General features: G+C 43.1%; 1 protein-coding gene across 1 annotated transcript; it reads left to right on the top strand.

Annotated features, from left to right (window-relative positions):
- The first annotated feature begins 28,677 nt into the window (after nucleotides 1–28,677).
- LOC116221775 (basic proline-rich protein-like) lies at nucleotides 28,678–45,256 on the top strand. Its single transcript, XM_031572946.1, has 6 exons — nucleotides 28,678–30,081; nucleotides 30,115–31,184; nucleotides 38,123–38,297; nucleotides 38,341–38,589; nucleotides 43,398–43,494; nucleotides 45,214–45,256. Exons 1-6 carry the CDS (start codon nucleotides 29,109–29,111, stop codon nucleotides 45,254–45,256), a joined length of 2,607 nt encoding a protein of 868 aa, XP_031428806.1. The 5' UTR covers nucleotides 28,678–29,108.
- Nucleotides 45,257–72,089: the final 26,833 nt, after the last annotated feature.

The raw sequence follows: 72,089 nt of genomic DNA on the forward strand, positions 1-72,089 counted from the left end.
TGCTGTAGCCGTGAGAAAAATGAGATGGATGGTAATTATGTCACCAAGCTCCTGTCAATCATGATGGTCATGATCTGTCACTGTGTGTCACTCGCCTACTTCCTTATATTGTCATGGTCATGGAACTGTGTGTGTGTGTGTGCGCATGTGTGTGTGTGTGTGCGTATGTGTGTGACTTGCTTACTATCACTGCTGCTTGAACTGAGGTAGGGAGACTCCTATCCTTACAGCCACACACTACAATCAATGTTTCAGTTCTTTCCCTTTAACACGCCTTCAAGCGAAATATTCACCAAATAAAATGCCACTTCCTGCCTGTGTTCTGTTCTCCCATTTTGTGTTTTATGTCAAATCTGCTTAGATTTTATTCCTACAGTTTTTCTATAACTCCATTTAAGGTTCCTGAAGTTCTCCTGTCAATCAGAAGCTCCGCTCACTCCTGTCACCCAGTAGTGGCCGTGTTCAGCTACAGTGGACACTTTAATTATGGTACTGCTGAGGCACATACACTTTAATTATGGCATATACACTTTAATTATGGTACTGCAATGGCATATACACTTTAATTATGGTACATACACTTTAATTATGGTACTGCTGAGGCACATACACTTTAATTATGGCATATACACTTTAATTATGGTACTGCTGAGGCACATACACTTTAATTATGGTACTGCAATGGCACATGCACTTTAATTATGGTACATACACTTTAATTATGGTACTGCAATGGCATATACACTTTAATTATGGTACATACACTTTAATTATGGTACGTCTTCAGCAACAGTGGAGATTAAATGAGGAAACAGTTGAACTTGTGTTATGACCCCTACTGATGACATCATCATCTAGTTTACACCTAAGACTTTACTTGTGTTATGACCACTACTGATGACATCATCATCATCTAGTTTACACCGTAGACTTCACTTGTGTTATGACCACTACTGATGACATCATCATCTAGTTTACACCTAAGACTTCACTTGTGTTATGACCACTACTGATGACATCATCATCATCATCTAGTTTACACCTTAGACTTCACTTGTGATATGACCACTACTGATGACATCATAATCTAGTTTACACCGTAGACTTCACTTGTGTTATGACCACTACTGATGACATCATCGTCTAGTTTACACCTTAGACTTCACATTGTGTTATGACCACTACTGATGACATCATCATCTAGTCTACACAAGAACAGAGTTAGAGGCCCTATCAGCTTGTAAGTATATTAGTTGTAAAAGTAGAAAACACTTTAATTATGGTACGTTATGGCATCTGCTATGACATGTCTACAACACATACACATAAAAACAACATAGTATGAATATATAAATGAAATACTATGAATATATTAATTAAATAGTATATATACTGTATGTAAATGAAATTGTATAAATATATAAATTAAATAGTATACATATATAAAAGAGATAGTATACATATATAAATTAAATAGTTTAGATATATAAATGAAATAGTAAAAATATATAAATGAAATAGTACATAATTTATGTATATTATTAATTATGTATATAATTATTATATAAATTAAATAGTATACATATATAAAGGAAACTGCACAGCATCATTCTCAATAATGTTACTCTCTGGTCTGCATCAGGACCACAAGATGGAACTCCTCTCTGGACTGACTCAGAGAAACAGCTTTTGTCAAGTACTGTGGGAAATATGCCCTTGCGTGCATAATCTGTGCAGAGAACATATCCTCATATCCTCATATCCTCTGCCCAGAGAACATATCCTATTGACTGACTGGCACAAACCACAGCAGTCTGATGGAAACTGTTGCAAATCAGAGTTAATGTGTTATGATTCTCACACTCACAGACCTTCCTTTTCTTATATTCAGAATTGGGGATAAGGAGAAGAATCTCTGAATGCATGTGTGTTCTCATGTGTAACTTTATGTTCTTATGATTTCTCTGTGTCTCAGGATATATCCCAGCCCTGTGTAGAACGTTTACGGGACTGTGTGTGTGTGTTTGAGTTCAACAGTAACAGTTTTACCTTAAAATAAGCGCTTCAAAATCATTTGGTGGTACACTGACTTGTAATATGGAGAATGGGGTCTGTGCCACTGTCACAGCATGCTTTGTACGCCTAGTATTGCACTGTGTGAGTTTGGGGTACAGTCATCGACCACACTCCTGTCTCAGGCTTACGCCTAGTATTGCACTGTGTGAGTTTGGGGTACAGTCAAATACCTCAATCTTGTCTCAGGCTTACGCCTAGTATTGCACTGTGTGAGTTTGGGGTACAGTCAAATACCTCACTCTTGTCTCAGGCTTACGCCTAGTATTGCACTGTGTGAGTTTGGGGTACAGTCATCGACCACACTCCCATCTCAGGCTAACATCCAGATAAATTCATCTCATCAGTCTTCGTCAATCTCACGCTGAATAAGCCTTAGAAGTTAGCAACCTTAAAAACCTGACTCTGCAAGCTTATAACACTGTCCAATGTATATTATGCACAACATTTGATTAGATTACACATACCTGCGCGGTCTTAAAGCACCCACAATCCTATGCACACGTACCAGAGGCTTTAAAAAAAGCGTTGAATTTGAAGGCGGGAACTTTTCAGTGACGAACAGCTGCACACTAGCGAGGCTGTTCTGTTATTTATTCTCTGAATGTCCTTGACAGCCTCTGGAAGTAGACCTCTGTGTGTGTCTGTCTTATGTGTATGTCATGGGTTGATGTGTGTGTGTGTGTGTGTGTGTGTGTGTGTGTGTGTGTGTGTGTGTGTGTGTGTGTGTCTCATGGGTTGTCTATGTGTCAATCTGTGTTATCCTGCACTTGTCTAGCACCGCCTCGACTGTTAATTAATCTATAGTGATGAAGCCCGTTCCTATCTGTGTTAGATTTAGTGTGTCTGTAGTGATGAAGCCCGTTCCTATCTGTGTTAGATTTAGTGTGTCTGTAGTGATGAAGCCCATTCCTATCTGTGTTTGATTTAGTGTGTCTGTAGTGATGAAGCCCGTTCCTATCTGTGTTTGATTTAGTGTGTCTGTAGTGATGAAGCCCGTTCCTATCTGTGTTTGATTTAGTGTGTCTGTAGTGATGAAGCCCGTTCCTATCTGTGTTTGATTTAGTGTGTCTGTAGTGATGAAGCCCATTCCTATCTGTGTTTGATTTAGTGTGTCTGTAGTGATGAAGCCCATTCCTATCTGTGTTAGATTTAGTGTGTCTGTAGTGATGAAGCCCATTCCTATCTGTGTTTGATTTAGTGTGTCTGTAGTGATGAAGCCCGTTCCTATCTGTGTTTGATTTAGTGTGTCTGTAGTGATGAAGCCCGTTCCTATCTGTGTTTGATTTAGTGTGTCTGTAGTGATGAAGCCCATTCCTATCTGTGTTTGATTTAGTGTGTCTGTAGTGATGAAGCCCATTCCTATCTGTGTTTGATTTAGTGTGTCTGTAGTGATGAAGCCCATTCCTATCTGTGTTTGATTTAGTGTGTCTGTAGTGATGAAGCCCATTCCTATCTGTGTTAGATTTAGTGTGTCTGTAGTGATGAAGCCCGCTCCTATCTGTGTTTGATTTAGTGAGTCTGTAGTGATGAAGCCCATTCCTATCTGTGTTTGATTTAGTGTGTCTGTAGTGATGAAGCCTGTATTTGGACAAAGCGTCTGCTAAAAAAAATGACTAAATGTGATGAAGCCCGTTCCTATCTGTGTTTGATTTAGTGTGTCTGTAGTGATGAAGCCCGTTCCTTTCTGTGTTTGATTTAGTGAGTCTGTAGTGATGAAGCCCGTTCCTATCTGTGTTTGATTTAGTGTGTCTGTAGTGATGAAGCCCGTTCCTATCTGTGTTTGATTTAGTGTGTCTGTAGTGATGAAGCCCGTTCCTATCTGTGTTTGATTTAGTGTGTCTGTAGTGATGAAGCCCATTCCTATCTGTGTTTGATTTAGTGTGTCTGTAGTGATGAAGCCCATTCCTATCTGTGTTTGATTTAGTGTGTCTGTAGTGATGAAGCCCATTCCTATCTGTGTTTGATTTAGTGTGTCTGTAGCAGTGTTAATTTCGTTGACGAAAACTATGACGAAAAATATTCGTTAACGACCTTTTTCCCGTGACTAAAACGAGACTAAGACGTGACGAAAACGGATCTTTATGAATAAAAACTATGACTAAATCTATTTTAACTTTCGTTGACGAGACGAGACGAAAATGTTGGTGGTTGACAAGTCACAATTGTTTTTTTTCTTCTAAACTTGTATGCACATCATTGGTTGAATGTTGCCCGGTCCTGTATCTATCCCTCCTCCACTCCCTGAGATGGCCAGACATGCAAGTGACGCCCTATGGCTGAACGTTATGATGGCTGAAGTTCAAGCACTCGGTACTGGAAGACAAATAAGAATAGATATCTGGACAGTCTTTAATTATAACTTGACAGAAAATAAAACACAATGCACCGCAATAACCGGAGAAAAACCGTGTGGCTTCAAAATAGATGGGAAGAACACAACAAGAGGCACCTGAAAGCGCACAAGACAACCCTGCCATTTATGCCAAGGTAAATTAGCTAGTAACTGTCAATGATAATTAGCTAATGTTAACTAGTTATTCGAATATATTAGCCAACGTTAAGTTAACTTCAAAGGGGCAGTCGAGTGTATAGGTTGTGTCAGCTTGGATAACTAGCTAGTCATTTTCGATTGAAACCTCCCGTTTGGCTTGGCAAATGAGTTCCAAAACTTTTAGCTAGCTAACGTTGGCTAACTATGAGGTAGCATAGCTAAGTTATACTAGCTATCGATAACTAGCTAGTAAACACATTGCAGAATGGACTATAGGACAGGCCACGCATGACATTAATCAAGAAAAAATAAATGAATATGTGATTGGTTTACATATCCTTGTCTATTTATGCAATTGTTATTATCATTGGCACTACTTTCAACTCTCAAACTATCCGTCTAGCTAAATACTGTATGTTGGTTATCAGATTGCACAGCAATTCATATGGAGGATATGTGGTTGATTTAACTAAGGCCAGGTAGGCATAGTAGTTGTATTGTGTTATCAGATCATTTGAATCTTCAAAATCTAGACTTGATATTCTCTTATATTTTAATGATGATACTGTTAATTAAGTATTGCCTTAAAATTATTATTTACATTGAATTCATTGGAATTCAGCTGTAGGCATAGGAGATCTGTATCTTAGAGACTAATTGCATCCTCAGTTTAAGTACTGCAAGCTTGACTATTATGCAGTTGTAGACACAACACAAGGGGTCCCCGGGCCTGAGAAGGGATGGAAAGGAGTTTAATGTGACTATAAGATGGACTTAATTTTTAGTTTAATGTGACTAAAACTAGACTAAAATGTAATGAGACTTCGTCGACTAAAACTAGACTAAAATGTTCTGAGTTTTCGTCGACGAAAACTAGACTAAAACTAAGCAGGATAAAAATGACTAAAAGTGACTAAAACTAATATGCATTTTCGTCTAAAGACTAAGACTAAGACTAAATCTAAAATAGCTGCCAAAATTAACACTGGTCTGTAGTGATGAAGCCCATTCCTATCTGTGTTTGATTTAGTGTGTCTGTAGTGATGAAGCCCATTCCTATCTGTGTTTGATTTAGTGTGTCTGTAGTGATGAAGCCCATTCCTATCTGTGTTAGATTTAGTGTGTCTGTAGTGATGAAGCCCATTCCTATCTGTGTTAGATTTAGTGTGTCTGTAGTGATGAAGCCCATTCCTATCTGTGTTAGATTTAGTGTGTCTGTAGTGATGAAGCCCATTCCTATCTGTGTTAGATTTAGTGTGCCTGTAGTGATGAAGCCCATTCCTATCTGTGTTTGATTTAGTGTGTCTGTAGTGATGAAGCCCATTCATATCTGTGTTTGATTTAGTGTGTCTGTAGTGATGAAGCCCATTCCTATCTGTGTTTGATTTAGTGTGTCTGTAGTGATGAAGCCCATTCCTATCTGTGTTAGATTTAGTGTGTCTGTAGTGATGAAGCCCGTTCCTATCTGTGTTAGATTTAGTGTGTCTGTAGTGATGAAGCCCATTCCTATCTGTGTTTGATTTAGTGTGTCTTTAGTGAAGAAGCCCATTCCTATCTGTGTTTGATTGAGTGTGTCTGTAGTGATGAAGCCCATTCCTATCTGTGTTTGATTTAGTGTGTCTGTAGTGATGAAGCCCATTCCTATCTGTGTTTGATTTAGTGTGTCTGTAGTGATGAAGCCCATTCCTGTCTGTGTTTGATTGAGTGTGTCTGTAGTGATGAAGCCCATTCCTATCTGTGTTTGATTTAGTGTGTCTGTAGTGATGAAGCCCATTCCTATCTGTGTTTGATTTAGTGTGTCTGTAGTGATGAAGCCCATTCCTATCTGTGTTTGATTTAGTGTGTCTGTAGTGATGAAGCCCATTCCTATATGTGTTTGATTTAGTGTGTCTGTAGTGATGAAGCCCATTCATATCTGTGTTTGATTTAGTGTGCCTGTAGTTATGAATCCCATTCATATCTGTGTTTGATTTAGTGTGTCTGTAGTGATGAAGCCTAACCTATTAAGCACGTAACATGTGACCCAGTACAGGACCTTAATTCTGAGTAGGCAGGCTGGTGTCAAAGTGCCATGCCGGTGTAAGCAGAGAAAAAGTGTGTGGAAGCTATTGAAGCTGTGTGGGGAGTACAGAGCAATCCGATGCACTCCAGGCCAAAAGGTGGCAGCAGAGAAGCACAGAGCAAGAGTACTGTTCCACTGACTACATTGTTTGGTGAATGAATGGTATAACACTTTATTCATTTATTCTTTTGTTAATTACAGCATAGTAAAATATAACAAGAGAAGTTATTGTGGCGTAAATAAGAGTAATACATCAATGTAAAAAGAGAATTTCTAGTACGAAAATATACATTCTTTAATATTACTGTTTTTCAACGTCAAATATATACGTGCAATGTGGGTTTTACTAAGAAGGTTGGACACATGTATGAAAAAGACACAAAATCATATATTTATATGAATGTTTCTTCTGAAAACTCAATCTAGGGATCAACCATCTAGCAGTAAATGTTCGATCAGACCTGATTCACGTACCATCAGAGAAGCTGGTGCAGTATTTGGCAGTGCGTCACCAGAGAATCTCCAGGATCTCTGGGAAAGAGGAGCAGTATTTGGCAGTGTGTCACCACAGAAACACCAGGATCTCTTGGAAAGAGGAGCAGTATTTGGCAGTGTGTCACCACAGAAACTACAGGGGGTGTTTCTCAAAGTCTAGGAAGGATCCTTGACTGGCTGTCTTTTAAGGACTGTCCTTTGTTCAGATAATTTTCTAGGATGTAGTTGGAGAATCCTCTGCGTTCTTAAAGCACCCACAATCCTATGCGCACGTACCAGAGACTTTTTACAATAAAGTGGTGCGGAATTTGAAGGTGGGAACTTTTCAATGATGCACAGCTGCACACTCGCTAGACTGTTTCATTGGTTGTTCTCTGAATGCTAGGAAGGAGTCCTGCATAGCTTTTGAAGCACCCGACTTGGAAGGACTCAAAAGGACCCATCCTACCAAGGAAGCATCCTTGACTTTGAGAAACACCCAGGATCTTGAGGAAAGAGGAGCAGTATTTGGCAGGATCTCTGAGATGAGAGTAGACCCTGGCAGGCTGGGTGTCCTGCTGTCGTCACGCTGTCCACAGATCCTCCACTAGGAGGTGCTGCTGTGCCTGAAGGATCCTGTAGAAGGCCAGTTTGCCCTTAGATGTGCGCAGGCCGTCACAAAGGACCCTCATTTTGGTCTGACTGGTGGGAGCAGCATCGATGTTAGAGTAGGTCTCCTGGCCGATGACTCCCTGGGAGAGGAGCTCGTCGGCTATGGGCATCACCTCTGTCACCCTGCTGATGAGCTCTGCCCTGTTCCTGTCCACAAAGCCAGCTGCCGCCTGCTTGCCGTCCTGTCCTGGGCTCCTGCTGGGCTGCAAGTAGTCCCCACTGCCAGAGATATATAACTCTATATGACTCAGACAGACATAGTATATGTATCTATATAACTCACAGCCACCCAATGCAGAGATATATAACTCTATATGACTCATCGTCTCCTGGACGATTTTGAACTATTTTGATCAGTCTGCATTGGCAATCGCGATGACATCATTGGTTTTTTCAATAGGGTGCTGCACTGCGTTCAATGCCTACAGCAAGACCCAGGAGAGGAGAGATTTTTTTAGAGAGCTTGATGACCACACCATTACCCTACATTCTATGTTGTCTATGGTTCATTCTAGGGAAGGACCTATGGAGAGACTGTTGTTTTTTTGGAGTCAATATATTTTTGTTTTAATAGGTTTGGTAACTTTAGAACTAGAAGAAGAGATCAAGAAAACTGCCTTCCTCCGGTTCCACCTACAGCCAGAAATGGCCTTCCATGTCGCCCACGATAGGATTTATCAATTGAGCAATTTAACCAGTGCATGGGACTCGGTTTTAACTGGCAGGGAATTGCTTTTTTCAATATATATTGATTGAAATAACCCTGAAATGTCACGCTCTTACTCGCTGCTATACCATTGACCGTTGGCGTTGGACCTAATAAACTTCAGATCTACACATTCAGCCTCTTGACTCTTGATTGTGGAATTGTAAGATTGTTGCTAGTTTCGCCGCAACAACCAGCCCTATATCTAACACGAAAGTGTTGTTTGAAATGTGTTTGAAGGAATACTTTCCTACTTCGAGGATCATCCAGGTGCTTCCTACAATGCTTTACAGATAGCCAACGTAGTGGGACTGAAAACTATATCTAGACCAGTGGCGGCTCCTGAAAAAATTCTCAGGGGGGGCAATTTTTTTGATAATGATTAAGGCGACCCATTCAGTAGGTACATTAAGTTAGCTGATTAACTCATACAGCAATACCTTTTTGTCCACTATTGGCAGCACACAACAGTAATATGTCCCCTCTTGCTACATAGCCAGAGTAGCAAGTTACAGGTGGAAAGCTATGGAAGAAAGTTGCATCCAGGAGCCTTCATAAGCAAACATGATGTGGCTCCACATTAAATTATCCCACTTTTTCATTATCCACGTGTCTCAAATGTTGTATGATGTAACATAGCTTAACAGGACACATGATATGTCCAGTAACATCATAAAGAAGGGGTAACATAAGTCAAAACCAACAATATTTATTGACTGATCTTGAAAGTATTGGCTTACAAAAGCAAAATAAGTCATCACATAAAAAAATATTCAGTGTTAGTGCAAGAAGCGAACTGTGAAACACACTGTGAAACCTATGAAAAGTGACAGTGGTATATGAAATACAGACCGTGTTTTTCTTTCGTTCCAATTCTTGGATGTAGGATTTCCCTCCCTTTGTAGAAACTTGTTGAATGGATACATTTGGTCTAGGAAGTCCTAATTGTTTTGTTGTCAATTTATCTTCATTAGTACGCCGACTAAAAAGGAGTTTCTGTCAAAGAGCGAATTGAGTTATTGCACTGGACAGGGCAGCCATCTTGACAGAATATGCCTCTGTCGAAGCTGTATGACTTTCGTATAGGCTTTTACGTCCACTACTTATGACACGACATGGAGGGGCGAGCCCTCCCGGAAGCCATAGAGAATGCATTGAGAGCTCTGTTTTGTGAAAAAAATTGATTTAATATGGGAGTCAATGGGAGAGGTCCGGGGCAATTTTCATTTCGCCCCAAATCGCCCCAGAAGGGCCATTTGAAGCACGACTTTAGGCTGACTGAATGACTGTTACCTGATTCGACAATGACATACAGAGGCAGATCAGACGGTCTAGTGGTAGAATCCGACAGAAAAAAAAATTATTACATTTAAATGTACATGTAATTTACGTGACTTACAAGGATATTGCGTTTATACATCAGTAGGTTTTATTTTATTTTTTTTTTTTTAACATTTTTTTCCCCCCTAGGCAGTGCGTCGCCCCAATCGCCCTAATGGACGAGCCGCCCCTGATCTAGACGTAAGGTGTAACGTAGCTGACGTAACTGACGACCTTGACCTTGAAATTTCATTCATACATACTACTGAAACGCTCTTATACTCACTATTGAAACGCTCTTACACTCACTATTGAAACGCTCTTACACTCACTATTGAAATTACTTGTATGAATACATGTGAAAGCTTGCACATCCTCATGTAAGAGCATACATACATATAACTGAAAAACGTATAAACATTTGAAACATTTATACAAATATATGTGAAACACTTGCACATGTATCTAAACTTTTTCTATCTTTGTAATCGTATGCAAGAGATTCAGTTATGTTCAAATATATATATTTATATATGCATTTTCATATGTGCATGCATGAGTGTTTCAGATAGATACGTATAAATGTTTCACTTGTATGCATGTAAGCATTTCATATGTATGTGTATATGACACAGAGGTATGTATGTATGCGTGTGTGTTTCTCATGTGTATGTGTAAGTGTTTCAGACGAGTATGTATAAGGTTTTATATATGAGCGTGCATAGGTTTACAGAGTATGTATGTATGTCTGAGTGTTTCAGTAGTGAGTGTGAGAGCGTTTCAGTAGTGAATGTAAGAGTGTTTCATTAGTATGTGTGAAAGTGTCTCAGTAGTGAGTGTGAGAGTGTCTCAATAGTTATGTCCTAGACGGCCCCTCATAGAATTTAGTATGCTCACGTATATATTGATGGCTCATATGCACATGATGTTTAAAATAAGGTTAACTATTGGCTTTTGCTGCATAGACAATACGATTTTTTTTATTGTTGCATAGTGTATTGATAGTGTGTACTTTCTATGATAACATAAAAATATTTTGTGTGTCAAATGGACACATAGGGGGGATTATGTGGGATATTTTTTATGTTAAGATGAACATGGATTAACTCATCAGTATGAAAGTCTCACTTTAGGAAGGGCAGACTAGGCCGGAAGCAGTAACTTAGACATGATTCACTGATGTTAGCAAGTCAGAAATAAAGTCACGACACACATTCCAAGTAACCCCCGGTGAGGAGGGGGTCTCGGAGTCTCAGGCAGTGGTGGAATGTAACGAAGTATTTTTTTTACTTCGTTACTGTACTTAAGTACATTTTTACATATCTGTACTTTACTTAAGTAAAAATAATAGTGCATACTTTTTACTTTTACTCCATTACATTTTTTAGCTATTATCTATACTTTTACTCCGCTACATTTCTACAATATGTGTTGTTACTCGTTACATTTTATGAACACAATTTCGCCAAAATGTTGCCTACACAAAACTATGGATTGCGTTGCTGTTTTGGAAGTTTAAACCAATCAGGTGGCTTTATCCAATGATATCAGAGTGCGCGTTTGGCAGCAGCACTAGCGGTAGCTTTGCATGTTATACCTAAACATTCAACAGACAGCCTGACTACTGCCTATTCAACATAGATCCAGAGTCGGCCTGAACTGAGCCCTCTGATATAAACCACCCTTGGCCCTATTTAAAAGATATGTTCGAGTTCAAAGGCCCCAAGAATGACTCCTGGAAATTTCAATGCGGTTCCTGTCTCCCTCAAAAAAGAGTTGCTAGCCTTCAATAATTCGCCCTCAAATTTAAAGTAGCATATCGAGGTAAGCAGAGCGATTGCTAAACTAATGTCCCTGACTTTTGAATAATGATATATGTATTTAATTAGTTTACTGACATGATATTATAATGTTATATAGCGAAATGCATATTGACATTTACATTTAGTCATTTAGCAGACGCTTTTATCCAAAGCGACTTACATATGTGCGACTTACAATGTATACACATTTCACATTTACACTGATGGCACACTGCACATCAGGAGCAATTAGGGGTTCAGTGTCTTGCTCAAGGACGCTTCGACAGGGAATCGAACTAGCAACCTTCTGATTACTAAACGACTTCTCTACCTCCTGTACCACTGTCGCCCCACATACAGCAATAGCATCAAAAAACATGATTGTATCTTCATTATATATTTAACGTAGTGGTAATAAAGCTGGTAGGTTAGCTATGTCAAGCTAGCGTGCCTTGTTCTGTCCAGTTTTACAATTACATTTGTTTTTCATGTTCCATGTTTCCCTTTTTTACACGTTTACAATTAAATAAAAGATTTAAAGATATCACGTGGTGTCTTTGGTTTGGCTTAATGGTATTAACTTTGCAAATAATCCCTGGTAAATAACTTGTCATCCGCAGAATTGTAAGATATAGTGTGAACAGTATTACAGATGGTAGGCACAATAAGTACACCAACCTTTCCAATTAACAAATGTTGTTGCTTATAATTATTACTAGTAGTGACATCTGTAGAGGCATTTATTACCAGTAGCTATTTCTTTATCAAAATGGCACAGCCTAGACATTGAGAGACAACCCATTGCGTGAGTACTTTTACTTTTAATACTTAAAGTAAATTTCAAAGTAAGTACTTTTACTTTTACTTAAGTAGGATTGTTGATGTAGTACTTTTACTTTTACTTTTATTTTCCTGGGTACTTGTACTTTTACTTAAGTACTAAACTTCAGTACTTCTTCCACCACTGGTCTCAGGAGATCCAGACACACACACACACACACACACACACACACACACACACACACAGGAGTACTCAGGGAAGTTAGAGGAGAGGGAATAGTTCATTCTGATTGGTTTTGGCAAACAGCCAGATAGAACACACCCCACGATGTACAGGCCTTAAAATGGCATGCAAAACGTTCATACAATGAGATCGAGCTAATCCATGGACCATCTCCTTATTGTAGCTTATTGATTACAATAATAAACCTCCAGATTTCTACATCCAGTCTCTGGTCTTCTGATTGAAAGAAAAGGTGTAGTGAGATCCCATTCTCGCCACCCCTGGAGGACCATCCAGTATTAACACCCCAGAGCTCTGCACCCCTGGAGGACCATCCAGCAATAACACCCCAGAGCTCTGCACCCCTAAGGGACCATCCAGCATTAACACCCCAGAGCTCTGCACCCCACGTGTGTGGGTGAGTCACTGGTGTGGATGGAGCTCCTGCTCTTCCTGGTGTCCGTAGTGCATCAATTCCACCTCAGCACCCCTGGAGGACCATCCAGCAATAACACCCCAGAGCTCAGCACCCCTGGAGGACCATCCAGCAATAACACCCCAGAGCTCTGCACCCCTAAGGGACCATCCAGCAATAACACCCCAGAGCTCTGCACCCCTGGAGGACCATCCAGCAATAACACCCCAGAGCTCAGCACCCCTGGAGGACCATCCAGCATTAACACCCCAGAGCTCTGCAGCTTTGCCAACGTCCCCCACCAGTACCAGCTCATTGTCATCCCCTGCTGACCAACCATGGTACTGCAGCCCAGAACCAAACAGCCTCATCCAACCTCTTCACCTCTGAAGAACCTCTTGCAACCTCTTTAAAGGTTTTAAAACTGTTTAATGAACAGTAATGACTACCAATACCATTGATTTAGGAGCCCAGGCCAGATCTGACATACTTGTTTATTAATGGTTTAGTAATTTGATTACTTAACAAAACCTTTTTAACCCATGTTCAATGTATTCATATATTTGTATTTCAATGAATTGTACATTACTACTGCATGTTGCTGTGTCTGTTGCATAAAGTACTTTGCTTTTGATCAGACTTGACATTAAGCATGACATTAGCCTTCCAGATCCTCCACCAGGCGTGGGTCAGCCTTTTTTAGAACTTCGTAGAACGCCTGCTGGGCTGTGGCTCCTTTGTTTTGTATCATGGTGAGCAGAACATAGTTCCGGTCCACACTGGTGTGTTTGCTCATCACCTCCTCCCGATCCTGGTCATTAAGAACCTTCCTCTCCCGGAGTTGGCTTAGAATGGGGTTGAGGACAAGGGGAAGACGACTTTCCAGGGCCATCTTGTGCCTACAGAAAAAATCCTGTCCTGGATTGTGATGATTTAAAGGTGCCGAAAGAAAAAAAAAAACATCAGTACTTAAAATTTCACAATACACCACATCCCCTTGTGTACTTACTAATCCTGAAACTGATATGATCAGATCTGTTGAAGTAAAACTGATTGTGTTTGTGACTGTAATAGACTGGTGATTGTGACTGTGACTGTAATAGACTGCTGATTGTGACTGTGACTGTAATAGACTGGTGATTGTGATTGTGACTGTAATAGACTGGTGATTGTGACTAATAGACTGCTGATTGTGACTGTGACTGTAATAGACTGCTGATTGTGACTGTGACTGTAATAGCCAGTCTATTACAGTCACAATCACAATCACCAGTCTATTGCAGTCAGAAACACAATCACCAGTATATTACAGTCACAATCACAATCACCAGTCTATTACAGTCAAAATCAAAATCACCAGTCTATTACAGTTACAAAAACAGCCACAATCATTAGTCTATTACTGTCACAGACACAATCACCAGTCTATTACAGGCACAGACACAATCACCAGTCTATTACAGTCACAATCACAATCACCAGTCTATTTCAGTCACAAACATAATCACCAGTGCGCTTTCGGCGAAATACAGTAATGTGTCTGACATTATAAATGATATTCATGCCACAAACAGGAGGGTGTCTGGTTTACTCAGTCCTCTCTTGTCAAATGTAACGCTGCGACTCAGACCATTAAATCAACCAATCCCATAAGCCATTGCGATGTTTCATGAGTGCACAGTGTAGTTTGACAATGAGACTGTGGACAAACTAGCAGCAACAACCCATTTCATACGCAGGTCATCAACTTAGTTTAGTGACCCTAGATGGGCTATGAAGTCGCTATGGAGAACTAGGCTATTAGATGGGCTATGCATTTGTAATGTACAGTCAAGTCACACTTATTTGAATAGCACATTTAAAAACGACAGGAGTTGTAGCGAAGTGCTATTGGCTATGGAGAACTAGGCTATTGTTTATTCTATATTCCATTTACTCCAACCAACCAGTACAGTGTGTGTGTGTGTGTGTGTGAGTACCTTCAGTGTGTGTGTGTGTGTGTGTGTGTAAGGTCTGTGTTCTGTCCTTGTTCGGTTTCTGAGTTTGTCTCCCTTGTGTTGTCACATGTTTGTTCCCTTGTCTAGTCCTTGTGCTTCCTTGTTCCCGCCATGTGCTTTCCTATGTTTGTTTGTTTATGCCATGTGCCCTCTTGTTGTTGTCCGTGTCTCCACCCCTCACCTGCTCCCAATCACCCGGTTTGTTTGTGTTATTGGTTTCTCCTGTGTCCTGTTAATTCCCCTTGTTTAGTCCACTTGTGTCTCATTGTCTGCCCCCCCTTGATTGTTCTCACCTGTCCCTCGTTATCTGTTGTGTGTATATAGTCCATGTATTCTTGTTTCTCTTTGCGTTCTCGTCATTGTAGGTTACGTGATATGTTCATTGTTTTTCCTCTGTGTTCCTAGTGTTTCCAGCGATTAGTGCTTTCTCTTTGTTAAATTGATTTACTTGTGCTTCTGACCTCTGCCTGTACAACGACTACTCTCCTGCCTATTCCCTGTTTGGATTTGTTTGCTTACTCTTGGACTGCCTACCTGTGTACCGAACCCTGCTAAGTAAACGATTATTCTTCATTCCACTGCTGAGTTCTGAGTCGTGCGTTTGAGTCCTGCACATCACCACCAAGTCGTAACAGTGTGTGTGTGTGTGTGTGTGTGTGTGTGTGAGTGAGAGTACCTTCAGTATGTGTGTGTGTGTGTGTGTGTGTGTGTGTGTGTGTGTGTGTGTGTGTGTGTGTGTGCGTGTGTGTACCATCATAATGTGTGTGTGTGTACCATCAGAATGTGTGTGTGTGTGTGTGTGTGAGTACCTTCAGTGGGAGCGCCTCTGGTCCTTCCCCGACACTCTGGTAGTGGTCTGGCCTCTCCGTCATCACCTGATTGGAACTCTGCTGTCCACACAGACTGCCCCCTGCTGTCTGCAGAGCTGAACAACACCATGTGAAAGGAGGCACCATGTGAAAGCTTCACCTTGAAGAAGTTGGGGGTGGTTTTGCTGTATCTCAGCATCAGCTCCTCTGGGTAGATCTTAGAGGGACAGTCGTCAGTCCTTAGGCTATAGAAGCCGTCCATCTGAAGAGGCCTGACAGGCTGGGGATTTGCCCTCCAAACCCCCCGTAACTTCTCCTCATCTCTCTCCACCAGCTCCTTCAGACGGGCATCTTCAGGCAGGAGGTAGGCGTGGAAAACCAGGGGTGACGTGCTGCTCTGATAGACCAGCATTTGTGAGTGGACCTTGTAGTATAGAGATTTAAGTTTCGAAAGCAGAGATTTTAGTTGAGTTAAAAACACTCCAAGACAAGAGAAGGAGGGGTGGAGAAGCCTGGCATGGTGTTTGGTCAGCTCACACACCTCCACACACACTCCATTGTCCCACCCATGCAGGACACTCACAGCATCACGCACAGATGCCTCACAACCCCCCAAACATAGGAAATGTGGCAGATGGATCTCCTCCAGCTCTCCTGACATGAGGCTGATGTCCATCAGAGGACCAGCTGGTCTGGACTGCCTGTGGGCCAGCTCTTCAGCATAGACATGCCAGTCTGTGAAGCAGTACTGCAGGGTGACTGGACCGGCACACGACCAGCGCAGACCAGACTCTGAGCACTCATAGCTCCCTGCAGGAGAGCTCAGGCTGTAGGTTGAGACGCTCTTCTCTGTAGAGACTTCAGGCTCCACCAGGACCCAGTGGCTGGTGTCTGGAACGTCAGCACAGGATTCACAGCTCTGTGAGTGATCGCTGCTATAAGACACACACACACACACACACACACACAAACACACACACAGGAAGGGCACAAGGGGGAAACCAGTGATCAGCTTTTTTTTCAAAAGATTTCCAGGTTATTGTCCTACACCAGTGTGAATCATCCCATATCTTCTTTTGACTTCAGAATGAGATGTTGAGGTCGATATCAATATTTGCAAACCATTGAAGAGCAGAAGAGACACGAAATTTCGTAAGAAAAATAAAAACAAGGGGAACACCAGTGATGTCATGTACATCTTTGCCACAGTTAGAACATTCATGCACTTAGATGCTTGAAAATTGCTTGATTTCAACAACAGATGAACTTCAAACGAGTGCAAAGCAAGACACAGTCTTACAGTCATATACACACACTCACACACACACTCACACAAAGTGAGACACAGTCTTTTGCATTCTACAGGTCATCACACTTTGTTTTCACTCCTGAAAAATGAACAAAACTGACATCACTGGAAATGTGTTCATCAGTTGTGTGTGTGTGAGTACCTTGAGTGTGTGTGAGTACCTTGAGTGTGTGTGACTACCTTGAGTGCGTGTGAGTACCATTTTGGTCTTTGTGTACTTTCTGTGTGTGTGTGTGTGTGTGTGTGTGTTTGAATGAGTACACCTTCCGAAGAGATTCGGAACAGAAACGTTTACCAAACTCTCTGTCTATTTCCACTTGCTCGCTCGCACGCATGCACACACACACACACACGCAGACAGACTTGCTCTCTCTGGGTTCTTCCTGAAGAATGTGTGGTGTGTCTTTAGTAATGGATTATTTAACATCAGTAGATAATTCATCACTCTGTGTGTTAGTGTGTGTGTGTGTGTGTGTGTGTGTTGACCACCAGACTCACTTGGGAGTGTCATCAGAGAGCAGCTGTGCTCCTGGATCCTGTTGGGTTTTGTCTGTGAGGTGCAGCTCTGCAGCATCTGAGGAGTGGGAGCTGCTAGCGGAGGCTGCTGCTGCTGCTGGACTCTCCCTTCTGAAGGTATGACCAGCCACACTAGAAGACAATTATTAATGTGTTCACACTCATATCAGTGTCTCCAGTTTGCAGTGGGGATTCTTCAGTACGTCTGAGAGATGCTGAGCTCCTGCACAAACACTCACACACAAAGTGGTTCACTCATTGCCATGTGCCTCCCTCACATACTCCATATTTTAGCCAACACAGACAGCCAGTCTCTCTCTCCTTCACATACACACACTGTACATCAATCATTACACTATATTACACAAACTAAAACAAACACACACACACACAGTGCGGGTGAACCAAACACACACACACACTTGACCAATCACAGGGTTTCCAGACATACACACCACACACACTTCACTCCACATGCCGCAGGGTGATCCAAACACACATCACTCATTACACTGTCTCACCCACAACAACACAGACACACACACTCAACACAGACACACACACTGTACCTCAGTAATTACACTGTACCACATACCCCAACACACACACACACACACTCACTCACTGCAGGGTGAGCAGAACACACACACACCGTACGTCACTCATTACACTGCATCACCCAAACCAATGCCAACAAACCCACACAAACTCATAGCAGGGTGACCCAAAACACACACACACACAGTACCTCAGTCATTAGACTTCATCACACACACTCACTTAGGGATGGGAATTGAGAACCGGTTCTTGTTGAGAACAGTGGATCGATTCCTTGGAATCGTTAGCCAAAGTCCTTAACGATTCCGCTATCGATTCCAGTGCATGCGTGATGACGTCACACGCACGCAGCCTTGTTTTGTTTAGACCACAGCCAACATTGCGTCTAGGCAGAGGCGTTCAAAAGTGTGGTTATATTTCACGTGAAAAGAGGACCACAGGGCATTTGTTTCATTGTGTAAACCAGCTTTCACTATTTGTTTATGTCAGTTTTAATTTTAGTTCAAGGTGAATACACAAAAAACAGCACCCTAATTAGCATGTTCAAATATTATTTAGCACAGCGGTTCTCGAACTCTTGTATATCATGGACCCCTAAACTACCACAAATTAGACCAGGGAAGGATCCCCATTTGATACGATTCTTTTCCAGGCTCCTCCGTCAAGATTTTTGAGTTTAGATGTTTTATTACAAAAAAATTATGTAATCCATTACCAAAACAAATAAATCAGCATAAATCAAAACAACCCCCCTGGCACCCCATCAAGGAAAAGGATCCCTAGGCTATGGGTCTCTGGACCCCACTTTGAGAGTTTGTTGACCTATTCTTAGGTTTGTCTTTGTTTATTTAAAACATGTAAATGTATACATACATACTGTATATGCTGTGCATCATCTATTCAGAGAATATTATATAAAAATAGTAATACCCGTTTGTACCATCCCCATGTACCCCCCCAGAGGTCTGTTGTTGTGTGTTAACACTCACAATAGTGTCTCCAGTTTGCAGTGGGGATTCTTGAGGAGGTCTAAGAGATGCTGAACTCCTGCATCATGAATCGTATTGCCTCCCAGGTTCAGCTGCTTCAAACTGCAGGAGGTTGATCTGGCAGCTGATGATAAAGCAGCACAGCTCTTTTCTGTGAGGGAACAACTACTCAGCCTGGGGGAAACATAATGACACATCTGATTATTACACACACACACCTCTACCTATACAACACACACATAAACACACACACACACACCATACCTCACTCATCACAGTGAATAAAACCAACACAGACAGATACTCAAACACACCAACAAGTGCAGGCAACACACGTACTAATACAAACACACACACACACACACATACTGCACCTCACTCATTATGTCACATGTTTTTGTTTTACTATCAAACAAAGTTTCAACTCAAAAATATCTTTTTAACCTTTTCTATTTTCGAAAACAAACAAAACATTTCCACATTGTTTTATACATATCACAGATTGCATCCACAACACAGATCACACTGCGGTGTGTGAGGGAATGATAACAAAGAATACCACACTAGTCAGTCCTTTCCATTGCAGTTCTCAGCATGTTCGTCACGGCTCCAAAAATGTCCATCGCGAAAAGAAAAAGCACAGATACTTCCGGTATTTTATCCCTTCTTAGCGCATCACCTCAATAACCTAGTTCCCTGTTTACCTGGGCATGAACTCTTTTTAAGTTTTAACACAAAGTTCTAAATAGTGTATTAAATCACACATACTGTAGATGACAAAATAACATATACATATACAATCCTGTGAAAACGAAAATACAAATTTTTGGACAGGTCTATCAATCGTCAGGTCATATAACAGTTCTTAACATCGGGATAGACAATCAGCAATGACATTATCTTTACCCTTAATATGCTGGAATTACAGGTAATTGAGTTATTCAATATTTCACCACTTAATGAAAATAATAATCCATTAATAAAATATGAAGGAGGACACTTACTGGTTCGTAAGGAGGAGTGGGGAATCAAACTAGCAACCTTCCGATTACTAAATGACTGCTCGCAACGACTCCTCTACCCCCTGTACCACTGACGCACATGTCGTAAGACATACATACATACAGTGCCCTCCACAATTATTTGGCACCCCAATATGTCTTTGCTGTTTATCCTCTTGGTCTTTCACTCAAAATATTCACAAAAATCGTACCTTTTCATTGAAGTAAAATTATTGAAAGAAAAAAAAACTATTGACATTAAATAAATATTTTTCCCCAAAACATGTGTGCCACAATGATTGGCACCCCTTAATTTAATGTTTTGTGCAGCCTCCCTTTGCCAATATAACAGCTCTGAGTCTTCTCCTATAATGCGTGATGAGGTTGGTGAACACATGGCACAGAACAGTAAAATTTGGTGGTTGGTCCATCATGCTGTGGGGCTGTGTGACTAGTGCAGGAACTGGGAATCTAGTTAAAGTTGAGGGTCGCATGGATTCAACTCAGTACCAGCAAATTCTTGACAATAACTATGTTTTTAGCTATGTTTTTAACTATGTTTTTAAAGGATGTTTGTAAACTATGTTTGTAAACTATGTTTTTAAACTATGTTTCTAACCATGTTTTTAACCATGTTTTTAACTATGTTTTTAACTATGTTTTGAACTATATTTGTAAACTATGTTTGTAAATTATGTTTTTAAAACTTAGTTTTTTAACTATGTTTTTAGCTATGTTTTTAGCTATGTTCTTAACTATGCTTTTAACTATGTTTATTATAGGTTGTTTTAACTATGTTTTTTTAACTATGTTTTTTTAACTATGTTAACTGTAGCACTCTGAGATTCAGATGAATATAGAGTGCGCTATAAATTAAATGAATTATTATTATTATTAATAATAATAATGTTCAAGAATCTGTAACAAAGCTGAAGTTATGGCATATTTTCTGTTTATCAAATAAACCTTATTTTACTGCTAAAATATCACTGTGTCCATAAAGTATTATATATGTGACAAAGAAGTTCCTGATCCAAACACCCAACAATTTATAAATGAAAGTAGTGGAGATTATCAGGGCTGCCCTAACTTTAGCATATGACTGTATCTATTAATTCATATCAATTAGATACTCTTTGGGCTTGTTTTTATCTACTTATTCTGAAAGAGTTGAGATAATTATTTTCGCTAGCAAGATCTCATTCGATGATTCATTCCATTAAGCCTACTGCCAGCAGGCACATTTAAAGAAATATGATCAGATTGATTGGGGTAATGAGGCACTTAAAATTAGCCTATACATTTTCCCAACACTAACGCATTTAACTTGTCGGCGATATTTTGCCATGCTTTTGTCTTGCTCTTGTAGCGGTGGCGATGTTGGATTTTGCCATGATTATGGTCTTGTATTCTTCATAATGGGTCATTGTCATCTCCTGCTCGCCAGCGGAAAAAAAGGAAGCCCTTTCTTTAAGTGTAGTAGACCGTTAGAAAATCATGGTTTTGATGATCCACGCGTCCCCCTTTTGAAGTAGGACGGGCACGCGCAATTACCCTGATAACTGAAGTCTGGTTCGAATTAACGACATTGTTTGAGTGCATATCAGCCTTGGAGGCACCGAGATAGCCTGTCCTCAATCATCGCGTTAATTTAAACTGGCTAATAGGACATTTGATCGACTTAGTTGAACCACATACGAGGATGGGAAAATGCAGAGGAAAAATTCACTGCGACTTTTTCAGCATGCGTGTGTGTGTGTGTGAGTGTGTGTGTGTGTCCTGTGCCGCCACCCTAAAATGCACGTGCGTGTTGCTGTGTCGTGTGTGCCAAATAAAACTGACTTTGACTGACTTTGAATAGGGCCCAGATTCCTTAGACTGTTATCACACACACACTCTCATCGCAGGGTGACCCAAACACAAACACACACACTATACCTCAGTCATTTCACTGTATCACACACACCCACCAACAAACACACAAACACTAATTGCATGATGAACCAAACACAAACACACACACCACACTCGACCAATCAAATCACAGGGTTCTTCACATACACACTTTAATCCAGAGAGGACACCACATACACACACAAAAAGTGTGCCCCAAACACACCCCGTAGCTAACCCATCCCCATGTACCCTCCCACAGGTCTGCTGTTGTGTGTTAACACTCACTCTAGTGTCTCCAGTTTGCAGTGGGGATTCTTGAGGAAGTCTGAGAGATGCTGAACTCCTGCATCATGAAGATCATTGCCTCCCAGGTACAGCTGCTTCAAACTGCATGAGGTTGGTCTGGCAGCTGATGCTAAAGCAGCACAGCTCTTTTCTGTGAGGGAGCAATCCTCCAGCCTGGAAGAAACATAATGACACATCTGATTATTACACTCACACACCTCTACCTATACCACACACACACACACACACACACACACCATACTCCCTCATCATAGTGAATCACATCAACAGACACACACTCACTGCAGGGTGCCCAAAATACACACACACACTGTACCTCAGAAATTACACTGCATCATACACACCAACGGACACACACTCAGTGCAGTAGGACCCAAACACACACACACACACACACCCACAGCAAGCAGTACAGGCAGCACACATGTGCAGTCCCTTTACTAATACAAACACACACATCCCATTCCTCACTCATTACACTGTATCTCACACACACCAACACACACAAACAAAAAGTGTGCCACACACACACACACTGACCAGTACAGGCAACACACATGTATAGTCCCCTTACAGTGTAATGAGTGAGGAATGGGGCTTTTGTATTAGTATCACACACACACACACACACACTAGCTCAGTCATTTCACTGTATCTCACACAATCACCATCAAATAAACACACACTCATTGCAGGGTGACCCAAACACACACAGCGTACCTCAGTCATTAGACTGTATAACACACACACACACCAACAAACACACACATACACACTCATTGCAGGGTGATCCAAACAAACACACACACCAAGCAGTACAGGGACCCACGTGTGCAGTCCCTTTACTAATACAAACACCCACATTGTACCTCACTCAATACACTGTATCACACACACACTCATTATAGTGGGACCCAAACACACACACACACGCACACACACACACACACACACACGGTACCTCAGTCATTTCACAGGTACCTCACACACACCAACCAACAAATACACACACACACTCATTGCAGAGTGATCAAAACAAACACACACACACACACACACACAATTGACCCTTTACAGGGTTCTCCACACATACCAGGTTTCACTCCACAGAGGACACTGCATATACAAACACACACAAAAAGTGTGTCACACACACGCAGGTCTGTTTAGTGTATTAACCCTCACTCTAGTGTCTCCAGTTTGCAGTGGGGACTCTTGAGGAGGTCTGAGAGATGCTGAACTCCTGCATCATAAAGAATATTGTGACTCAGGTTCAGATGCTTCAAACTGCAGGAAGTTGATCTGGCAGCTGATGCTAAAGCAGCACAGCTCTTCTCTGTGAGGGAACACCACTGCAGCCTGGGAGAAACACAATGACACATCTGATTATAATACTCACACACCTCGACCTACACAACACACAAACACTCACTGCAGGGTGACCACAATATACAGTGCCTTGCATAAGTATTCACCCCCTTGGATGTTTTTCCCTTTTATTGCTTTTATAAATCAATCTTGGTCAATATAAGTTGGCTTTTTTGACAAAACAATTCACAAAAAAGCCCTCTTTAATGTCAAAGTGAAAACCGATTTCTACACAGTTATGTCAATTAAATAAAAATATGTAATGAAAAATAAGTAATTCCATAAGTATTCACCCCCTTTAAAGTGACTGACCTAATTCAAAAGAGGTCCAGCCAATTGGTGTTAGAAGTCTCACAATTAGTGAAATGGGGATCAGTGTGCAGTGAATGTGTCTCAAGTGATCGTAGTATAACAACACCTGTGTCTGGAAGGTCCATTCACTGGTCAGTATTCAGTAATCAGTATTCCTGGCTACCGTTACACCATGAAGACCAAAGATCACTCCAAGCAACTCAGAGAAGAGGTTATTGAAAAGTATAAGTCAGGGGAAGGATACAAACAAATGTCCAAGGCACTAAACATCCCCTGGAATTCTGTTGTAGTGTGTTAACACTCACACTAGTGTCTCCAGTTTGCAGTGGGGACTCTTGAAGAGGTCTGAGAGATGTTGAACTCCTGCATCATGAAGATAATTGTAACTCAGGTCCAGCTGCTTCAAACTGCAGGAGGTTGATCTGGCAGCTGATGCTAAAGCAGCACAGCTCTTCTCTGTGAGGGAACACTGCCACAGCCTGGAAGAAACATAATTACACATCTGATTATTACACTCACACAACTCGACCTTCACCACACACACACACACCATACTTCCTCATCATAGTGAATCACACCAAAAGACACACACACTCACTTCAGGGTGATCCAAACACACACACACACACACACACACACACACCATACCTCAGTCATTTCACCGTATCTCACACACACCCACCAACAAATACACACACTCATTGCAGGGTCATCCAAACACACACACGACCCGTCACAGGGTTCTCCACACATAACACACTTCACTCCAGAGAGGACACTGCATACACAAATGCACACACACACACAAACACACACTCATTATAGTTGGACCAAAACTGACACACACACAGGACCCATCACAGGGTTGGATGGGTGGTACTACCCCAGAAGAGTGTCATAGGGAACTCTTCCCCACCCAGGTGTCTCTGGTTACCCCTCACAGGTGTGCTGAGTTAATCAGACAAGTTTAAACTCACCAGAAGGAACTGAAGACAGGCTGGCTTGAGCTACCGAGGAGTGGGAACCAGACGCCTGTCAGGCTAGTTTCAGGGTAAGCCCGCGGCCTATTTTTGTGAGGGGAATATTTTCTGTTAGAAAGCGATGCAACCAAAGTCTACTGTTGAAGTGGAGATAAATTGAAGGGGAGGACGTCCTTTGTTGAATTGTGTTTCTGCGGACTGCTGCGGCTGGAACAGGAGAGGAGGCCTGAAGACGGAAGGCGAGAGCCCGTGCACAGCCAGGAGTCAAAGCCCTTACGGGGCAAAGAGGTTAGTGGCAGTGATCAAACCCCTCACTAACTTTTGGTCTGTCTCTCTCCCCTTCTCGACTCAGGAAGAGCCAGATGGAGCCAGATGGAGCCCTCTGACGCCAACTGCCAACCCGGTGAAGATTTGAATTTCATTTTTGCGCCCCCTCCCTTCTTCCCCACTTACTATAAGTTGTTTTCACCGCAACTCCCGTTTCTGTCTGCTCTGTTTTGTGTATCCACTGTTTACCCACGTAAAGCCACAACATGCACACACTGTTCCTCAGAAATTACACTGCATCAAACACACCAACACACATTTACTGCAGGGTGACCAGAACACACACACACACACACACACACACTCTACCAGACTCAGTACACTGTATCACACACAGACACTCATTGCAGTGGGACTTAACACACACACACACACACACACACACACACACACACACACACACACACACACTTGACCAACCACAGGGTTCTACACACATTTCAGACTTCACTCCACAAAGACACACACACAGACCAGGGGGTGTTCCTCGTACATGGTTCAAATAAGTCGATCAAATGTCCTATTAGCCAGTTTAAATTAACGCGATGATTGAGGAGAGGCTATCTTGGTTCCTCCAAGGCTGATCCGCGCTCAAACAATGGGCCTCATTCTCGAACATTTTCTGAAGTTTCTTCTGAAATGTTTCTTACGGACTTCGGAAAACCAATGTAAGAAAAAGATCTCCGCCAAATTCATGAACGCCTGAAAATGTGTTCTTACGCAGCCGATGTGTTCTCAGCTGTGCTCCCCCTAATGAGGTTTCTTACATTGAACGTGCGTTCTCGTGCACCTGAATTTGCATACATACACGCCCCGACAGCTCCTTATAAGGGCACGCAACCATAGTGACGTGTGCAGTCAGAATCGACCGAATCCACGCGAAAGCAACTCGTAAGCGAGTCATGTCAAAGCGGAAAGCGAGCACCGGTCGAGTAAACGCAGATCTAACTTCACCGGTGCAGAGGTAGAGGTACTGTTGCAGGATGTAGATGTGTCCATTCTATTCCACAATGGCTATATCAACGCAATTTATTTATTCACTTACATTTGCAGTGTCTGTGTAGTCCTTTTATTTATTTTAGGACATCACAATGCCTCGTAGAATCATGACTATGAATGTGAAACGTAATTGTTAATGATACAAATATTCTCATATTTATTATTATTATTATAATTATTTAAATCTGAGGATGTCTGTAGAGTTGATGTGAACGCAATCACCAACGATTTCTCACAAATTCAGCCCTTAACACTTCTAACACGGAGCGGCCCCCCTGGGGCATCTTGTGGTTTTTTGAGGAATCACATTTAAGAAAACTCTGGCCGATTTACGACTGCTATTTCGCGTTCTGAAATTCTTCTGAAGTTCAGAAAAAATCCCAGATGAGAAAACTTTCATGAATGCCAAATTTGTTCCTAAATCCACCGGAAGTGGAGGTCAGAAGAAATTCCTTCTTAAATTCTTCTTAACTGCGTTCGAGAATGAGGCCCAATGTCGTTAATTCGAACCAGACTTCACTTATCAGGGTAATTGAGCTACTTCAAAAGGGGGAAGCGTCGATCACCAAAATCATGATTTTCTAATGGTACAATGGCTACAAAACTTAAAGAAAGAGCTTCCTTTTTCTCCGCTGGCGAGCAGGAGATGATCATGAACCATTATGAAGAATACAAGACCATAATCATGGCAAAATCCAACACCGCCACCGCTGAGAGAGCAAGACAAGAACGTGGCAAAATATCGCCGACAAGTTAAATGCATAAGTGTTGGGAAAATGTATAGGCTAATTTTAAGTGCCTCATTACCCCAATCAATCAGATCATATTTATTTTAATGTGCCTGCTGGCAGTAGGCTGAATGGAATGAATCATCGAATGAGATCTTGCTAGCGAAAATAACTCTTTCAGAATAAGTATATACAACCCGAATTCCGGAAAAGTTGGGACGTTTTTTTTATTTAAATAAAATGAAAACTAAATTACTTTCAAATCACATGAGCCAATATTTTATTCACAATAGAACATAGATAACATAACAAATGTTTAGACAGAAAAATTAGCTCATTTCAAATTTGATTCCTGCTACAGGTCTCAAAAAAGTTGGCACGGGGGCAACAAATGGCTGAAAAAGCAAGAAATCTGGAAAAGATTCAGCTGGGAGAACATCTAGCAACTCATTAAGTTAATTGATATCAGGTCTGTAACATGATTAGCTATAAAAGGGATGTCTTAGAGAGGCAGAGTCTCTCAGAAGTAAAGATGGGCAGAGGCTCTCCAAGCTGTGAAAGAGTGCGTAAAAAGATTGTGGAATACTTTAAAAACAATGTTCGTCAACGTCAAATTGCAAAGGCTTTGCAAATCTCATCATCTGTGCAAAACATTAACAATGATTTGTCTGCAGGCGAGGCCATGGAAGATGGGATGTCTGGTAACCTAGCGACCCTAGGTCTTGCTCCTAGCTGCTCCTACCTGAAGAATATTGGTGTTTCTCATATACTTTCTCAGTAGTTGCAAATCATGTGAATTCCTTCCCTTCCTAACACGCCCTACCTTACACCTAGAACTAGACCCCCAAACACACCCATTATGTTAAGTTGTGTATTCGACCTTCCTAAAACTGAAATGTAACTTCTATGCTGTACTAAGAGAAGAACATCATAGAGATCATGATGCAGAACCATTGCTGTGGGGTAGACAGGCACTACAAAGTCACAGCTGCCACAAACAGTGAGAAATGCAAAGCTCCCACATGCAATGGTCTTCACTGTCAGATAAGTAACTAAAGCCAGATTAACTTTAATATTTTGAGTGCAGTTTGTATAGCACAGTGTAACAGGAGGTGGAAGATAGCAAAGGAAAAGATAACTAAAATGAATGTTCTCAACATATGGCTACTTAACAACTTGCATGTGCTCCAACAAAGGCTGGATATAAAGTTACGAGAGTAAATAAAGGATTATGATGGTGTATCAGCATAGTGTAATATGATGTATCAGCTTAGTGTAGTGTAGTGTAGTGTAATATGATGTATCAGCATAGAGTAGTGTAGTGTAGTGCAATACATTGTATCAGCATAGTGTAGTGTAGTGTAGCAGACATCCCAACTGTCACGACTTCGGGGCAACCATTTGGCACATTGGCGGCCTCTGGTGGCCAAAGGACATCATGAACTAATTTGTGTCCACATGTGCCTTTGTTGTCTGTGTGTGCCCTCACCTGTTCCCCATTGTGATTTGTGTTCTCACCTGTTCCCCATTGTGTGCTCTCACCTGTCTTGCGTTTTTGTGATTGTCACTTCCCTCTATTAGCCAGGGTATAAGTACCTGGCTAATCTCTGTGGCCCTTATCGGGTCGTTAGTGTTTCCTCGCTATGCCTAGCACGAGTTCAAGTTTGGTGTACTGTGCAGTTCTCGTACTGCTTTTTGTTGCGTTGCTCTCAAGCATCGCCTCTCGGTGCTAGGGCGTAGTTCCGCTCATAGCTACACTTTTGGTAGCTGCTTTAGTTTATGGCCTTTTGCCCTCGTTTTGTATCTTCTGTGTTTTTGGATTTTCCACTGCTTTCCTGTGTTTTGGATTACCACTGTCTTGCAATAAACCATCCTTTTCAACATCCTGCAACTGGGTCCTCTCATTAGCACACTGGGCTAAGCGCTGGTTCCCCACATCCAGCATCTCGGGTTCAATCCCCGAGAAAAGCCTGACAGAACGACCCGAGCAACATGGACCCAGCAGGTAGTGCCCAACAGGGATGCAAGAAGTTGGCACAGACGTTGAAGAAGCTGCTTCAGCGCGAGCAGGTCTTGCTGCAGCTGCAGAAGGATCTCGACCGCCAGCAGGAGGATCTAGCTCGTCGCCAGCAACAACTGAACCGTCGGCAACAACTGGACCAACCTCCCCCGTGGTTCCCACTCTACGATGGCAATCCGGGTGGCTGCAGAGGTTTTCTCCTCAAATTTGATCTGGAGTGCAGCCGTCGGCCCATCACCCTCTCCTCCGACCGGTCGAGGATTGCCTACATGATAATCTTGCTCTCAGGCAAGGCCTTGACATTGGCAACCGCTTTGTGGGAGAAGCAAGGCCCCGAGTGCTCCAGCCTCAGGGCTTTTCAGGCGGTGCTGTTGTGGGTCTACGACCGGGTTAGCATGGACAGCTTCGAGGCCGCCATTGCCTCTGCTCTGAAGAGAGATGCGGCCCGTAACCCTGCTCTCCCAGTGACGGCAGCTGCCGTTCCTGAAGCCGCGCTTCCAGAGGCACCCAGCCTGGATGCAGCAGTCCTGGACGCTCCCAGTCCGAGTGAACCTGGCAGCCCAGAGGCTGCCAGCTCGGATGCCCCCAGTCTCAGTGCACCAGGCAGCCCGGAGGCCGCCAGTCCGGATGCCGCAGTCTTAGATGCTGCCAGCCCGGAGGCCGACAGCCCGAATGCTGCCAGCCCAAGTGAACCAGGCAGCCCGGATGCCGACGCCCCAGATACCGCCAGCCCGAGTGAGCCAGGTAGTCTGGAGGCCCACAGCCCGGATGAGCCAGGCAGCCTTGAGGCCGACAGCCCGAATGCTGCCAGCCCAAGTGAACCAGGCAGCCCGGATGCCGACGCCCCAGATACCGCCAGCCCGAGTGAGCCAAGCAGTCTGGAGGTCGACAGTCCGGATGAGCCAGATGCCGAAGCCCCAGATACCGCCAGCCCGAGTGAGCCAGGTAGTCTGGAGGCCGACAGCTCGGATGAGCCAGGCAGCCTTGAGGCCGACAGCCCGAATGCTGCCAGCCCAAGTGAACCAGGCAGCCCGGATGCCGACGCCCCAGATGCCGCCAGCCCGAGTGAGCCAGGTAGTCTGGAGGCCCACAGCCCGGATGACGAAGCCCCAGATACCTCCAGCCCCGGTGAACCAGGCAGCCCCGATGCCGCCAGTCCCGGTGAACCAGGCAGCCCCGATGCCTCCAGCCCCGGTGAACCAGGCAGCCCCGATGCCTCCAGCCCCGGTGAACCAGGCAGCCCCGATGCTGCTGTCGACCCGGACCCCACAGTCTACGCTGTCGACCCGGACCCCGCAGTCTCCGCTGCTGACCCGTACCCGGCAGTCTCTACTGCCGACCCGGACCCTGCAGCCTCCGCTGCTGACCCGGCCCCGGCAGTCTCTACTGCCGACCCGGACCCTGCAGCCTCTGCTGCCGACCCGGACCTCGCAGCCTCCGCTCCAGGTGCCCCTGTCCAGAGCGCCCCTGTCCTGAGCACCCCTGGCGCCCCTGTCCAGAGCGCTTCTGTCCCAGGTGCCCCTGTCCTCGTCCCAGGCGCCTGTGTCCCTGCCCCTGTTCCAGGCGTTCCTGCCCCATGCGCTCCTGGTCCTGTCTCAGGTGCCCCTGTCTCCAGTGTCCTAGGTGCCACAGCCCCGGTTCCTGGTGCTGCCAGCCCCAGTGAACCAGGCAGTCCAGGTGCTGTGACTGCCCCAGCCACTGGTCTTGCAACTCCAGCCGTCGCTGACCCGGCAACCCCAGCCACAGCTGGTGCTGCAACCCCAACCTCATCCTCTGACTGCGTCTTTGCGAGCCTGGCCAGGGGGGTGCTTCTTGGTCTCCTTGGTTCCAACAAGGCTTCCGGTCGCCTGCCAGACCATTCGCCTCATGCTGGTCGTCCACCCGACCAGCCGCCAAAGACTCTGCCCCTGCTTGGCCGCCCGCCCGGCCGCCCACCAGACACTCTGCCCCTGCTTGGCCGCCCGCACGGCCGTCCACCAGACACTCGGTCCTGGTTCGGCCGTCCACCCGGCTGGCCACCTGACCCTTGGTTCCTGCCCTCCGGCCTTGTCCTTAACCCCCTCCACCCACCCTTTATGGACTTTTGGAGTTTTCTTTGGGCCGTCTGGAAGCCGACCCTTAGAGGGGGGGTTCTGTCACGACTTCGGGGCAACCATTTGGCACATTGGCGGCCTCTGGTGGCCAAAGGACATCATGAACTAATTTGTGTCCACATGTGCCTTTGTTGTCTGTGTGTGCCCTCACCTGTTCCCCATTGTGATTTGTGTTCTCACCTGTTCCCCATTGTGTGCTCTCACCTGTCTTGCGTTTTTGTGATTGTCACTTCCCTCTATTAGCCAGGGTATAAGTACCTGGCTAATCTCTGTGGCCCTTATCGGGTCGTTAGTGTTTCCTCGCTATGCCTAGCACGAGTTCAAGTTTGGTGTACTGTGCAGTTCTCGTACTGCTTTTTGTTGCGTTGCTCTCAAGCATCGCCTCTCGGTGCTAGGGCGTAGTTCCGCTCATAGCTACACTTTTGGTAGCTGCTTTAGTTTATGGCCTTTTGCCCTCGTTTTGTATCTTCTGTGTTTTTGGATTTTCCACTGCTTTCCTGTGTTTTGGATTACCACTGTCTTGCAATAAACCATCCTTTTCAACATCCTGCAACTGGGTCCTCTCATTAGCACACTGGGCTAAGCGCTGGTTCCCCACATCCAGCATCTCGGGTTCAATCCCCGAGAAAAGCCTGACACCAACCTGCAAAAAGTAATTTCAGGGATGTATCACGAACCCCCCCAATTTCATTTGACCACAGAACATGACTTTACTTGTATATATATCGAAATACAATATAACAGTATATACATATAACAGAACAAAGAATACATTAAATAACTATTTACATACACGCCTACTTGTAGCCTTCATGTAGGCCTATTTCCTACATCCTATGCCTTTTACTTTTGTTGCAAGCTTTCATTGTACTTCGCAGATTTGAGCAACTTTCCAGAAACCTCAACCTCATCTGTGTCGATGAATAATAATAATAATTAAGAACTTTGTCAGGTTTTTAATGGCACACATGACACACTGGAACACACACGTGCATATATGGAGGCGACACAGGACACACACACACACACACGCACACGCACACAAAGTTAGGCCTGAGGTCGCGTGAATTTATTTTCTGCTTTTTCCCCATCCTGGACCGTCCTTCCTCAAGGACCCCCCAGGAGCAGTGGGCAGCTTGTAGCACCCGGGGACCAAGTGAAGTGAACTGTCCATCTTTGGTCAGGGATGTGTTCTGTTATTTTGCATGTTTTTTCTGTTGGGGTCCTTAGTGGAGGAAACCCCTTGTGAACACGGGGAGAACATGCAAACTCCACACAGAAAGGCCTGGGAGATAGCCCACCTGATCACTGTGCACTCTGGGGAGGACCTGCCCCCCAGAGCCAACAGTGCCCCATGCGGGAATCGAACCCATGACCTTCTTGCTGTGAGGCAGCAGTGCAAGCAACTGAGCCACCGTGCCGCATGAATTTGTTTATCTTGCAAGACATCAAATTCACAAGTGTTTGGTGAGACATCGGACTCCTAAATTCTGTCTTGATGTGACGCACGCACAATGCTGAATGCCCTTTCCAAATCACAGTTAGAATTTGGCAGCACCAATAGCACCTTAATCAGCTGACAGATCTCCCTGAATCTCAACTTCCCTGAGCTCACAGATCTTACTTTGGACAGCTTCCCCCAGAACTCATCGACTGATAAATCCTTGTAATTTGGCACCAGTGCTTCCAGGTTAGTTGAGACATAATCCAGGATTTCTAAATGGAGTTGTTCTCTGGCATCTGCCTTCATCACATTTGGAAATCTCTCTGCCAAAGTCAAAATTTGCTCTGATTTCACATCATCTTGGTTCTCTGGATTGACCACTGACAGATTTGTCAAGATTTGGTCTCTCATTGGGAACTTTTCCTTTACTTTTTGAAAAGCTTCTGACATAGAATGCTCTGGCCTCTTTGAAGAATTGCTTCGTTTTTTGTTTCACTTAACAAATGCCTCCTCGTCAAGAAACCAACAAAAGGACAGTGAATTTCAGGGTTGCTCACATCTATCTGCTGCAGTTTCATTTCTCTCAATACCTTTGGCACAATAAATCTGCTTGCTATGTCATGCAGGAGTTCTTCCACACTGTCATTTAACTTGAAAAGAACTGGTGCCTTGTTTTGAAAAATCGAATTAAATGTTTCAAAGCACTGTGTAACATTGTAGAGAAAACAAGTGTAAAGTTTCATAGTGGGGTCTGTCAACCTCTTCTGAATGTCATAGGACTTCTGATTCTCACTATGTGATTCAAAATAAGAACTAAAGGCCGGCCACTGGTTGAGCAGATGGTCCAAACCTTTTCCCAAAGAAAGCCAACGTGTTGGACAGTGCTTTTGCACTCTCTGCTGGGCTACATTGCAAAAGTCCTGAAACTGCTTAAGGTCTTCTCTTCTTTTTGAACTTTTCTCAAAGTAGTAGTAAATGTCAATTAGCAATTACTCGGGTGACAATGAGAGCTCTTTAGCAGCAGTTTTGGCACATATGTTAACCAAGTGACTCGGACAGCCAACACTGGTGCCTGTGCTTTCACTCTTGACAAGACAGAGTTGTTCTTACCTATCATGACATTGCAATTGTCACTGCTGAATCTTACGCAAGACCATTCAAGGCCTTTGTAATATCATTCTATAGGCTATAGCCCTATGCAATTCATTGTTAATTATGTTTAAATAGATTACTTTTACTATTTATATGCTGCTTATACTATTTATGTTAATTGCTTTTATTTTTATTCCATTGCAACCAGGGCTGAAGTGGTAAAATTAGAGGTGGGTAAACTATGAATTTTGTGATTAGACAGACCCCGACGCGAAGCAATGCGTCGCGACTCTGTAAGGCTGAACTGGCTAAATTCCATTATGTTATCAGTTAAAGTCATATTAAATCAATGACAGTGAATAAATGTGTTTGTAGTTTATTCAATTTCTAGAAAACAGTAAAGAAAAGCATGTGTAGGCCTCACAACAATGAAGGGGGTGGAGGGGGAGACAAAAGAAAGGACCTCTATAGGACCTAAAAAAAATTCAAGGCCTCTGGAAACAGGCCCTGGGTGTTACAGCTGAAAAGTATAATATAAAAAGAAACCATGCTGCAATTAAACACTTCCCCTGTTCTTTAACCATTGGAGAAACGACCAATGTCAACACAAGACAACAACACAATTGCTATATTAAGACGTACCGGCAGGGGAGGCTGTGCCTCATCTCAGATTGCGCAATCCCTCACAAACTGGGTTGAGCGCATGCGTAGAACCTTCTTAGTATTGCTGATCTGACATTAAAAAAAAAAACACTGAGGGGAGGCAAACAGTACCACTGCCTCACCGGTTGGGTTTATGCTTGTTCTGCTGTTTCTTCTGCTACACTTATATTTGACCTTGACCGCGAAAATGTTCAAGCAATTCACTTAGCTATGTCTAACTGGTTTGCAAAGAATCTGTCTACAATTTTCAATGAATTAGCCTAATCTACAGCGATATGCGTGAGGATAACTACTCATGCATCTTCAAATGCTGAAATAATTGATGTTTTATTAGGCCTATTTAGATGGCACCGGGAAGGCTGGCTTGTTACCTGCATCATCATATTTGCAAGCACATTATTAATAGAGTTTGTCCCTGTCTTAATGCGATGTTGTCCGAACCAAAACAACGTTTAAAAACGTGAATTGATCTTCTTCAGTCTTACTTTGTACTTGAGGCCTTTTGTGGGCACCTGTGGGAGTGGGAGCACTGATGGTCTCTTCAAAAATCGCGTTTATGTGCGTTTACCCTCCACTACAGCCCTGATTGCAACTTTAAACAGGTCTAAGGAGTTTGTTGTTTTCATGTAGCCCTGGCAACTAGCCGGCCTGAATAATATGCACATGAAATGAAACTTGTTGAACTCACCTCAACATGTCTTTTACAGTCATTTAACCCGCCATGGGCAATGCTGAAATCACTGTTACAGATTGTACAGCGTGCAAGACTGTCATTGTGATTTACTTTTATTAGACAGGGGGTACACCTTTGTATAGTCTGTTGTAAAATGTGTCTTATATTTTCTCCCTCTGCCATGGTGCTCCTGTTTCTAGATACACTGAACTGATTCATTCGGTTCAGGAGAAGATAAAAGCCTGCCCACACTGAAAATTGATTGGTTGACTTACCGAAACAGGCCAATCAGGATGCTTCATGAGGCACACACTCACACTGCCACACACACGCACAGTCTCTAGGTCCCTCTCCCTCTCTGTCGTGCGCGCGCTACACAGATGCTCACGTGGTTTGGAGCACGTCTGTCTCGTGTGCGCGGTCTTGCTCGCTCGCTCTAGATTTCGGGAGATTTTAAGTAATTTGCGGGCATCAGGGAGTCGCTATCAATATGCGGGAGACTCCCGGAACTTCCAGGAGACTTTGGATGTCTGGTGTAGTGCAATATGATGTATCAGCATAGTGTGGTGCGCCGTAGAGAAAGGTTGACAATGGCTCCGCATGCACTACGCAGTTTTAGGTTTATTACTGTTTTTATTGTTTTTATCGTTTATACAGTATGATCGACTAGCACTTTTGGAAAATTCATTCGTCGCTTAATACAGACTTTTTCACAACTTACCGGAGTGCTTGCTGTGGCTCCTTTGTCCTACCACCGATCTGTATACCAATACGCTGACGGAGGAGAAAGAAGAAAGGCAAGCGAGCCGGTATCCTGTACAGATCTCAGACGAGATACTGCAATCCCCGCTGCCAAGCATTCTACTCGCGAAGGTTCAATCCCTGGACAATAAAATGGACGAGCTACACACACAGACTAAGTTTCAGCGGGACATTGCAAACTGCTGTGTGCTAGCGTTCACTGAGACCTGGCTGGATCCTATGGTGCCTGACTCGGCCATCACTCCGGCCGGTTTTTCCATCTACCGGCAGGACAGAACCTCCGAGTCAGGTAAAAGCAGGGGTGGAGGGGTATGCTTGATGGTCAACTCTCGCTGGGGCTCAGATGTTGCTGCATTTTCAGCACACTGCTCACCAGACCTGAGCTGCTATCAATAAATGTTCGCCCCTTTTACCTTTCTCGGAAATTCAGCTCCGTTATTATCACAGCAGTCTACATTCCACCGCAGGCGGAAAAAACTTGCATGTTAGAGGAACTATGTTCTAAGTTCTACCGAAATACAACATATTAACTTTCCTACCCAGGGTGACCAGATTTTTGACCATTGCTACTCGCAAATACGGAACAGCTACAAACCCCTCTCTCGCCCTGCTTTTGGGAAGTCGGATCACACCTCCATTATGCTAATCCCTACCTACAGTATCATTGGTGTTTTCATAGCAACAGTCTTATGACAGTGAAGAGCATGCAGCATTTCACAGAGCAAGCACAAACAGAACTAGCCATCAACCTTTTAACAGAGAAAATACCGAAAGGTAAACGGTCCAAAGTGTGGCTATATTTCGCACAAAAATATTCAAACATCGCGACGTGCAGCAAATGCAACAAAACAATTGCGTGAAAAGAGGGGAGAGAAGGCAAGATTCAACGGCAGATCAGCAACCGAAGACTGAAAAGTATGATGACAGCTACACTTAGCCTACGGTAGTCTCTTAAAGGGGCAGTACACATTTTTTCATACGCAGTGTGTTCAAGTAACAAAATTAACTATAAACAAGATAGAAAAGATAGGTATAAACAAATCATAAAATGGTGAAATTTCATGAAATAAATGCAAACCAAATAATACATTTTTGACTCCAAAGGCAAATATGCTCGTATTTATTTATATTTATTTAAGTATACTATAAACTGTTGTTTACAGTTAATATAATGTTCATAGTTTGAAGTTAAAAAGTTTGAAGCTGTAGTTTGAAGCCAAGTGTTTTGTATGTATTTATATTTATAATATACTTTAAACAGTTAATATATTGTTCAATTTGAAGAAAAAAAATTGTCTTTGCAATAAAAAAAAAGCCTTTCTTTAATGTCGTTAATCATCGCTTTGTGCTTTAAAAAAAAAAGTATCGGTTCAGGCACCAATATCGTTTTAAAAGTATCGGTTTAGCACCGGTATCGGAAAAAACCCAAACGATACCCATCCCTACATATCTGTGTGTACAGGCCTCATCGACACCATCGAAGAGGTTTTCTGTGCAGGTCATGCGATTAGTCAGGAAAGGTGTCACATTTTGCCGGAGAAGGCAAATATGCTGATATTTCTACAAAAGAATTGCTGAAGTATTGAAGCTGTAGTGTGTGTACAGAGTGTGTGTTTTGTATTTATTTAAGTATAGTCTAAACTTTTGTTAACAGTTCATATATTATTTAAGTTTTAAGTTAAAAAGTGTTTTGTATTTATTTATATATATAATCTACTTTAAACAGTTCATATATTTGGCAATAAAAAAAGCCTTCCTTAAATGTCGTCAATCGTCATTTTTTTATAAAAGTATTGGTTCCGGCACCGTTTAGGCACCGGTATCGTTTTAAAAAGTATCGGTTATGTACCAGTATCGGATAAAAACCAAACGATACCCATCCCTAACCTACATACAACGCCTAAAACAGGAAAAAACGTTTTTTTTCGGGCAGTTCAACGCTGGAGTGCTGAATCCATTAGCACTCTCCAGGACTGCTTTGAAATAACAGACTGGCAGATGTTCTGTGTTGCAGCTGATTGGGACATTAATGAATACACAGACTATGTCTCTGCATACATCTCTAAATGCATCGATGATTCCATCCCTAGGGTCAGTGTTAGGACTTTCCAAAACCAAAAAACCTGACCCGAAAAAAAACCTGACGCATGTGGGGAGGCCTGCGACACATCACAGGCTATAAAAGGGAGAAATAGCAGTGATGATCAGCCTGCTGCCTTTCTAACTGATGACCTCAACACCTTTTACACACGGTTTGAGGCAACCAACACCCTTCCTTCCGCGAGACTGGCCGAGGACCGAGACGACTGCACTCTGTCCCTGACCGTGGCAGCCGTGATGCGAGAGCTTCAAAGGGTGAACTCTCGGAAAGTCATCCTGGCCCGATGGAGTTCCAGGCCGCGTCCTCAGGGGGTGCACCGACCGGCTAGCGGAGGTATTCACCTCCATATTCAACCTCTCCCTACATCTGTCCGAAGTCCCCACCTGCTTCAAGCAGGCCACCATCATCCCCATACCGAAGAAACCATCCATCACCTGTTTAAATTACCGCCCTGTAGCACTGACCTCCACCATCATGAAGTGCTTCGAGCGGCTGGTCAAAACCCACATCTGCTCTACCCTTCTGAACACCCTACACCCCTTTCAGTTTGCATACCACCCTAACAGATCTACAGATGATGCCATCGCCCTGACAACGCACACCACCCTCTTCCACCTGGAAAAGGGTAACACATATGTGAGGATGCTGTTCGTGGATTACAGCTCAGCATTCAACACTATTTTGCCTGCCAAGCTCGTCCCTAAGCTCAGAAGCCTGGGTCCTAAACGCCCCTGTGCAACTGGATCCTGGACTTCCTGACGAGTAGACCCCAGATGGTGAGAATGGGCAACCACACCTCCTCTTCACTGACCCCGAGTACTGGGGCCCCCCAGGGCTGCGTACTCAGTCCCCTCCTGTACTCCCTGTACACGTAGGACTGTGTGGCAACACACAGTTCCAACATCATCCTGAAGTTTGCGGACGACACTACCATCCTGGGTCTCATCTCTAACAACGATGAGACCGCTTGAGATGAGGTAAGGGGCTTGGTAGCATGGTGCCAAGACAACAACCTGTCTCTCAACGTCTGCAAAACCAAGGAGATGATCGTGGACTTCAGGAAGCTGCAGAGGGGGGGGGGGTCACGACCCCATACACATCGACGGAGCTGTAGTGGAGAGAGTCTCCAACTTCAAATTCCTCGGTGTGTACATCAAGGATGACCTTACCTGGTCCATGCAAGCGGACTCGGCGGTGAAAACTGCCCAAAAGCGCCTATACTTCCTGAGGAGACTCAAGAAGTTTGGCATGTCTGCAAAAACCCTTTTATAGATGCACCATTGAGAGCATCCTCTCAGGCTGCATTACTGCCTGGTATGGTAGCTGCTCCGCTGCTGATCGCAAGGCCCTGCAGAGGGTGGTGAAGACAGTGGAGCGTATCATCGGTGGCCATCTCCCTTCCGTGCAAGGCATCTACAACACAAGATGCCTGAGAAAAGCATGGAACATCATAAAGGACCACAGCCACCCAGGCTATGGAATACTCACACTGCTGCCATCTGGTAGACGTTACCGGAGCATCCCAGCACGAACTACCAGACTCACAAACAGCTTTTACCGTAAGGCCTCTGAACCAGCAACCCACTGAACAGTCGTCATCACCACGTACATTCTGCTCCCTCACTCATACAACTACACTTACTACATATATATGCACATATTTTTATTTGATATTCCTCACTCACCCTGTTAACTGATGCTAGCCCTTCTTTGAAATTTAAATTGTTGTTACTTGTTATTTTTGTTAGATGTTATTTTTTTATCTTGTATGCCGTCTACTGCGTAGATGTTGCCTGACAGGTCACAGAGAAATTCACTGCGCTGAAGCTATTTGGTGCATGTGACAATAAACACTTTGACTTGACTATATGATGTATCAGCATAGTTTGGTGTAGTGTAGTGTAATATGATGTATCAGCATAGTGTAGTGTAGTGTAATATGATGCATCAGTATAGTGTAGTGTAATATGATGTATCAGCATAGTGTAGTGTAATATGATGTATCAGCATAGTTTGGTGTAGTGTAATATGATGTATCAGCATAGTGGATGGATGGATGAATTTATTGTCATTGCACAGAGTACAACGAAATACAGCATAACATGAGGGGAGGGAGGAGAGAAAAACATCCCCCAGACTATGCTCCTAGAGGAGTACAGTGTGGGAGCATAAAAAAAAACACCTCAGCACATAAGCAAATACATTTTAAACATGACTTGCAATGCGGAGGGGGGGGGGGGATGGAGGTAAGCCAAAGACTGGGTGATCTAAGCCCAGCCAGTGGGGGGAAGAAGGTAAGCCAGCACAGACAAGCAGCCAGCAGGCCCAGCAGCCCGTTAAGGCGCCAGTCACAGACCCTGTCCTGTCATACTGGGGGGTACGAAGCAGACGAGGCTAAGGCGTGGGATGGGGGAGTGGATGCATATCTGTGTGTAGTATGTACGTGTATATGTATGCAAAGTTCATGTATGTATGTAAAGTTCATGCAAAGTTCATGTATGAGTAGGCCTGGGTTGTTCCTTCCCCCAGGCCACAATCAGACAGATTCTCAGTTCGCAAGATTGTCGTTGCCATGGAGACAGCCTTGAAAGGGTCCTGGACAGAGACAACAATCCACAGGTGTCTGTGGAAAGGGGGAAGGGAATGAGAGAGAGTCTCACTGCAGCAATCTTCAGGGGAGTTGTTTTTCCAGCAACGGCCTTGGCCAAGGCCCGTTCCTAGTGTAGTGTAATATGATGTATCAGCATAGTGTAGTGTAGTGTAATATGATGTATTGATATGGTGCAGTATAGTGTAGTGTGGTATATATGATGTATCAGCATAGTGTGGCATAGTGTGGTGTATAATATAGAATAGCGAACACATGCTAATGCCCAAGGTGAGAGACGGAGCATTTCTCCAGTTTACAATAATTACACCTCCATACCACAACATGTTCAACACGCACACACACACACACACACACGCACACACACACACACACACACACACACACACACACACACACACACACCTTACTCCAGCACACATGAAATAGTGAGAAACTTGTATTTCATCTGTCATCATGTTCAAAAGACCCACACTGATGGAGATAATTTCAAAACACTGTAAATGACTTCAGAATATATTAATCAAGTGGCTTGTATTGATATATACCTTGTATGAATCATGTGCTTAAGTAAGCAGGAACATGGCTTTTCTGTGTTTCTGTGTGTGTGTAACTTAAATGATTTGGTACCACTTAGTCTGCAAATGTGCAAGAGCATGTTTGGACCAAAGGTAATAAGAAGGGTCAGACTGTGCTTCTTCCGACCTTGTGCAAAACTGCCATCCTTGCAAAACAGGGAGCCTCGGACGTCAGAGACCCACCACGTGGTTATCCCTGCTGACAAATAGTTTTGGCGCCAGAGAACGCTAAACTTCTATCTATATAAACCTTGTGCAATGTGTTTATTATTGCTTCTCTCTCGTCTGCTGCAGGCTGGGAGAGGGCCCGTGCTTCTCTCTGACCTGCCAGGACGTGGGTGAGCCTAATAAATATACTTGTATGCAACTCCGGAGTCCTGAGATAACTTGAGTGAATTTTCACCTAACACACACACTTCATATTTCACACATCATAGGATGCCACACACACATTCACTCACACACATACTCTACTTCATGCATCACAGCAAACCCCTCCCCTCACCCAAACACACACATACAGTCATATATTACAGGTCCACTTACGAAGCTGATGTGACTGATGTCACTGGCAGCAGCCTCTGAAGAACATCATCTGGACTGAGGAGTTCAGTCAGATCTTCCTCTGGTGTCTTTATGTACTTCTGCAGGTCAAACTCATCCAGCTGCTCTTCTGAAATCTTAAACTTCAATGTCCCAGTCTTCCACTCTCCTGGTAAGAGCATGTCTACAGACAGAGTTCCTGAGCTCCTGTCAATTTCCTCCACTACAGCATGGTGATTCAGCTCATTCAGACAATAGAACAGGTTGATCTTTCTGTCTGAATAATCTTGGTCTCTGATCTTCTGTTTGACACACTGGACTGTTTGCTCTGAGCTCTGTGATTGGCTTCTTGTCTGGGGCAGTAGGTGTCTTAAGAGATTCTGATTGGACTCCAGTGAGAGGCCCAGGAGGAAGCGGAGGAAAAGGTCCAGGTGTCCGTTCTTACTCTGTAAGGCCAGATCCACTGCAGTTGTGTGTAGGTCATGAAGTGTTGCAGCTCTGAACAGAGCAGAGAGGTGAGAGGTTTGCTGTTGGTCAGGCATGTTTCTCTCTCTGTTGCTGAAACAGATGAACACATATAAAGCTGCAAGAAACTCCTGAATGCTCAGATGCACAAAGCTGAACACCTTCCCCTGGTACAGCCCAGACTCCTCTCTGAAGATCTGAGTACACACTCCTGAGTACACTGATGCTTCTGTGACATCAATGCCACACTCTCTCAGGTCTTCCTCATAGAAGATCAGATTGACCTTCTCCAGCTGTTGGAAAGCCAGTTTCCCCAGTTTGAAAATCATCACTTCATCCGTCTCTTTTCCGTCTGTGTACTCTTCTTTTTTGGTGCTTGTCTGAACGATCAGGAAGTGTGTGTACATTTGAGTCAAAGTCCTTGGCATTTCTGCGTTCCCTGATTCATCTGAAGTTCTCTCTACAACAGTGGCTGAAATCCAGCAGAAGACTGGAATTTGGCACATGATGTAGAGGCTCCTGGATGACTTCAGGTGGGTGATGGTTCTGCTGGCCAGATTCTCATCACTGATTCTCTCCCTGAAGTACTCCTCTTTTTGTGGGTCGCTGAATCCCCTTATTTCTGTCACCTGGTCCACACACTCAGGTGGGATCTGATTGGCTGCTGCAGGTCGGGTGGTGATCCAGAGGAGAGCAGAGGGAAACAGATTCCCCTTGATGAGGTTTGTCAGCAGCACGTCCACTGAGGCTGGCTCTGTCACATCACAACACCTTGGGTTGGAGTGGAAATGTAGAGGAAGTCGACACTCATCCAGACCATCAAAGATGAACATGACTCTGTGCTCTGAACCGGTGAAGATCCTTGTATCTTTAGTTTCAGGGAAAAAATGCTGAATAAGATCCACCAGACTGAGTTTTTCTTCCTTCATCAAGTACAGCTCTCGGAGGGGGAGAGGCAATATGAAGTGGACATCTTGATTGGCTTTTTCTTCAGACCAGTCCAGAATGAACTTCTGCACATAGACTGTTTTTCCAATGCCAGCCACTCCCTTTGTCAGCACTGTTCTGTTGCATTTAAAGATGGCACCCAACCTCCTGCTGTCACCTTCCACCTTCTGTTTAGAGAGGTCACTGCATTTGATTGGTCTGCCTTGTGCTGCTTCTCTCCAGGACGCTCTCTCTATCTGTCTGACCTCATGTTCATCATTGACCTTTCCTTCTCCCCCCTCTGTGATGTAGATCTTATGGAGGATTCTGGCATCTCCCTGCTTTGGGACGCCCTCAATCAGATGCTGAAACTTCCTCTTCAGAGTGGATCTGAGTTCTGCCTCTTCTGGTGTCCATCTAGAACAACAACAGACAAACAACAACAGTTACAGATAAACATAATCATAGAACATCTTTAAGGACAACAAAAACATTACCACACTAACCACTAGCAATGCTAACCACTAGCACCACCATGCCCTTATCATCATTATTCTTACCACCACCACCATCTTCATCATCATAACTACATCCCACGGAGGGAAATCAGTCTCTGTTATCTGCTAGCAGACCGTGGCAAAGACATCTTTATCTGAGCTCCTATCCCCACTCTTAGTCGTGGGGGCGGATCTTTTCAGCAGACTGCTTGGCCTGCATTCGGGGCTGCAGACCAAATCAATGGACCTCCGAAAATGACATTTTATGTTTTCTAGTGGAAACCTGGCTGAAGGATGATGACACTGCAACTCTTGTTGAAGCTTGTTCTCCCAAATACAAGTTTGTTCAAACAGTAAAACTGGACAAAAGAGGAGGTGGCATAGCTGCTATTATCTCCAATCAGTTTTGTTGCGCTGAGACTGACTTAGGAGAATTTTCATCCTTTGAATATCTAGCCATTGTTCTCAAGTCTGAATCAGACGTGGTACTTTAACACTACACAGACCGCCTAAGCAATCTTCAGGTTTTCTTCATTAATAATAATAATAATAATAAATATAGCTGCAAGCAGCGATGCGGATTCCTCCAAAGATTGCGAAACCAGGGAAAAATGTATATTCTTCACAATTTTGGAAAGAAGAGTAAAAGAAGGAAAGAAGAGTGAAGAAGGGAAAGAAGAAAAGAAAGAAGTGTCTTGCTAAAGGACGCTTTAACAGGGAATTGAACTTACAACCTTCTGATTACTGAACAACTTCTCTACCCCTGTACCACTGATGCTCAGTTTAATATCTCAAAGATTTGCTTAGATATTACTTCACTTCCTGTGAATTTGAATTTGAGTGGCTGTACCGGACAAACGGTTGTGAGGATCAAAATTTTGTTGATTAAGTTTTGTGAGGCTTGGTCTGAAGATCATCTCTAGTGATTTTGAAGAAGATTTGACCAAAATTGTAGGAGGAGTAAGCTTTCAAAGGTTTTTTGATAAAACCGGGAATAACAGAAAATCTATACAACCGAAAATTGGCGCCATTGAACGTCGAATTCGTCTTGATCCAAGGAATCCAATGGTACCTCATTTTTGAAAATCGGTCAAACGGTTCAAAAGTTGTGTGTGTTAACAAAAGTCCAACTTTGACCCGTTGGTGGCGCTAGTGTGGTCTAGTGGGAGACATGAAACTTGGTGTGAGTAAAGAAGGGACTGTCCTTAATGAGTGTGCCAAATTTCCAAAAAAGTTACCATACGGTTCTAGGGGCTGCCATTGACTCCCATGGTACAAACATAATAATAATAATACCTACAATAACAATAGGTTTCCTCCTGACGGAGGAATCCTAATAATAATAATAATAAGTCAGACTTTAATCGCACAAGCGACACACTGCACACTGCAACACAGGTGAATACATGGAGGTGACACAGGACACACACACACACACACACACACGCAGGCCTGAGGTCGTTTTTGAATTTATCTTCTGCATTTATCCCATCCCGGACTGTCTTTCCTCCAGGACCTCCAGGAGCAGTGGGCAGCTTTTTAAGCGCACGGGGACCAGGTGAGGTGAACCGTCTGTCTTGGTCAGGGACAGACGAAGAGTGTTCTGTTCTTTTGCAATAATTCTCTGTCAGGCTCCTGTCGGGGACTGAACCCGAGTCGCTGGATTCGTTTTAGCCAAGTGAGCTACTAGGACGCAATTGCAGGATGTTGTTCACACTTTTTTTCTTTATTATTTTCAAACAGCGGTAATCCAAAACACAGAAGATAAGGAACAGGGCAAAAGGCACAAAACTAAGAAAGCTACAAAAAGTGCTCAAAAAGTTGAGGAACTGATAACTAGATTGAACTTTGATAAGCACAAAGGCGGCTGAGAACCGCATGACACAAACCTGAAACAGGAGACTAGAGACTAGCTAAAGCTAGAGGCCACCAAGTGCTTGAGAGCACTACTTGCATTCTCCTGAGAAACAACGAACCGATAAGGAGCACAGAAGCTAGCCAGGTATTTATACCTCAGCTAAAAGAGACAAGTGATGCGAAACAGCACAATGCGAAACAGGTGAGGGCACACAAAGAAAACAAAGGCACATGTGAACACAAATAACGACAAGTCCGAAATACTATCCTTTGACTACCAGAGGTAGTCCCAGATGTCCCAAAGCACTTGCTGCCCCAAATCGTGACATTCTCTGATCTTATGTCCATTATTCTCACTAGGCGTAACCAGATAATTCTCATCAGAGATATGCATATTCACTGAAACCACAGTACTGATTCAAAGGCTTTTAGAAAACAAACTAGCAAATAGATTATTTAGTTGGAGGCGCGCTATCCCCAGTAGCACTATCTTTGCCATAGTGAGGTAAATCTGGTGGCATGGGTGAGCCCAGGACGACCAGTTCCCCATCCTGGCTGCAGGAGGCTGCCGGGTCCTGGCTCTGTTTAGGCCCGCCTATTGCGCACCGCCAGTGCATTGCTTTTCTGTCGGGGTCTGCTCCATTAGCCCTGCCTCAAGAGGCTAACCCACAAGGCAGCGGGGCTATTTGCCCATAGCTGGGGAGGGCCTGCACACCACATCTCTGGGGCCCACTGCTGCTCCGAGATCCCCTGCAGTTTAGCCTGGGACCGCGGGGTACCCAGTTACCATGTGTGGCCACGAGGAGGCACTGCAGGAGTCTTGGTGGTGGAGAGGCTATGTACTGGCAGAGGAGACTTACGCTCTCGGCTCCTCTTTTCACATGAAGGAGCTAGCCAGCGGCGGTAGCTGAAAGCAGAGAGTTGCAAGCAGAGGGCAGCATGCAGCATGCACTAACTACAAGCACTTCTACACTACTGCACTAGACGCTTCACACACACCCTGTGCGATGATCGTCTCACACACACACACTGTACCTGAGAAATGTGTGTGTGTCTCATGTCCTTAGTATAAGTGTGTGTGGGGTGTGTGTATGCGTTTGTGTGTGTGTGTGTGTGTGTGTGCATGTGCGTGTATGCGTGTGTGTGTGTGTGTGTGTGTATGCATGTGTATGCGTGTGTTTGTGTATGCGTGTGTATGCGTATGTGTGTGTGTGTGTGTGTCTATGTGTGTGTGTCTATGCGTGTGTGTGTGTGTGTCTATGCGTGTCTATGTGTGTGTGTTGTGACACCAGCCACATAAAAAACGGCTCTGTTAGTTGATGAATATAGTGATGGTTGTTTTCATTGTGAGCTAATTGATCATTTGAAGGTCACCTGAGGAGGTGTTATCGATTCCAGAGCCTAGGAAGATGATTTTTTCACCGTCACTCACCTTCTCACTCACACATCTTTTGGCTGCGCTCAGAGTGGAATCACCTGCTTTGTTTTTTAAAACAACCATCACTATATTCATCAACTAACAGAGCCGTTTTTTATGTGGCTGGTGTCACAACACACACGCATACACACGCATAGACACACACACACACACACGCATACACACGCATAGACACACACACACACACACAAAGCAGAAAACGAAGAGGGAGAACGAATGGAGGTAGATGTTGTCGGTTGTGCAAGCTATCTGATACCCTCGAGATCTCCAGATAAAGTTGGTTAATTGACTGTATCGCTGATCGAAAACTTACCAGGATTAAGCCTTTGCACAGTACGCCCCTTGTGTGAATCCGTCATGGATATTCAGAGGTGAGATTGATCCCCTCTTTTTGGACTAATACCCGTGGATATACTTTTGTTTGGATGTCTTCTTCACGTCGGATTTTTGTTTTTGGTTGTTGGACTGAAGCACAAAACTTAGTTTTTTTTGCACACGTTACTTCTGTGTTTGGACTGTGATACAAACTCTATGGTATGCTATTTTCCTAACTATCCTTTCTTCTCTGACGACAAATAAGCACTTTCATAAATATACAACATATATAACACGCACGTTATTTTCTGTCCTGCGTGGTTTTAATGAACCTTGATTTTTTTTGTCAACAAACTCTAAGTGTCTAGCCGAGATTTGTTTCAGTGTGTGTGTGTGTGTGTGTATGCGTGTGTGCGCGTGTATGGTTGTGTATGCGTGCGTGTGTATGCACGCTTGTGTGTGTGCATGTGTGTATGTGTGTGTGTGTGTGTGTGGTTCTCCACCAGACTCACTTGGGAGTGTCATCAGAGAGTAGATGTGCTCCTGGATCCTGCTGGGTTTTGTCTGTGAGGTGCAGCTCTGCAGCATCTGAGGAGTGGGAGCAGCTAGTGGAGGCTGCTGCTGGACTCTCCTTCATTAATATACCATCATCCACTCTAGAAGACAATTATTAATGTGTTCACACTCATATTAGTTTCTCCAGTTTTCAGTGGGGATTCTTTAGTACGCCTGAGAGATGCTGAACTCCTGCATCACTTTCACTTACTCACACTCACACACACACACAGTAGTTTACTCTGTGCCTCCCTCACAAAATCCATATTTTACCCAACACAGACAGTCCATCTCTCTAACACACAAACACACACACTTTGCAGGATGATTAAAACACACATACTTGACCCATCACAGGGTGCCTCAGAAATTTGCACACAAACACACACAAATTATGCCACAAACACACCGTAGTTCACCCATTGTACCCCCCCACCCCACACACACACACAAACACACTCAGCTCTGTTGTTGTGTGTTAACACTCACTCTAGTGTCTCCAGTTTGCAGTGGGGATTCTTGAGGAGGTCTGAGAGATCCTGAACGTCATGAATCTCATTGCCTCTCAGGTACAGCTGCTTCAAACTGCAGGAGGTTGATCTGGCAACTGATGCTAAAGCAGTACAGCTCTTCTCTGTGAGGGAACAATCCTCCAGCCTGGGAGAAACATAATGAGACATATGATTAATACACTCACATACCTCTACCTATACCACACACGAACACCATACTTCCTCATCATAATGAATCACACGCACACACACACACACACACACACTGGACCTAAGAAATTAAATCACACCAACACACATTCACTGCAGGGTGAACAAAACACACACACACACTCACACTGTACCTCACTCAGTACACTGTATCACACACACCAACACACACACTAACAGACACACAGTCATTGCAGTAGGACCCAAAACACACACACATAGCAATACAGGCACCACACGTCTGCAGTCCCTTTACTAATACAAACACCCACACTGTACCTCACTCAGTACACTGTATCTCACACACCAATACACACACACTCATTATAGGGGGACCCAAACACGCACACACACACACACAAACACCAAGCAGTACAGGCAGCACATGTGTGCAGTCCCTTTACTAATACAAACACCAACACTGTACCTCACTCAGTTCACTGTATCACACACACACTCATTATAGTAGGACCCAAACACACGCAAACTACACACATACACACTCCGTACCTCAGTCATTTCACTCTCTCTCACACACACCCACCAAACATATACAGACACACTCATTGCAGGGCGATCCAAACAAACACACACACACAATTGACCCATCACAGGGTTCTCCACATATACCAGACTTCACTCCACAGAGGACACCACATATACAAACACACAAAAAGTGTGCCACACACACACACGCATGTTGTAGTGTGTTAATACTCACTCTAGTGTTTCCAGTTTGCAGTGGGGATTCTTGAGGAGGTGTGAGAGATGCTGAACTCCTGCATCATAAAGAACATTGTGACTTAGGTTCAGCTGCTTCAAACTGAAGGAGGTTGATCTGGCAGCTGATGCTAAAGCAGCACAGCTCTTATCTGTGAGGAAACACCACAGCAGCCTGGGAGAAACATAATGACACATCTGATTATTACACTCACCCACCTCGACCAATACAACACATACACACACACACACACAAACACCACACTTCCTCATCATAGTGAATCACACCAACAGACACACACACACATTCACTGCAGGGTGACCAAAATACACACACCCCCACACTGTACCTCACTCAGTACGCTGTATCACACACACCAACACACACACACTCATTGCATTGGGACCCAAACAAAAACACACACACCACCTCACTCATTTCACTGTATTTCACACACCCACCAACAAATAAACACACACTCAATGCAGGGTGACCCAAACACACACAAAGTACCTCATTCATTAGACTGTTGATAGATTTAGGTGTTTTTCATATACTTCAACTCGTATGAATTCCTCCCCCACAAGAATGTATCACATTCTCACCACCTTCATTAACAAACAAATGGTCAGCAAGACCCTCGCTGACACTCACACCTTTTCACATATAGGTATATAACCCCATGCCCAGCATGCACACAACTTAAACCATGAACCAGACCACAGACACACCCATTATGCTAAGTTGTGTATTCTATTGACTATAACTAAAATGTAAGTGGAATGGGAATCGAGAACCGGTTCTTGGCCGATTCCTTTGAATCGTTATTAGGTATGTCAAGCGCAGGCAGATTTTGTTTTAGACTGCAGCCAACATGGCGTCTAGGCAGAGGTGTTCAAAAGTGTGGTTATATTTCACGCAAAAAGATGACCACAGGGCCACTTGCAATGCTTGCAAAACGTCTCTTTCGTCAAAGGGGGGAAAAACTACCATTACTCCAAAACATTTGTCCATACTGCATGCAATAACTTTGCAGGAATGTCGTGTTTTTGAGCGCTACGGAGTGAAGATAGTTAATGAATCTCAACCAAGCAACAGCAGCGCAGCTAACGTTAGCGATTCATCTGTTAATATCGAAGGTAAACTCTGACAGTCTATTGTGTTAGTGCCATTTGTTTCATTGTGTAAACCAGCTTTTACTATTTGTTTATTTTATTTTTATTTTTAGTTCAAGGTGAATTCACGTAAAAAAAAACAATCACTGTAATTAGCATGTTCGAATATTATTTAGCACAGCGGTTCTCAAACTCTGGTATATCAAGGACCACTAAACTGCCACAAATTAGACCAGGGAGGGATCCCTATTTGATAAGATTATTTTCCAGGCTCCCCCATCTGATGAGATCTTTGAGTTTAGATGTTTTATTACAACAATTGTATGAAACCCAATACCAAAGCAGTCAAAAATTCTGTTACTTATGGTTGGAATTATAGTCAAAACAAATACTTTTTTTCTTTGTTGGGACCCCCTGGCACCTCATCAAAGGAAAAGGATCCCTAGGCTATGGGTCTCTGGACCCTACTTTAAGAGTTTGTTGACCTATTCTTAGGTTTGTTTTTGGTTATTTAAAACATGTAAATGTATACATACTGTATATGCTGTGCATCATCTATTCAGAGAATATTATATAAAAGAAAATGTATGTAAATAAACTCGTTTGTACTCTTTTTTTTCCTTGCCCAAAAAGAATTGATAAGAGAATCGATAAGGAATCGAATTGATAAGCAAGAATCGTTATGGAATCGGAATCGTTAAAATCTTATCAATTCTCATCCCTAATGTTGAGTGTGTTGTGTTGAAGAAAGGTCATCGTAGAGACACCAACCGCTGCGTGTGGTGAGAGAACGGAGCAAGGAGCATTGAGGAGACATTGCAACCTTTGAAGACAAGGCCAACAAAGGAAAGAAACTACACTCTGGACCATATCTCCTAATATCTCCTTCTCCCTCTCCATCGTAGCATGTTGTGTGTGCTCGGGGTCTGTTACGGAGAATATACCTACACCATACCCATCAGACCGGCATTCCATCGATTTCTTTGCTAGAGGTCTGTTATATTATAATATAACAGTGGTGTTTTCACAGGAAATCTGTTAGCATTTCCACCCAGCCCAACGGTTTCTTTCACTGTATAACATACACACACACCAAAAAAAACACACACATTGCAGGGTGATCCAAACACACACACACACACACACACACACCAAGCAGTACAGGCAGCAAATGTCTGCAGTCCCTTTACTAATACAAACACCCACACTGTACCTCACTCAGTGCACTGTATCGCACACACCAACACACACACACGCACACTCATTATAGTGGGACCCACACACATACACCAGCACACACACAGTAACTCAGTCATTTCACTGTATCAAATACACACACACACACTGCAGGGTGATCCAAACACACACAACCCATCACAGGGTTCTCCACAAATACCAGACTTCACTCCACAGAGGACACTGCATACACAAATGCACACAAACAAAAAGTGTGCCACACACACACACACACACACACACTCTACCCCAGAAATTACACTGCATCAAACACACCAACAGACATTCACTGCAGGGTGACCAAAACAGACAGACTCAGTACACTGCATGACACACACACACACACACTCATTGTAGTGGGACCCAAACAGACACACACCAACACACACACACTCATTATAGTAGGACGCAAACACAATCAAAGGATTCTCCAAAGCCACTTCACTCCACAGAGAACACCACAAACACACAAAAAATATGCCACATACACACCCTAGTTCATCCATCCGCATGTATCCCTCCACACACATACATAACAGTGTGTTAAAACTCTTAGGAGGCCCTTTCCCACCAGTGGGGAATTTCTTGTTGTTAAAGCTCCACAAGTTTTTGTCCTAGAGACATAAAAAGAACACCCACAGCAACCTTGAACCCTTTACTTTTAAAATATATACAGTTTGAAACTAAAATATAAATAATCACTTTGTAAGGAGAATAGAACTAATCCTTTGCACATTTCAGTCCCTGAGTGAGGTTTCAGCTCCTACGACCCGCTCATTAGCAAATGACAGCTATTCATATGATAAGGGGATGGTAATTCAGTGATCACTACTGGGTCATGATGTGTCAAGAAAACCTGTAGGGGGTAGAGGGCCATAAAGACATTCCAGGGCCATTATGTAATGGCCATTGCCTTTGACCGATGTGTCCCAGGTTGTTTACACCCAACTAATCAATATGCATTGAGTAGGGACACTAGTTTTGGAGAGAGAAAGGTCACTCTGAAATTATAAATATGTAGTAGTGAAACAACACACACCTTCTGAAAGCTAAACTTGCATATGTATGGCTAACACCTATGTTTACAGGGTTCAGAGTTCAAAAGTCTCGGTCCGAAAACTTTAAAATGTTTTTTTGTACAAATTCTGAGCACCTCTGAATGAAGGTTTTTGTTTGGGTGTGTTTACACTTGATTTAAATACAATGTTATTTTACTACATTCCTTTTACTGTCATGTTATTATTGCTGAGGTCTTATAGAATATAATCATATATGCCACTTGTGCATCAATACTTTTAGTTAGGGAAAATATACAAAAACATCAAGGCATGTGAGACTTCCTAAAAAAGTAAAACAGGCCTGGGCCTCTCAAGGGTTAACACTCACACTAGTGTCTCCAATTTGCAGTCAGGACTCTTGAGGAGGTCTGAGAGTTGCTGAACTCCTGCATCATGAATCATATTGCCAGATAGGTCCAGCTCCTTCAAACTGCAGGAGGTTGATGTGGCAGCTGATGCTAAAGCAGCACAGCTCTTCGCTGTGAGGGAACACTGTACCAGCCTGGGAGAAACATAATGACACGTGTGATTATTACACTCACACACCATACTTCATCAACACAGACACACACACACACACACACAGCAGTACAGGCACACACACCCCGTTCCTCACTCATTACACTGTATCACACACACACACGGGTGACACAATATATATATATATATATATATATATATATATATATATTATTTGTTGAAAAATAACTCATTAATAAACAAAACGTTCATTCATCAAGAACAAAACCATTGAGAAATGGTCCTCTAGTCTAAATAACCTCACCAATATGCCAAACAAAAGATTATCAGGACTACAAAAATGTAGCAAAATAGGCTTTAAGCTTGATTTTATACTTATGCACAACGAAGTGCACCTGTTGGCATTACAAAAGGACCATCAGTAAGACTGAATAAAATGTTATGAATGTCTCAGCCTTCACATATGATGGAAAAAAAACAGCCTGTGTCACTGTGATCTGTTTCGTCTTCTGACGTCCTGCCTGCGTTTCTGCCGTTCTCATACTACGCTTATCAATTTGTTTTGCTATCCTTGTTTATTTATTTTATCCGTTTAGCCGTGCGCGTTACAGAGAGCAGAGGAGAATTGTAAACACGCAACAATGTAGAGACAAAAATGACATGCCGTCGTGTAAATAAGATAAATAACATTAGTTCTATAGGAAAGGTAACCTTCCGTTGTGATCTGGCGCTTTATAGAAAGGGGGGGGGGGGCGCCCCCCTAATGTAATGGTAGGGGAAACACTGTCAGGGCATTTAGATTTGGATGTGTGGGTGAATTAAATCAACTGGGTCAGATTGACAGAATCACAAAAAGATTTAGATAAAGATTGTCAGATACTGGTTAAGATCACCAGCTAAAACAATTTCGCTATAATTTAGTATGGACAAAAGGTGCATCAAAGACTGCAATGCATCGTTTAAGGCAGATGGAGGCCTATAACACCCAACAACAGTTATACAACTGGCCCTTAGCAATTTCCACATTCACTGCCAGAATTTCCAATTGCTTGCAGATTGATTCAGACAGAACTACCCTGACGTGAAATTTTGATTTGACATAAATAGCAAACCCCTCCCCCACCCAAACACAAACACAAACACAAACACAAACACACACACACACACACACACGCAGGGACGTGCACAGACATTTTGAAGGGCAGTTGCTCTGTCCTGGAAAAAAGGGGCAACACATTCATTTTTGTCACCGCCGCCGCCACGCCCCCGTCCTCTGGACGCATATTTTGCCTATATCACCCTCACATATAAACACAGACAAACAGTCATAGATTGCAGGTTTACTTACAAAGCTGATGTGACCACTGGCACCAGCTTCTGAAGAACATCATCAGGACTGAGGAAATCAGTCAGATCTTCCTCTGGTGTTTTTATGTACTTCTGCAGGTCAAATTCATCCAGCTGCTCTTCTGAAATCTTAAACTTCAATCTCCTAGTCTCCCACATTCCTGGTAAGAGCATGTTCACATACAGAGTTCCTGAGCTCCTGTCAATTACCTCCACTACAGCATGGTGATTCAGCTCATTCAGACAGTAGAACAGGTTGATCCTTCTGTCTGACGTATTCTGGTCTATGATCTTCTGTTTAACACACTGGACTGTTTGCTCTGAGCTCTGTGATTGGCTTCTTGTCTGGGGCAGTAGGCGTCTTAAGAGCTTCTGATTGGACTCCAGCGAGAGGCCCAGGAGGAAGCGGAGGAAAAGGTCCAGATGTCCATTCTTACTCTGTAAGGCCAGATCCACTGCAGTCGTGTGTAGGTCGTGAATGGTTGAAGCTCCGAACAGAGCAGAGAGCTGAGAGGTTTGCTGTTGGTCAGGCATGTTTCTCTCTCTGTTGCTGAAGAGCAGGAACACATATAAAGCTGCAAGAAACTCCTGAATGCTCAGATGTACAAAGCTGAACACCTTCCCTTGGTACAGCCCAGCCTCCTCTCTGAAGATCTGAGTACACACTCCTGAGTACACTGATGCTTCTGTGACATTAATGCCACACTCCCTCAGGTCTTCCTCATAGAAGATCAGATTGACCTTCTCCAGCTGTTGGAAAGCCAGTTTCCCCAGTTTGAAAATCATCACTTCATCCGTCTCTTTTCCGCCTGTGTACTCTTCTTTTTTGGTGCTTGTCTGAACGATCAGGAAGTGTGTGTACATTTGAGTCAAAGTCCTTGGCATTTCTGCGTTCCCTGATTCATCTGAAGTTCTCTCTACAACAGTGGCTGAAATCCAGCAGAAGACTGGAATTTGGCACATGATGTAGAGGCTCCTGGATGACTTCAGGTGGGTGATAGTTCTGCTGGCCAGGTTCTCATCACTGATTCTCTCCCTGAAGTACTCCTCTTTCTCTGAGTTATTGAATCCCCTTATTTCGGTCACCTTGTCCACACACTCAGGTGGGATCTGATTGGCTGCTGCAGGTCGGGTGGTGATCCAGAGGAGAGCAGATGGAAGCAGATTCCCCTTGATGAGATTTGTCAGCAGCACGTCCACTGAGGCTGGCTCTGTCACATCACAACACCTTGGGTTAGAGTCGAAATGTAGAGGAAGTCGACACTCATCCAGACCATCAAAGATGAACATGACTCTGTGCTCTGAACCGATGAAGATCCTTGTATCTTTAGTTTCAGGGAAAAAATGCTGAATAAGATCCACCAGACTGAGTTTTTTCTCCTTCATCAAGTACAGCTCTCGGAAGGGGAGAGGGAATATGAAGTGGACATCTTGATTGGCGTTTTCTTCAGCCCAGTCCAGAATGAACTTTGCCACAGAGACTGTTTTTCCAATGCCAGCCACTCCCTTAGTCAGCACTGTTCTGTTGTATGTAAAGATGGCACCCAACCTCCTGCTGTCACCTTCCACCTTCTGTTCTGCTTCTTGTGCTGCTTCTCTCCTGGATGCTCTCTCTATCTGTTTGACCTCATGTTCATCATTGACCCCCCCTTTCCCGCTCTCTGTAATGTAGAGCTCGGTGTAGATCTCATAGAGGAGTCTGGTGTCTCCCTGATTTGGGACGCCCTCAATCAGATGCTGAAACTTCCTCTTCAGAGTGGATCTGAGTTTTGCCTTCTCTGATCTCCATCTGGATCAACAACAGACAGACAACAACAGTTACAGAACAGGAACAGAACAACATTACCAAGCGGCAACACTAACCACTAGCACTGCTAACCACTAGCACCACTATGCCCTTATCATAATTACCTTATTACCTCATCATTATCCTTACCACCACCACCACCACCACCACCAACATCCCACGGAGGGAAATCAGTCTCTGTTATCTGCTAGCAGACCGTGGCAAGGACATCTATCTGAGCTCCTATCCCCACTCTTAGTTGTGGGGATGGATCTTTCAGCAGACTGCTTGGCCCGCATTCATGGCTGCAGACCAAGTCAATGCATCTCCGAAAAGGAATTACATTTCATGGTTCTAGTGGAAACCTGTCTGAAGAATGATGACACTGCAACTCTTGTTGAAGCTTGTCCTCCCAACTACAAGTTTGTTCAAACAGTAAAACTGGACAAAAGAGGGGGTGGCATAGCTGCTATTTTCTCCAATCAGTTTTGTTGCGCTGAGACTGACTTAGGAGAATTTTCATCCTTTTAATATCCAACCATTGTTCTCAATCCTGAATCAGAAGTGGTTATTTTAACACTACAAACCACCTAAGCAATCTTCAGGGTTCCTTCATGAACTCTCTGATCTTATGTCCATTATTCTCACTAGGTGGAACCAAATAATTCTCATCAGAAATATGCATATTCACTGTAACCACAGTACTGATTCAAAGGCTATGGAATGTATGAGTCTTTTATAAAACATTGTGTTCAAACTAGTAATTGAATAAAGGTGAGGTTCTGGTATGGTGGTGTTGGCCTGGTGTGTCTGTAAAGGTTCTGGTATGGTGGTGTCTGCCTGGTGTGTCGGTAAGGACACCTCTGGAGTCAGAATGGCGTTTACGGGTTTACTTTAAAGATTCAGACAACACAGTAATGCACAGGGTCATCAGGCATAACCAGCAAAATACAGGCCATTTCTATACTTGTGGTTGAGGAAAGTAAATTAATTACAAATTATACACGGGTTTGCATAAATTACATGAACGCTGAATATGTACAGATAAAACACAATAAAGATTCTAACAAACAGTCCTACTGTGGTGGTTCCTGTGTGACTATACTACCATCTACAGGTCAATCATGACCTTTTTAGTATGCAAGAATAATTTAACAATGCTGTTCAACATCACGTTTTGAAATGGAATCCTCTTACTCACGTTGTAAATAATAAAAAAAGTTATACACCAGGCATTAAGCGGATCCCTTGGAGTCGTATGGAGCTTGATGACAGCACTTCCCTGCAATGACTGCCTCTGCCAATGTGGCCCACGGGTTTACTCTCCTATTGCCATTATTCTGTTCTTACTTGCTTTCCATCAAACTCAAATACATCTTGTTTGGTCTTACTAAATTAGACGGCTATTGCGTTTTTGATTAAGATGATGCAGTAAGCTTGTTCCAATGTTTACAGTGCTGTTCACCCACTGAACGTTCACGGTATGTCTGTTTGTGATTTGCCTAATATATAGGCCTATGGCTTATTGTCATTATGTTCTGGTCTTAATACCTTTGTTAACTGATCCACTGTGAATCGAAACTAGTTACTGTGTTTGCTAATGCTATTTTGGGCTGGTGCATTTAGCTGCCCCATATCCAACCTTTATCACAGACCTACTGTATGCTTAGATTAATGTTATTTCCCCTCCCGCCCCTCCTAATTTTAATTTTTATGTGTTCTCTGTCTACGTCTTATATGTTTTGTGTAACTAGGGACTTAACTTTGGATGCGATATTGTTGTTTTTTAAGGAAATAGAAGGCAATCGTGATATGTTTTCAGTAACGTGCCAACATTCTGAACTAACCATTTTTGATAATGGGTGAACTTACGCTTTTGGTCTGGAACTGTGGCGGATTTAATGTTCAAGCACTTTGAGCTTACTAAAGATTAAGAAAGTGGACAGAGCCTTGCTACAGGAAACACATCTAGTACGCGCAGATGCCAGACGTCTAGAAAATAGATTTTATCATACCATAGCATTTTCTTCTGCCACCTCTGGCTACTATGGCCACACCCTTCATTTTAAACGGAATCTCCCTCTTAAGGTGTCATCATCTTGGGCAGATGATGCAGGCAGGATTGTGATCACTGAAGTAGAATTTCATGCTAGGAAAATTGCACTTATCTCAGCATATGCTCCAAATACTTTTGATAGTGCTTTCTACAATACCCTCACAACTGAAATGTTAGAATGAACTGATTATCCTTCCATTGTTGGCGCAGATTTCAATGCCGTGTGAAACCCAGTTGTTGATAGATCTAACACAACTCCCTCAAGGGAGCAGGGCCAGGCCACTAATGCTCTTAAATCATGGGTCGATAGTTTGGGACTTAAAGACATCTGGCGAACAGTTAATCCATCCTCTAAGGATTTTACCTTTTTTTCAGGAAGACACAAATCTTTTTACCGAATTGCCTTTCTTTTTTGCATCCGATCAACTTTTTCATAGAATCGATAAGGCAGTGTTACTTCCGATTGCGTTATCTGACCATAAAGGCATCTTTTGCTCCACCACACTGGGCAGTTTATCCCAGCGTGCAGCTAGATAGCTTTTAAATATATCTTTTAAAAAAATGAATCCTATTCTGCTCAGTTCATTTCAGAATTAAAGTTTTTTACAGACCTAAATGCTGGTTCAGTAGATGATCCCAGAGTTGTATTGGATGCGCTAAAGGGTTTCATTAGGAGTAATACTGTACTCTTCTCCTCTTATATGCGGAAAGCCAAGTCTCTACAGCTAGAGAACCTGGAAGCTGAATTCACCAGGCTTGATTCTATTCTGCAGCTCAATTTCTCAGAACAAGTGGCTTTAGAGCGTGCATTGGTCCGGAAAGAAATTAATAATATTTTAAAGCAAAAATCGGAATTACAAATCCACAGGACACGACAGCGATATTATTTCCATGGCGCTAGACCTAGCCATCTGCTTGCAATGAAAATTAGAACAAGCGAATATTTCTCAGATATACCTGCCATAAAAACTGAGGAAGGTGATATCACTACTGAGCCTAAAGAAATAAACAAAACATTTTGACCTGTATCAATCTGAAGGCACTCAAGGCAAAAATCTGTGATGCATGGTTAAACCAGATAGACCTGCCCCAGCTTTCTGGAGGGGATTCAACTAACCTAGATAAATCAATCTCCGTATGGGAGTTGAGAGGGGCAGTGCAAAACATGCAGAGAGGTAGATTGCCAGGCATTGATGGGATCCCACCCTAGTTTTATGTGGCTTTTTGGGAACAGTTGAGTCCTTTCTTTCTTCACATGATCAATTTTTCTATTGAAACGGGTGGATTCTCAAGGGATGTTTTACACTGCCTTGATTTCTTTACTGATGAAAAGAGACAAGAACCCCACTGAGTGTTCTAGCTACCGCCCTCTTGGTCTCTGATGTAAAGATCTTTGCAAAGCTTCTTGCACTTCGTCTTGAGCCCCACATGCCAGAATTAGTCAGTTCTGATCAAACAGGCTTCATAAAATCAAGGACGGCAGCAGATAATATCAGGCGTCTCTTGCATATGATTGATGCTGCACCAGGCTGTGAGACACCAAATGCCACTTCTATCACTTGATGCAATGAAAGCCTTTGACAGATTGGAATGGGCATTTTTATGGTCTGTCCTCGAGGCAATGGGCTTTGGCTCCACTTTCATTGGAATGGTGAAAGTTCTATACTCAAATCCCTCAGCGCGAGTGTTACCAGGTCAAACTTTCTCCTCGTTGTTTCCAGTCTATAGGTCCTCACGCCAGGGATGTCCATTAAGCCCTGCACTATTGGTCCTCTCTCTGGTTGTTCGTCTATCCAACATGGTCTCACCTATATGTATTCGTGATACACAACACCAACTTTCATTGTTTGCAGATGATGTGATGGTGTTTCTTGAACATCCCTCCCAGTCTCTACTAGGGCTGGGCGGTATGACGGTATATACCGTGCAACGGTAGAAATGTGTCTACCGGGAGAGATTTGGCCATACCGTTTCAACCGCGGTATACTCTTATTTTGAAATCCAATCGATTTATTTTTAGATAATGACCTCCGAACTATACTTCATCCCTCTTATTATACAGTAACTCGCCAAAACAATAGACATTCCTCCAAAAATACGTCTTTAACGATTTTATAGCCGTTTTGTGATTTCTGCTGAGAAATAAAATAGAACTCTAAAGTTTCAGGTGTTGCATAGCAACCCATTACTTCCCGTTACGTTAAATGACCGGACTACTTGCGGAATGATATGAAAGATGGTCAGCGGTCATTACATTTTCGCAGCAGTGAAAATAAAGAAATTACAGACCTGCGAACGTTGGGGTGGCCCATTCAAATCAACGGAACTTTTTTGAACATTCTGAAGAGCCGTATAATACGATACCCAGTACAATTTTTAAGCACATAACCTGTAAGGACTGTCATGCCTACTTGTTGAGTAATCCTCGACTGTTGGGCAAGATTCAATATACTGAAACATATGGACTGAAAAGTGTCTAGTGTAGGCATTTATTTTTCAGTATTTCAAAGTGAATGAGCTGTGAGAGCACAAGAACAGTGAGCGTCTAGCAGCGATTATCATATACATGTATGTATGTCAACGGCGATTACGGCCAAACCAACGAGATTCTAAGTAATATGGAGACAAAACTTTTTTTGGTACTCCACGTAGATCATAAACCCTTGAATATAAAAACGACTCAGTGAAATCGGTTGAGAAATATAAACGCTATCTATAGTGCTTTTTATCCAGAAAAACTGCAGCTCCATCATTTACTTGCGTCTGTTTACAGACCAGTCATCACCTCGTCATCACGTTAGCACGTCGCAGCAACGGGCTGAGGCGGTCAATGGAGCGTCTATGTATATATGTCTCTGTATATAATGGCCAACTAATTTTTTTATTTTAATATGTGGCCATATAAAGAAAATATCTCATCATTATTGCGTTAACATATGGACACACATTGAAAAGAAAGTTTTAACACTTGAGTTATCTTCTGAAAGTACATTAAAGAACCACTGAAACATAAGCACTGCACTAAATGCCACAGAAAGATTTTTCCTTTTTCTTTTTTTTTTTTACATACACTTTGCTTTTATTTTACTATTTAAAGATTCAATGGATACTGGCCACTATTGCTTAAGCCAACAGCCTATTGAGGTAGTATTGTTTCTGCACCTTAGTGTTCTTAAGGGTCAATAAATAAATGTCTGTGGACACATTTCGCCACCGCTGAAGTGTCCTCTTTATCAAAAACCCAAATCTGGTCACCCTACGTATAATAAACCGTGATATATACCGTAACCGTGATATGAAATTACAAATATCATGATAGAAGATTTTGGTCATATCGCCCACCCCTAGTCTCTACCCCATTTTGTATCCATCTGTGAGGAGTTTGGGAAGTTATCAGGGTTCAGAATGAACTGGTCCAAGTCTGCGCTTATGCACTTAAACGATAATGCCAGGAAATCAGTCGGGGGCAGTTAAAATATTTAGGAATTGAGGTCTTCCCATCCTTAAACCAGATTGTCAAGCACAACTATTCACTTGCTCTTACTAATGTTTTGAAAGATATGGACAGATGTCTATTCAAGCCCGCATATTTTTATCATAAAAAATAATGTTTTCTGTTCCATGGTCCCTCTTCCCCCTCCATCTGATTATTGGAGTAAGCTTCAATCTGCAGTCTCTTAATTTATATGGAAAAGAAAGCGGCCCCGTTTGAAGATGTCCACTCTGCAGAGAAGGAGGGAGGACGGCGGTCTCTCTGTTCCCAATTTAAAACTTTACTTCTGGTCATTCGTCCCAAGGCCACTGCTCACCTGGTTTAACCCATCCATCTCAGTTTCTCTTTAGAGAGCAGCATGATAGAGCCATGGACTCTCCATGATGTGCTTTTCGTCAATATCTCTAAAAAACTGCGCTTTGGCCACATAATTTCTCATCTAATGAGAACCTGGAGAATGGTTGAGAAACACTGTCATATTTCATACAATTGGCATACCCTTTCTCCAATATTCTATGATTGGTGGTAGACCTATATCAGCTCCACAGTGGAAACAAGTTGGAGTTCACTATCTAAAAGATTTTTTTAATAATTATGGACTACTCTTTCTCTGATATAAAAAATGCATTCAATCTGCCAGGTTCTTCGTTTTTCTTTTACCTACAGTTAAGATCATCCCTCAAGGCGTACGGTGTCCCTTGGCAAAACCGTTTACCCACTCAGCCTGTTCGAAAACTTTTTACAGTACAGACTAAAACCAAAGGTATGGTCTCAGTGTTTGGTGATACCTGACCGCTTTTCACTTCCTGTGAATTCACGTGTTAAAAAAAGGGAAAAAGGTTGTTAACGCATATTTTTCGTCAAACTTTTCGTTAACGAAATTAACACTGTTGTGGAACGGGTCTGGGAAAGAGACTGCCTACACTAAGATGAAGAATTTGATTGGCATGATGTGTGGTCTGACATCTCTCAAGGGTCACGGAATCCAGATCACCAGCAAATCCATTACAAGTTTATACATAGGATGTATCTCACCCCTGTCAGATTGCACCACATGAAGTTTGTCAATGACCCCATGTGTGCCTTATGTTCACTAAATAAGATATGGGAGTGCCCTCCTGCCAGGTTATTTTGAAACAATGTTCCATCCAAATGATCTACCTTTACTGATGTTACGGTGCCTGTTACTGTGAAAAAGTTGATTTTGAATGACTTGTCTACCTTAAAACTGTCCAAAATCCAGAAGCGTGCAGTTTTTGATGGTCTGACTGCTGCCAAGAAAATTATTGCAACTCGTTGGAAACCACATCACTCTATGTCTATCAAGTCCTGGTCCCTTTCCTTTTTGGACGTAATATACCTGGAACTCTCAACCGCTCAAATGAATGGTGCTTCAGAGAAAACTATAGATGCATGGCACAGTATTGCTGTTTCTTTGAAAGAAATGGTGTAAAACCTAAGCCTCAAGCCTTCCTATTCTAGCCAAAGATGTCAAAGTTAAGCCCCTTCCGTTTGTCTATGTCCCTATGTCTGTATGTCATGTATGTCTGTCTATTGTGTCTTTTCTGTCCTCTATATACTTTTTATTTTCTTCTCACCTTGTCTTTCTGGCCACCTATATGGACTTCCCATTCCCATTTTATTTCATACGTATGTTTTTAGTTTGTTCGGTTTTGCTTTTTTACTCTCCCTGTATAAACTCATTGTTATAAACAAATGTAAACATTTGATCGCAAAAAAAGTTGCCAAACATTAAATAAGTGTACATTGTAAAAGTTTGCCTCAAATGCATTTTAATTAGAAATACATGTAGTGGCACCTCCACATGACCAAAAGCTAGCCAACCAGTTGCTAACACCAAAAACGTTATCACAGCATGGAATTCGTTCATACGTTCATCCAAAAAAGAAACCGAACTTACAGTTCGTCAGTGACATCAGAGTCCATCTCTGTCTTGTCTGTCCTCCTGGACTTTGTGCCTGACGCCCCCTGCTGGACGCTGTTAACACAACATCACACTGTCACAATATGTTCTCACAATTCCTCAAGAAGGATCACACTGGTCAACACACACACACACACACACACACACACACACACACACACACACACACACACACACACTATACTACGCACACACACACACACTAGCTCAGTTTACTGCATTTCTACCAGAAATTTGTAATCTTGTAACTTATCTTTTCCAAAAATATTTAATTCTTGAATAATTACAGCCTCCTCAACCCTCACATCATCTTCATTTTGCCCCTCTACAGCCTCCTCAACCCTCAAATCATCTTCATTTTGCCCCTCCTCAACCCTCACATCATCTTCATTTTTAGGTTTTCATGATGATTCTCTTGGATCATTTTCTCTTGGCTATGTTGCGCTCTAGCTCAAATTGAAATGGATGAACAAAAGACATTATTGTGTTTGAGTAAATTGAACTGGGCCAAGGTCAAAGTGCAACCAGATTACTTATTTACCCAGACTGCTTCGTGGCATACTAAATTAATAATTATTTACTAATTTTACAGTAACCCACACACACAAGTGCATCACCCATCCCAGGGTACCACTCACACTATAGTGCTTCACCCATCTCTGGGGTCCCTCACACAGGGGTCAACATAACCTGGGGGTCCCTCATATGGTTCTACTGGACACAGTCTAGGCACACGTCCGATTACCTCATGGCAAGCCATCCCACTTCTAACCCCTTATGTAAGTGTTCTTATCTTCCTCTCTTCTGCTATTCAAGGAAGGAAACATGATATAGGACAACTATGTCAAACACTATTACCTAAAGCTGTTTTCACATTTGGTCAATTTTGCTGGTATGAACTGGACTGTGATTATTCCCCCTCCCTCTGCCTCTGCTTGTGTCTATTCACATTAAAGGATTTGGTTGTGAACCAGAATCCATTTATGTCATCCACACATAAGGAACGTGCAGCTTTTATTGTATTAAGATACTAAGTTATCTTTGGCACACACTGTCCTCCATTAAGACTGACCTGTCAGAAGTAGACATACGCCTTTTAGGGGCTCTGGCCTTCTCTTCTTCCCCATCTGGATCAGAGTGCGCTGGATACTCCATCCTCCCATCTGAAAACACACACACACACACACACACACACACACACACACACACACACACTCACCATCAACAACATGTTGGGGCACCATTGGTGATCGTCTAGTGAAGCCTTAATGCCTGACGTATTTCCGGTTGAAAAATGACATTTTTGAGTGAGGAGAACCTTCAGAGAGAGTTAGCAGATGAAAAGTACAGGAGGCGCTAGGAAGCATCAATACTGATAAAGAGGCCATATTACCTACTGTTAATTGTTTACTTCTCTCTTTATCTGTATATCGAACTGATGTTTACTAACTCAATTTCCTCTCTTACACTGTGACCTTTGCCTGCAAATGCCAACGGCTGTGAAAACATTGTTCCTCATCACCATGTGTACTATTAGGCAGCCAAGCTCTGCCCACTCACTTTGTCTATTTCCTTCCCCTCCTAGTCTAGACCGTCTCTCCATCGATCTAATTTCAGAAACCCTCTGCCTACACCTATCCATCCCCACCACACTGTCATGCATAAATTGTACCCCACTCATTACACATTTACATACTCTACGCTAGTCTATTTACCTGTAATGTAAATGATTGCCACTACCGACATAGATTTATGTTTCATTGCTCTACTTAACCTTGTAATAGTAATCTTATGAGCACACTGTACATCCACTAAGCGGATCTTACCATTTCGGCCTTAATAGTGCCATTTAAACAGTATCTTGTTAAGTTTGGCCGTGTGCGGCCCACTGACATCCCGAATGGAAAGGTAGCCTGGCATTGTCCACTATTAGTTAGGCGCTCAAATGGCCTTAGTTATCTGACCACATCACATGTGTTTGTTTTATAGTACAATTGTTTTGTGTAACAATTAAATCGTTTAAGGTTATTAAGTTTCCTTAGCTAGTTAATTAGGTAGCGTAACAACTGGATAACCATAGCAACCAGGGAAACGCAACTTTAGTGGCAATTTAAGTTTAATTTCTCAAAATCAGCTTACCAATAAAAAGCAGTCTTGGGTTCAAAGTAGTGCTGTCAGTTTAACGCGTATATAAAAAAAAAAAATTTAGATTAACATTCTTTTTGGTCTCGCAAACTGTGTAGTTTTTTTCAAATGCTGTTGCAACAACTAGCAACCTTAGAAAAACGACAGCACCACGCCGGATCTAGCTAGACCGGAAGCAAAACAATAGGCACGCCGTTTGGGCTTGAAAGCTGGCCAATAGTAGGAGGCTAACGTTACGGTTTGAGTGAATGGTGAGCGCGATAAGGCGAAATGGATGATAAAAAGCTTCTGAATGGAGAGTTTACTTTTAAAAGTTGTGTTGTGCAAAAGAAGCGAGTTGTCTGAAAATGTCAACAGGCTTGTCTGTTTGAGTAGCTGGCTGAAAGCAAAGAGTAGTAGGTGTAAGAGCCAATTTGAAGAAGAGTTTTATTGTATAAAAATATTATTATTTAGAATATTGTTTATTTAAATCTCTAAATCCATAATTTCATGTATGGAGAAATATTAGTTAATTCATAGCTGTAAAGTAACTTGATTGGTTAAATGAGTGGAATGTTTAGAATCAGGAGAGAACGGTGGTCATGTGACCAACTTGTGCTTGTTTAGTTTGAGATGGTCAGGTTAAGGAGCAACACAGTTTTTCTGACCGACAATACCAATGCACCGATTTACTGTTATTAAGACCCAAAGAATTCATGTTTTGTTTGTACGTTACGTTTTTGTCAGTAAAAGTTTAAAAGGAAGAATTTTGGAAGTTTGGATTTTTTGTCGCGTTCACACTGGTTGCTAGAAGCCTGCTCCATTAGTGGCATATGGAACTAAGACAGAGTGCCACTTACATAAAGTCAGAAAAACTTGCTTCACTGGAAGAAGACAAACAGAAAACCCAGATTAGGAGCAAGAATAAGATAGCTCGAAGAGTGAAAGTGGAAATCAGCTTCAAGGTTTGAAAAGAAGTTGGAAAAGGTGAGCTAAAGCTGAAGCTATCCTGTGCTAACGTTAGCATTAGCGGTTATTGCTATCCTGTGCTAGCTAACATGACTGGTTATTGCTACTGGAAGTGCTGAGTCATACAGCAAAATCGAAGTGTTTGGTTAACATACTGAAGTTTGGAATCATCTAATTCTTGATAATCATTGCGATTTGAAGAAAGCATTGAGACATTAACATTTGCTGTCGGAAGACTAATTTGGAGACATTTGTTAGTGAATTTGCATTGATTAATGAAGATGGCAGAACTTTCTGGAAGTGTACCGACACCCGATGATGTTAGCCACAAGAGGGAGCCAAAGCCTACTGAAAAGGCTACACTAGAGAAACTGCGTAGGCTAATGGGAACCAGGAAAGGAAAATTCGGCCAGATCACTGCTAAAATGAAACAAATTGATGAGCTTAAAGGAAATGAAGATGATCTTTATACTGTACAAAATCTTTTGCAAAATGATTTGTGCAACTTGCATAAAGAACTATTAGAGCTCAATGAATCCATAATATTTTTGATGGATGAAGAAGAAATAATTGAAGATCAAAAAGGGTTTGATAACAAATTGACATCAGTTAAAGATTATATGGAAACCTCACTGACTTGGGTCTGGGAGGAGATTAAAAGAAAAGAAAAGGCTCCAAGAGCAGATGTCCCACCAGAACCAGATGAGGTACAAGCTGATGATAGTGTGTCACAAGTTAATTTGAAAGATTGCAGACCTAAAAGTAAATATGGTTCAGGTGTTTCCACTGGATCAAGAAGATCCTCACGGAGCTCATTGTCTACAATACGTGTCAAGGAGGAGGCAGAACGTGCAGCACTCAAAGCACGAGCATTAGCATTAGAACAAAAACAAGTTCTTGATCTAGAGGAAGCTACGCTAAAAGCTAAGCTCAAAGCTAAAAGAGAGAAGTTGGAAGTTGATGCAGCACTTGCCGAGTCTACTGCAAAACTAAAGGTTTTAGAGTCATATGAAGAAGATGGCATGAACAGTTACATTTCTAAATGTAGAGTGAAGTTGGAGGAGGAAAAAGATGATTGCCTGCAGTCACCACCAGGGAAGGCTTCTCAGAGTTCCAGACCTGTGACATACCAGACAACGATGAACACGCAGAAACAACCTGCAAAACAAAAGGACAGTGATGATAGAGAACTCCATCAGGTGTTACAAAAACAAAGTGACATCACAGAAATGCTCGTGAAACAGCATAACTTATCGAGTTTGCCACGCAAAGAGGTACCAGTGTTTAAAGGTGATCCTCTCACCTACAAATCGTTCATCAGAGCATTTGAACATGTTGTGGAGAGCAAGGCTGATACCTACCAAGATAAATTCTACTATCTGGAACAATACACCAGTGGCGAACCACAGGAATTAATCCGAAGCTGTGAGCATATGTCTCCTGAAAAAGGCTACAAAGAAGCAAGGAGGCTACTACAGAAACATTATGGCAACGAGCTGAAAATTGCTAATGCCTACATAGAGAAGGCGTTGAATTGGCAGGTCATCAGGATGGAAGATGGCAAAGCTCTCAATGCTTATGCGTTGTTCTTGACTGGCTGCAATAACACAATGGGTGATTTAGAGTTCATGGATGAGATGGACAATCCAACTAATATGAGGACTGTCCTGTCTAAGCTTCCTTATAAATTGCGTGAGAAGTGGAGAATTACAGCTTTTGATATTCAAGAGAAGGGGAGAGGACGTGCAAGATTCTCGGAACTGGTTAAATTCGTTGACCGACAGGCGAAAATTGCCATGGACCCCCTATTTGGAAGCTTGTTCGGATCTCATGGAATGAAGGAAGAGAGGGATAAAAAAGATCAGAAGTTCAAGAAAAGTGTCCACAAGGGAAGCAGCAGCTTTGCTACAGGAGTTGTAGCTCCACAAGAAGAAAGGGAACAACAGGTGACAATTAAAAAGGCTGCTATTGTCGCTTCACAGAAACCCTGTGTTTATTGTCACAACAAACACACTCTAGCAGAGTGTAGAAAATTAAAGGATTCACCATTCAAGGAAAGATTGGATTTCTTGAAATCCAAAGGCTTGTGCTTTGGATGTCTGTCCCCGGGACACCTCAGCAAAGACTGCAAAAAGAGAGCAAAGTGTCAAACATGCTCACAAAGACATCCAGACTTGTTGCACATTGTTAAGAAAGATGACAGTGTGTCTGCGGATAAGCAGGAAGAGGATGGCTCTGAGAGCAAGGAAATCTCCAATGCATGCGTCTCTCTGAGTGAAGAAGCATGTGCCTACACTGGGGCCGGAGGAAAATGTGCATTAGCTGTTTTGCCTGTTAAGGTGAAGTCAAAGAAGAGTGATAGATATGTGGAAACATACGCGTTTATTGATCCTGGCAGCACAGCAAGCTTCTGCACAGAAGATCTCAGAAGAAAGCTGAATCTCAGGGGTAGACGAACACAGATTCTGCTTAACACCATGGGCTGTAACAAAGCAGATGATGGTAAGACTTTGAAGACGCTTGTCTTGACAGACTTAGAGATGTGCGGTGTGGAAGAGGATTCTTACATAGATCTGCCCAAGGTATTCACCCACGGCTTCATTCCAGTTCAGAAGGATAACATTCCCAAACAGGAAGACATTGCAAAGTGGTCTTACCTGAAAGATGTGTCACTACCTCATATTGACGCTGAAGTGGGTCTGCTCATTGGCACCAATGTTCCAAAGGCAATGGAGCCATGGCAGGTTATACACAGTGAAAGAGATGGTCCCTATGCAGTCCGAACTGCCCTAGGTTGGGTGGTAAATGGACCAATAAGAGGTTTACAGATGAAGAGTGACACCAATGAGAGCCACACAGTCAATCGTCTTTCAGTTGTGGAAATCGAAGAGTTGTTACGACAGCAGTATAATGCAGACTTCCCAGAGCGTGACTGTGAAGAGAAAGAAGAATTGTCACAAGAGGACCACAAGTTCATGACTCTGGTGGAGAGTTCAGCTAAACTGGAAGATGGACATTACTGCATAAGTTTGCCACTGAAAGATGAGACAAGGAAAATGCCAAACAATCGTTGCATAGCAGAACAGCGTGCCATCAGCCTGAAAAGGAAATTGAAAAGACATGAGAGCTTCCATGAGGACTATAAGGCATTCATGAAGGACGTCATTGAGAATGGCTATGCAGTAAAGGTCCCCACGGAACAACTGTTGCGTGATGATGGCAAGGTGTGGTACATTCCTCACCATGGAGTATATCACCCCAAGAAGAACAAGATTCGCGTAGTCTTTGACTGCACAGCATCATACAGAGGAGTCTCTCTGAATGAGCAGTTATTGCAGGGTCCGAATCTTACCAACACGCTTATAGGTGTTCTGATCAGGTTCAGACAGGAAACAGTGGCGTTGATGGCGGATGTCAAGGCTATGTTTTATCAAGTAAAGGTCCCTGAGAAAGATGCAGATCTCCTTCGCTTCTTGTGGTGGCCAGATGGCAACCTGAGTGAAGAGATGGAAGAGTTTAGAATGACGGTTCACCTTTTTGGTGCACAAACTCAGATAGTTTCAAATTCCATATGAAGATACCTGAAAAACCTATGACAAGGCGTGGGATCCTGTCTGTTGTAAGTGCGATATATGATCCACTTGGATTCCTGGCACCAGCCATTCTGCCTGCAAAGCTGATCTTGAGGGCGCTCTGTGAAGAAAAGTGTTGCTGGGACCAGGAAATCATGGAACCACATGCACAAAGATGGCAAGAATGGTTGTCAGAGTTGAAAATGCTGGAAGGATTCACAGTAAGCAGGTGTGTGAAGCCATTGACATTTGGATCTTTGCAGTCAGCACAACTACACCACTTCGCTGACGCATCAGAGATTGGTTATGGTACTGCCACTTACCTGCTGTTGGAAAACAAAGAAGGTGAAAGATGTTGCACTCTTTTGATGGGAAAAGCAAGGGTAGCACCTTTGAAATGTGTGACAATTCCACGGCTAGAGTTGACAGCCGCAGTGGTGGCTGTGAGAATGGATCAGATGCTGCGACGTGAGCTGCAGGTGCCACTCCAAGACTCCATCTTTTGGACTGACAGCACCACAGTTCTGAGATACATAGGAAACCAACACAGTCGCTTCAAGACTTTCGTTGCAAACAGAGTCACAATGATCAGGGAACATTCCCATCCCTCACAATGGCATTATGTGAAGTCAGCGGAAAATCCGGCAGACCAAGCTTCAAGGGGAATGAGAGTGAGGGACTTTGTAGAAGGCAAGACGTGGTTGCAAGGTCCAGGTTTCCTCTTAAAATCTCAGGAAGATTGGCCGGAATTGCCTTACATGATGGACATATCCGTAGAGGACCCTGAGGTCAAGTCCTGTGCAGTAGGAGTTGAAGAGGATGCTCCTCAACAACAGGCCTCGTCTCTGAACAAGCTCATATCAAACTTCTCAGATTGGACACGCATCAAAAGAGCAGTTGCTTGGTTTTTAAAACTGAGAAGAACACTGTTAGAGTTGAGAGAGGAGAGAAAAGCTTTCACGGATAAAATCAAACAGTCAGAAATCTGCCCAAACAAGCGGGATATGTTGGCTACAGCGCACATGAAGAAGTTCAGGTGGACGCTTAAACCAGCTTTGCTTGACATAGAAGACTTGGAAGAGGCTGAAAAGGAACTCATACGGGTTTGCCAGATTCAGACTTACCCAGAGGAAATCATGGCTCTTCAAACGAAGGGATATGTGAAGAAGAACAGCCCAATCTACAAATTGGATCCCTTGCTGAAGGATGCAATCGTAAGAGTGGGTGGACGACTCTCCAGGTTGTCATTGCCAGAGGAGACAAAGCACCCTGCAATTCTTTCCAAAGGGTCACCAGTGGCTGCTCTTATCCTGCAACATATCCATAAACAAATTGGACATTGTGGGCGCAACTATATGTTATCTAAGCTGCGCACAAAGTATTGGATACCTCAAGCAAGCTCATTGATCAGAGGTATCATTTCAAGATGCACAGTCTGCAGACGGCTGAACAGTAGGACTGGAGAGCAAAAGATGGCTGATCTGCCATTGGATCGCATCATCCCGGATCAGCCTCCTTTCACAAACGTAGGAGTGGACTTTTTTGGGCCTTTCGAGGTCAAGAGAGGGCGCAGCCATGTTAAAAGGTATGGAGTACTCTTTACTTGCCTCACAACAAGAGCTGTCCACATTGAGATTGCCCACAGTCTGGACACCGACTCCTGCGTAAATGCGCTCCGCCGCTTTACATGCAGACGAGGTCAGGTCAAGATCATGCGC

The sequence above is a fragment of the Clupea harengus genome, chromosome 9, assembly GCF_900700415.2.
Source record: "Clupea harengus chromosome 9, Ch_v2.0.2, whole genome shotgun sequence".
NCBI lineage: Eukaryota > Metazoa > Chordata > Actinopteri > Clupeiformes > Clupeidae > Clupea > Clupea harengus.

Coding starts and splice junctions, on each gene's coding strand:
- LOC116221775 (XM_031572946.1), top strand. CDS start 29,109: ATGGACCCAGCAGGTAGTGCCCAACAGGGATGCAAGAAGTTGGCACAG. Junction 30,082..30,114: donor CGCCAGCCCGAGTGAGCCAG/GTAGTCTGGAGG, acceptor CGGATGAGCCAG/GCAGCCTTGAGGCCGACAGC. Junction 38,298..38,340: donor GCACCGACCGGCTAGCGGAG/GTATTCACCTCC, acceptor ATCTGTCCGAAG/TCCCCACCTGCTTCAAGCAG.